Raw genomic sequence first — 72,089 nt, 5'->3', positions numbered from 1 at the left:
TTTTAAATCGCTCACATGGGTAGGGTTCGCGAATCTCCCTATGCGTTATCCAAGCGCATGTTACCCGTAATACCTTTTATTTACTTTCCTTGAAATTCGTTTACCTTTTTGGTAAACCCGGAACAAAATAGTAAAATGATTATGTTATTTGTTATTAATTCTACTTTGTTTAGCTTTTGATCGTATTCTTGCGTTTTATCTATTGATGCTCTTGCTTTTCCATTAACATTTGTCGGTGCTTTGAATATAATAGCCTGGGGATCTTTACTTTCGTTCTTCGTTACTTTACTTAATGCATTATAATCATTCATAAAACGTTGTATTTTTGTAGTCGAGTACTGCTTAGATAATGGTGACTCAAAAATAATAATCTCTTGATAAGAGTTAGTGATTATATAATTCCTTATACTTGGTATTTTGAGAAAGATTGGGAACTGTAAAATGCTTGAGGAGCACGAAGTTTGGATTTCGAAGAGAGCTTTAAACTTATTTTCTACCTTGTTAACGTGTTCATTGACAAGTCGTTTAGTCATGTTAAAATTATATATTGGTTCATGATCGGTGGTTTTCGCACAAAGAAGAAATATTGGAATGAATAAAAGGAGTTGTAAAAGTAGAGCTGTCATAGTGAGGCTTCTACTTTCCTTATACGGCTCAGAAAAACGGAATGAACGATTGATTGACATGTAATTGGGTGGAAAGTGGGGTAGCTGATCTGAAGTAATGTTCTTTAGAATTAGAGGATGAAGCTTTTTCACTGGTTCAGAAGTATACTCTAAATCTTTGAAGAGTCTCCATTTTGTAGGGAACACATTTGCATCTTTGAGGATTTTGATATCATGGTTATCATTAACTTTCAACTGAGTTGTGCCTTGGTTTTCTGAACTTGTACTTAAGTCTTTTAGAGAACTTAGATTCATTTGGCTAGAGATACCGCTCTCTCTATGTTCTTCTATAGTCGTACAATACTCTTCATCAGTTGATGGATTCAAAGTATCATTGTTAAAAGGTGTTTCAATAATTCCCTGCTGATCTTCGTTGCCATCATTATAATTACCGTTTTCTGATTGAATTTTAATCTCTAACTCAGTTCTGCTACTTAAGTCGTCGTTGCTTTCATTAAGGTAGTCTAATGCTTTTAACATTGGGAAAATATCAATATGTCCTTGATTTTTGTAACATAAATTTGGTATTTGAATCAGTGTTTGATCAACTAAAAGCTGCTGCTTTGATTTATCTTCTAAGATAATATTTTCCTCTAACTGATATGGGCCATCATTAATTTCTAAAGATAGCTTGTTTTCTTTAAAGTCTATAATCCCATTGTACTCTGTGAGGAAGTCTTTGCCAAGTATGACATCATAGTTGAGATTCTTAATGACATATGTTTTAAACTGGTATGTATGCTTCTCAATTTCGAACTCTAAGGTAAACATTCCCTTTATGGACAGTGTTTGACCGTTGGCAGAAGTAACTCGTGGTAAGTCACTTTTTTGTAGGGTTACATTGTTTCCAGCATTCTTAAGCATTTTGTATAGGTCATAACTTATAGCAGTGATAGCTGCTCCAGTGTCGATTAGTATTCTTGTCCAATGATTGCATACCTTTCCCCATATGTTAAGATTAGTTGTTTGAGGCACAGTTTTCTTTTTAGATATTTGGTCCGTATCTTGATCAAACACAGGTTCTTGACTTAAATCTACCAATCTAACTGGTATGATTGTCTCTTCTAGTATCTCTTTCTTTTGGTTGGAACTGACCAAATCGTTAGCTTCCTCGTTGTTTTCTGGAATAAACTGTTGATATGTAACGAAATCTTCTATCTCAGCTTTAGAGGTATCAACTGGTAATTCGGAGCAACAATTGGTAATGATTTCATCAGCGTCATTTTGGTCAACTCTTATAACATTTTCGATGTCTGGTGGATCGATAATCACACTTGATTCATCACGTACAATTTCTGGATCTTCGTATGTGTAATTTTTCATATTTTTGGCTTCATGATTTATTGCACTAAGATATTCCTTGTTGCTCATTTTTCCTTTCTTTTGTGAAAAAGACTTTTGTTCCATAATATGTTGTGACAAACATCGAACCTGATCTCGTAGATAGTTTACCTCCTGGGTGGTCTGTTCACTAGTTTCTCGTAGGTTCTCAACTCGTGTTGTAGACGCTTGTTCTCATCTTCATATGAAGGAGTGTAATCCAGCCTATAATATGACATATGATCTTGCTCTGGTGTATTATTGTAACAACCGGTGTTGGCTTCATATGGATATCTCTCATCAAAAGTTGGTATCTGATTGTTTGTATAAGGTATGTATCCATAATCATAACTGTCATCCCAAAGGTAATCTTCAACATCATCATATTCAAAGGTCATGTCGTCATCATGTTCGAAATCACTCTCCTGATGTTCAGCAATACTATCTACGCCTAGTGTTCGAATTGACATATCATTTCTTTGACTTTCATGGGTACCTGTTTGTGTATTTTGAACGTTATTCCACTTGTTATTTTGTGGTCTTGATTTGAAGTAATTATCTTTATAGGTTTGTTGTGGGTTGTTTGAGGTATTCGATCTCCAATTTTCACTATTCGAAACGGGTTGAATGTATTTATTGCCCATGTTTCTGCTCTGGTTATCAAAATTTCGTGGAGTCCAGTTTCTATTGTTTCTCCATTGCGGTTGTTGCGTAAAGTTTTTCCTGTACAGATACTGCGAGTTGTTACTTTGTGGAATCCTGGGATCTTGATATTCTTGTCTGCATTGTCTTGCCAAATGTCCCGTCTTATTGCATATAAAGCAGGTTGGTTGATTTACTGTAGTTGAGTTATAATCCTGATTTTGGCCAAAGTTACTATTCGTTTGTCTCTGTAGACGCATTTTTAGCTTTCTGTTCTCGTCTTTCAGCCTTGCAACTTCTCTGGTCGCATTTTCGGGGTTGGCTAAATTCGCAGGTGTGGCACTATACGCAGCCACAGGTGGTGTGTCGCTATCAGCAAAAGATACAGTGTTATGCTTAGTAGACTGGTTTTGTAATTTTGTCATGGTCTTTATTACGGTTTCGACTATGTGAGCGTCATCATCAATGTTTACTGAATTATTTACTCTAGCGATTCTGACTGCTTGTGTATATGTTTCCGGTTGGCTTAAAAGAAGTTTTCTCTTTAAACTAGAATTAACTCCTTGAATAAAAAGATCTCTTTTAGTTTCTTCCGAAACTTTTAACTCTTGTGACAGCTTCTCTAAATTCGCTATAAAATGTTCAAGCCCTTTTTCTCCTTCTTTTAGTCCATACAGTTGGGTTTTCTTAATCCAAACACGTTCTGGTGGTTCATACTCATTCTGAAAAGCTTGTTGTATTAATTGTAAATCTTGCCTTATTTTGTTTGGAAGGGATTCATAAAATATCGAAGCAGATTTATTTAAGCAAAGTGGAAAAGCGCAAAGTTGTTCATTATTGTCCCATTTGTTAAATGTGGCAGTTCTCTTAAATTGAAGAAAAAATTCTTTAACATCATCATCTGGTCCTCCGTTAAACTGTGGTAAACTAGCCTTATCGATTGTTGGTCTTAATGAGGTTGTAATCTTTTCTAACCAATTAAGAGTATTTCTCTCATCTTTTTGTCTAACCAAAGAAGCTTCGGCTTCTTGTTTTGCCGTGGAATTTAATAGTTTTCTGACAACCTTTTCTATCTTCTTTTCACTTATAATTTTATCAATATACTCATCTCGCCTATCATTTTCCTCGTGTCCTAGAGAGTCTCGATCAAAGTTATCTATTGGTAAAACTTCAATGTCGGGTGTGATACAGTTGGGTGCAGATGGTGTTTTTGAGTAAAATAGTGGTATAATGTTAGGGTTATTGTTGTTATGAGGTGAACCTGAATGACTTGCCATTTTTGATGTTAATAAAACTGTTTTTTAAATGTTTATTAAAAATGTTAATTCACTTTTACTTTTTCGAAAATGATTAATAATTAAAGTTCACTGATTTATGAAGAAATGAGTGAATAAAGTTGATCTCGGTGGGAATCTCCAGTGTGAGGGCGGCTGATTTTATTAATTAATTTTTTTATTTTATGTTAATTTATATTTGATGTGATGATAAAAAAATGTGACTGTGGCGATTGGTTCTATGTAAGTGTAATGGTAGCGCAAATGTAGAGAGTGATAGAACGTGAGGTAGGACTGTCAGTGTGTAACGCAGATGTGGTAAAAGCGCGATAGGAACATCAGACTTTTTAAATAAAAATTGTTTACTCAAATAAAGCAATAATAAAAAATATTATAATGATAATGTTGCCTTACTTAAAATGAAAGCAAAAGTAAAAATACTTACGACTGATATTTCTTCTTTTCTTACTTATTTTTCTTAATCAATATTCTCAATTATTTCTCAACAATATATATATTCTCTTAATATCAACTCATACAAATAACAATACATTAATACTTATAACAACGCAAATTGAAAACTACTCAAATACATTTCCTTACCAAATCCTTCTCATAAGTTCCTCTTTAAATTGTCCATAAATTCTTTTCATTAAATTCTCTTTAAAATTTTCAAAAATCCTTTTCTCATAAATCCTCTTTTAAAATCTCTTAAAACTCTTTTAAATCCTTTTCTCATAAATCCTCTTTTAAAATCTCTTAAAACTCTTTTAAATCCTTTTCTCATAAATCCTCTTTTAAAATCTCTTAAAACTCTTTTAAATCCTTTTCTCATAAATCCTCTTTTAAAATCTCTTAAAACTCTTTTTAAAACATTTCATCAAAATTTTCCCGAAAACATCTCTCCAAAGAGAGGGCTCCAAAAATCTCCCCAAATAAAAGTCTCTAAAAAAAATCTCAATAAAAATCTAAAAGATTTTCTCAACCGTTCCTTTTCTATCTGTCCGCAGGTGTTATTTTGAATTCTCGTCCAGACAATAGATTTCTTTTTTTTTTTTTTTTTTTTTTTTTTTTTTTTTTTCAAGTTCGTTCAGTACTTTAGTTTCAACTTCTGAGTCATGGTATTCTTTAAAACAAGTTTTACTAGTTTTCTTTTTGTTAGTCTTTATATCAGAGTGGCTACAGAACTTTCTAGAACTTTACTAATTAAAATCATATCATTGTGTTTCAAGTCGTGTTTGCGAAACAGTTTTAATCATTTATGGTGTGACTTATTCATTTTTCATGTTATTAGACATGTGTGTCCACCTGGTGTTTTTTTGGTTGACTCACTCTTTTCCTCGTTCGAATGTAGCGTGTTTGAGTCGGGTAAAACTTAAAGATAATGTTTACAATTTTCTTCATCTTCCCTCCTCACAATAGAAACATATCTCTATAAATATGATCTACATTCATTCTCATCCTGAGGAAACAAACAAATAAAGTTTGTATTTTCTCTTATCGTCTGTCTAGGAAGCAAAAAATTATTTTGCGCTAAATAGAAGCAATCTACATTAGAATGCCTTCCTCTTTATAATAATTTTTACACTTATTTTGCTTTGTAAGTTGTACATCATCAAATATTGTCAAATTATTCTTATTAGCACTGAGATCTTCAGGGTCTGGTACATCATCAGCTGTTTCAAAAAACTTACACTCCATATCTGTTTTGTCACTCCCATTTTTTTGAAATGTCTTCAATGATTAGTTCAGGGCTTGCATTTAATTTCTCTATTTCACCTTGAACAGTTTAAGAATAACCTCTTTTGGCAACTTTTTCTCGGACGGTTGCTTTAGTATTTTGTGCTCTGGTTGAAAAAGAAATTTTCCAAAAACTTGCAAGTTATTATAATCCAACCATCCAGGTCTTAATAACAGATTCAATAGCAAAGTTGTTTTTCCACAAAGAGGCTTTCCAACAATTATACCTCGTATACTTTTTGGTTATAACTTGCTATTATTCCTTTTATTCTTATTTAAATTCCATGGCAAATCTATGATGTTCATCTTTTTTTATGTTAAATAAATAAAATGTACTGCGTCAGATGTAGAAGAGAAACACAAAACTTACAAAATGCTATAAGCAAAAACAACAGAAATATGCTCAAAGGAACTTGCTCCGTTTGCGGAACAACAAAAAACAAATTTGTTTCATCAGCTTCGCGCGGATCTAAAAAAAGAGGTGGCTTGGTCAACTCCATTAACAAATTCTTAAACAAACTCAAACTCCCGTGGTCAAGGTTTCCTGGAGAAATGCACCTTCCTGGTATGAACTTTGCCGGTCCCGGAACAAATTTAGATGAAAGACTCACTTCCACTGATGCATATCAAGATTGTAGCAAACCTGTTGATAGAGTGGTTAATGCAGCCATCACGATCTCGCGTTCAAGTATTTTACAGATAGAAAAATGGGAAATGTCGTTGATCACATGATGATTGATGAAATGGACTCCATTCAAAACCCCACTCAGAAAGAAATAAACGAAAGAAAAATCATCAAACCCATTATCAACGCCAATGCAAAGTTTGTACTAGGTTCTTTGAACCCATATGAAATCGGTGTGAAAAAAAATACTCCAAGAAAAAAAATGACAAGAACCTGAAATGGACTGACGAACTTGCAAAAGAACTTCATAAACCAGTGATACATCATTTCAGAAGAAGAAAAGTGGTTGTAAATGATATCGATGAAATGTGAGCTGCTGATTAAGTCGGCATGCAATGTTTTTCAAAATTCAATAAAAGTATAAAATACTTACTCATGGTTATAGATGTATTTTCAAACTACGGATGGATTGCACTATTAAAAAGTAAAACTGCTATTGATGTAGCTAGTGCTTTAAGTAAAATATTTAAAGAAAGAAGGTGCCCTAAAATGTGGGTGGATAAAAGAAAAGAATTTTATAAAAAGCATGTAAAAGCGTCGGGCGTGCAGTAATACTCCACTGAAAACGAAGAAAAAAGTTGTGTAGTTGAACAATGGAATAGAACGATGAAAGAAAAAATGTATTTTTTGTAAGTACTTTTCTGCGAATAATACTAAAAAATATATTGACATTTTACAACTACAACAACACAAAACACACTTCCGTTAAAATGACTCCAGTTGAAGCTGGCGATAAAAAGAATAAAAACATGGTCTGGTTTAATCTGAACGGAAATGCACAATCTGAAAGACCTAAGCCCAAATTTTCTATGGGCGACAAAGTAAGAATCACTAAAAAGAAGTCCATTTTTAAAAAAAGAATACACAACAAGACGGACTGAGGAGGTTTTTAGTGTATCAAATATTCAGTACATAGATCCATCCACGTATAAAATAACTGACCATAATGGTGAAGAAATACAAGGCACTTTTTATGAACAGGAAATGCAAAAAACTAATCAAGAAATATTTAGAATTGAAAAAGTGATTCGTAAACAAAAGAACAAATCATTAGTCAAGTGGTATGGCTATCCAGACTCATTCAACTTATGGGTTGATAATAAAGAGTTGATCAATTTGCAAAAATAGTCGCACGCGTAAATCAGGTTCTTTGAACCCTATGAATTATGCGCATTGTGCTCATATATCATGCGCATAAGAAATAAATTGAAATGACTTAAGTAAATTCACGGCAAGAAAAAAATCTTTATGTTGCGATGGCATGAAACGGAAAAAAATTGAAATGGCGCGAAAAATTAAAATATAAAAATTTTTACTTTTTCATTACGTCACGATATCAAGAAAAAAAATTAATGCGACTTGATATATGGTGTGATGCTTTCATACACGGAATAAAAAATTCACTTAATGGTTGATGAGCCAGAATCAGCAATCCCTAGTAGTTAAAGCATATTCTACTTAAAAAATACAATGACAACAGAAATATTAAATGAACTGAATAAGCTTTATTTGATATTTTCTTTTTGTTTTCTGTTTATAATGAGTTTCTCAAAGCGCTTTGGAAATTTTTTGTGTTTATTGAGGTTGAACAGTATACTGAAACTACAACAATGCCTAGCAAGATAATTTTGATGATTTATGATAATTTAACTTATAAAGCTGGGATTATAAGTGCAACATAATTCATGTTGCTATCATTTTTTCTTTAGAAAAAAATATTGAAGAATTGATGCATTTTTATCGCACAACTTGGCCTAAGGCTTTAGTGCCTCCGAAGTTACACATGTTGGAAGATCACGCTATTCCATTTTTGAAAAAATGGGCGCTGGCTCAGGATTGTATGGCGAAAAAGGTGGAGAATCAATTTATCTTGAGCTCAACAATTTAAGGCGTATTTATTAATCTACCCCTTGTCTAACAAAGCGATTAAAAAGCATCCAAAAATTTTACCATCAGAAAACTTATCCTAAAAGTAGGTTGTTAATTCCAGAATCACGAAAAAGAAAGAGAAAAAACTAAAATTTTCATAGTTAAAAACACTTTTGGCAACAGCAAATACATTTCTTAATAACATATTTCCTTTTTTCTTTTATTTATCTCTACTAAAGGCAAATAAAATGTAGCTGTAATCGTCAATAAGTTAATGCAGAAAACCGCCTTTTTTGTTCATTAAAAAAATGGAATGCTAAGAACAGCCATAAGAAATATATAGAAGGTCTCCTAAAGCTTTTTCAACAAATATGGTTAGATTTCCACGATTAAAAATCTAGAATGTAGGGTCCAAAAAATGTAAACAAATCACGTGTAGTTAACCAGCCATCTTTCTCAACAAATGTTAGCGAACGTTTAGATGTTCCTTCTTTTGTTTTAAGTGTTTTAGTACACAGCCGGGTTATCGTTAAACTAATTTAAACTAAAACAGCAACAAAAAAAATTTATTTATATTGGAGAATGTGCAACTACTTGGTTTCCGGAGAAAAATTATTTTCGTTGCTAAGGGCCGTAACCATTTTGAAAGCGCTGATTTATTTCCGTAAAATTCGCGCATGCGTACAATAACATAGTGCTACCCAAGGAGGTTTAATACACAGGAGACGGTGTTGCGTTAAAAAAGTTAGTCGTTAAAAAAGTTAATAAATAGTTTTGCGCATGCGTAACGCTTGCGCAGTATGGTCAAAGAAGCGTTCGTTAGGGAATGAAATTAGACGTTAAAAAAGTTGCATTGTTTCATTAGGGTATGTAAAATAATAAAAATTAGTGTACACTTTATATTAAAAATGGCTGTCCATGTTTACTCAGTTGCTGAATTTATAAGCTTTACTACTGATATATGGACCAGTAGTTCAAATGAAAGCTTCATGAGCCTGACAGGTCATTGTTTAGACAATACATTTAATCAGAAAACTTGTACTTAGAATAGCTCTATTTCCTGAGAGGCATACAGCAGCAAATATTGCTGAGTTGATTGAAGATATTATCCTGTATTTAAAATATCACCTTCAAAAATTCATTTAATAGCTGGAGATACTGGTGCAAATACTGTTAAGGCTATTAAAGATAGCCCATATGATAGTACGCCTTGTTTTTACACACACTGTAACTAGTAATTAATGAGTGTAATTTTGAACAAACAGTTGTCAAGAATGTCATTGCAAACTGCTATTCAATTGTTGGGCATTTCAGCCATTCTTCCCAAGCCTGCCCTAAACTTAAAGCTCTTCAAGAAGCAAATAATGTTCCTAAGCACAAACTTATTCAAAATGTTCTAACAAGGTGGAATAGTACCTGTCATATGTTAGAACTAATTTATAAACAAAGGAAACCTCTAACCATGTATGCACTTGAAAATGGTAAGCTTCCTTTATTAAATGCAAAAAAATGGATGATTATTGGACAGTTTTGTGTTTTGCTAAAAGATTTCCACAAAACAAGAGTTCCCTTGAGTGAAAGAAATTCTATTGTCTCAAATATTATACCACAGATACAGTTTTTGAAACATTTCATTAATAAAGCTTTAATTGATGACAACTAATTCAATGGAGAATAAACAATATACTGATAACTATAACATCATCTTGTCAATATTTCTTGATCCCAGATTCAAATTTAAAATGTTCAAAAATGAAAACACCTTTTCAGCTGCTAAAACAAGTACTGAGAACATAACCATTCAACTTATTAAAACCCATGAAAATATAAAAAACATCAGTTACTGAAAATGATCCGTCTGCAGCTTGTGACATTGAAAATATTGACTCAGAATATGAAAATAATGGTACAGTACTAAATGAATAGAAAGATATAGTAGAAATGGGTTTTGACAATTGCTTCGAAGAACTTGTAGGATTTAATTCTAAATAAATCGGTCAACCACAAACTTTAATTTCAAATGAAACTTTATTAAACAAAATTCAACACTACTCAAATGAAGACTTTATTGACAAAGAAAGCAATCTTTTGTTGTGGTGGAAATCACAGAAAACCAAAATGCGACTATTAGCAAAGCTTTAAAGTATTTAAGCTGCCCATTGTCTTCTGTGGAGAGTGAAAGACTTTTTAGTATAGGTGGAAATGTATATACTGCAAAGAGATATAGCTTAACAGGAGCTCATGGTGAAATGTTAATATTTCTGAACTATAATATGAGAATTTAAAAATATTTGATTTTGTATATATTACTATAATTAGTATAGTATAATTCTTTTAGAAGTGAGTATCTATGTTCTATTTTTTCATGAAATATAATTTATTTAGGAGTTTAAAAGCTTTGATACTATGAGGAGGTCAAATGAAAAAAAAAATGTCATGAAAATTGTATAACTTTGTAGAATTAGAAAATTACAGGGAAAAAAAATTTGGAAAAAATAATTGAAACTCTCTTTGAGAGCTTTTGCTCAAAAATAAAAATAAAAAATGCCTCCCAATGCCTTAATCAAAATTTCAAAGCATATTCTGTTGTGGATTTGAGGGTTGCACAAATTAAAGAGTATCGTTAGCCAGGGTAACTTTGGTCAGTTTTGGGAGTTTTTCTTAAACATCTCTGAATCTTATTAATTTTTTACAGTTTTCTCTTGTGGTAATAACATAGGTCTTGGCTATAGGCCTCTATATTTATTTTTTTAATTTTTTTATTACAAATACTTATTTTTAAACGCCGAAAAGTGACCAATGTTACCCCAGGTTTTTATCATGTTTGATCAATAATACCCCTGCTATGGGGTAACATTGGTCACTTTTTGGAGTTTTAAAAAATCATCAGTCCTTAAACACTTAGAGAAACATGAAAAGAACATTTAAATGGACAAAATATTTTGCAACTAGCTCCCTGTTTTTGTGCAAAAGTCATTAAAAGTCATTTTCTAGTAGGTCATTATCGTCATCTGAGGATGATGACACTTGTTCAACTCTTGCCCTTTTCTTGTTATTCTTGGTATTACTGTTATTCTTGGTGTTATTGTTATTCTTTGATGTGGCAGGAGTTGTGTTATTCACCAGATCTTGCGGTGTTATCGCTTTGCCAGGTGTGATCTTTTTCCCTCTGGTGCGATTTGTTTTCCCATCCTGTCCACAATTTTTCACTAATAGACCTATATCTTCATTGAATACTTCCTTAACAGTACTACCGGTACCTCTTCCAATGTCTTTGTTAACCTGTGGCAAACGCTTCATGACCATTTCTTTATCGAAGGGAAATATTCCACATTTTTTGGTATTGATTCTTTGATGCGCGTTTCTATCTTTAGCGGACGGAAAACAGCAACGTCCAGCGGTTGAAGCAAATGGGAAGCGTATATTCCGAACTGTCGACTAGCCTTTCTCACGCTTATTCTCCCAGTTAAACATTCTTTTATAGCATTGGACAACGTTTCTTGACTGTATGAAGTTGCATACGCTCTTGAACCACGCTTTCGCTTATATTTCCTCGACATTTTCACCGGCTAAGAATTCAAATGGTTCAATAAATGTATCAGAAGTGTCAAAAAATGCCAAAATAAACTCAATGTAGTCTACGAAGTAACTGTGCTATATTCACAAAAACTGTTGATATACCAAAATTGTTGATATAATAGTCGATATATATTGTTGGTATCTCTAAGAAAATTAAAACATGTTATCTTTGTTAAGTTTTAGGAATTTAAAAAAAAATCAACAATTGACCCCGGTCAACAAAGTCACCCCGGCGACTAAAGTTACTCCGGTTGACGGTACCATTTTGAATACTTTTTTAACGGGCAAACTTTTTTAACGCCGTAAGGCGTTAAAAAAGTTTTAATGATTTTGCGCATGCGCAGATTTCACATTTAATAAACTTTTTTAAAAAAGTTTATTAAATGTGAAATTAAAGTCGTTAAATAACGACTAACTTTTTTAACGCAACAACGGCACGGTATATACGTTTATATAAAACGCGCTGAAGCCAGTTTTGAAAGTCAGCCGCCATCTTGGTTGACCCAAAACATTTTTATATTTTTTGCAGAATTATGGAGAAAACACAGATGAAACGAAATCAAAGCATTGTAACAAGTCAATAAATAATTCGCCAGTTATACTTTCGAGGTTATATTATGTTACAATGAATTATCTGGTTCAGCTTATTCCAAAATATATGGAATACTGAAACAGACATTGAGATAGTTGTATGTCAACACAAAATTAGCAATTAATTTTACACAGTATGAACATTTCTTGTGGAAATAAAAAAAAGCGTTTGTGAATTGATATACTGACTGCAAAATTGCATGGCACCTTATATTTGACAAGTATAATGAATCATTGCTGTTTTGTTCTACATTGATTCTGAACAACTTTTCACACAAAATGCAAATGTCATGATCATCTTTTGAGGGAAATATCAATAATGCACCTTTTGTTTTCAAGTTAATGCATATTGTTCTTGTTTGCTACTTGTATTTAGTGCTGAAATACATGTTTCACAGTGTAGCGAATTCCCCAGAATTTCCCCTAAATACAGCAAATCCTGCAATATAAGCCACAATACTTTGTGAACATGTAGACAAACAACTAGTATCAGGAACTAATAAATAATCATGATCAGTAACAGAGTTTTCTAGTAGTTCAATAATCCTATTTCTGGTAGTAGAGTTATTCAAAACACAAACAGAAGGAACATCAATGTTTTCAATGTTTTAGTATTTACTAGAACAGTACATAAAGATATTCAAGATATTTTTCGTGGAAGCTGTTTGCAATAGCAAACAGCTTCCACGAAAAATATCTTGAATATCATTATGTACTGTTCCAACAAACTGTTTTGCTGAAGGGTACTTGCAAACCAGGAAATAGTTTACAAATTTGAAATTTAATACAAACCAGGATAAAGCTTACAAATTTGAAATTGAACACAAAAAAAAATTTTGTGTTAAATTTCAAATTTTCTTTTGAATAACTTAGGGTAGTAAAAGACATGCATTTAAAAACACTGTCAATTCTGGAAGGGCGATTACAGAAAAATCACTTAATAGTTTTTTATTGAAATAAATATATTATATGTGAGTTTTTTTTTTTGCAATAAATATACTACATATGTTTTTTTATTTATAACTTTGTCATTATTTTAGATATCAGTAGTAAAATTTTCAGTAGTAAAAATTTCTCGTTTGTTTGATATCGTTATTGCTGTGTTTATAACCTCACCAATATCAAAATATGAATTTATAAACTTTCATTTTTATACTTTGCAGAAAACTTGGGAAAATTTTCTCTCTGTATCAACCATTTACATAACATTAAAATGTAATGCCACCAGTATAATCTCAAGATGGCATGTCAATTTAAATCTGTTTATCAATATTTATCATTTTATTATTTTTCAGTATAAATCATTAAAAGCTAAATAAAAAGTTATAACTTAATTATATATATATATATATATATATATATATATATATATATATATATATATATATATATATATATATATATATATATATACACATACACTTAAGTTATAGCTTATTATCTTATATACATGTAAATACATCTTGTTTCAACTCACAAACATATGGTTTTCTTTTCACAAGAATCTTTCGTGTATCTGAAATACGTTCTCTGTTGGTAGTATGTTTAAATACAGCTATCTGAATGTCTTTTTCAGTATTCCGAATGTTATTGAAATGAACTGAAGAAGACTATCAGTTAGCAAATAATTCTTTACATGATAGTATAAGTTACCAAGCATAAACTGACCAATTATTCAATCATTTGATTGCAATCATTGCAATATTTTGATTTGGTTTAACAAAGTTTTAAATAAAATTCTTAGTTCCGCGAAATTCTTTTGGGTTAACCAAGTTGGCGGCCAAATTTCAAAACTGGCTTCAAAAAAGTCACGTTATGCCGTCTCCTGTGTATTAAACCTCCTTGGTGCTACCAAACGACTGTGACAAATTTGCTGAAACGAAATATTTCTATCTCTAAATGAATTTACAAGTTTGATCACTGGTTAGGTTACAATAATTGCGTACACTTTTTAATCATAGGATAAATAAATGATTTATTATATTGTTATTTTATAAAATCTTGAAGCTTATCAACTATAGATATGAAAAGTTTACCAGAAAAAAAAACCAAAAAAAAAAAGGAAAGGGCGATCATTGAAAATGGAGAAAGGTAAAATCAAACAGTAGATCAATTAAAAATCAAAATTACTCTATCGATTCTTCTGGGGTTTTCTATTGTTTTTTTTTATAAAATCAGAAAATGATTTTGTTTCAATAAATTCAAGTTCAACGCTTCATTTAAAAAAAACAATAACTTTAAAAATAATTCACACAATATGACGTCCATTTTCAAATCGAACGTTTGCTCCATCTAAGTAAAAGCAGTTATTGATCACATTGATTGCTTCAACTTTGGTAACTCCGCTCCAATTATTTACATCACTTTTTATAGCATCAGGATAAAACTTATCTAGGTTTTGCATAACGCGATATGTGATATATTTCCAATACAAATAATGATCACTAGCCGTTCCATCAATTTCCCAGCTCGAATATCTCGGTCCAACTGATTTGTAATCTTTGTAACTAACGTATTCAAACTTCGTATCAACATTTTTGAATTGCACATCAGAAACGACAAGGTCATTACAAAAATCTATTACAAAGGCAGAATTAATTACTTTAATGTAATTACCCAAGCCTTGAGGCCGATGGCACCTACTCGAATGATCATTACTTTCTTCAGCATGTGTTTGATTGCAAGGTGCTCTGCAAAACGGACACATTGTTGTACATTGAAATAAATGGTTTTTAATATCATTCTTGAGTTGAGTTTTCAAAAGTAATTCTTCAGTAATTGAGAGTTTGAGTTCGTTGTTATCTGCAGACTTAATTAATGAAGCTAGTTTTTCAGCCAGCTCTTTTTCCTCCTCCATTCTTTTTTCCAAATTCGACTTTGAAATATTATCGAAATCTTCCTCTCCTATTCCTAATGTTTTTATTACCGAATATTCGCAAATATTTACTTTAAAAGTTTTGTAGCAATGTGGAACAAATTTATTCAGACATTCTGCTTTTATTTTTTCAATAATTGTTTTTAACTTTGTATTTAATTCTTTATTAATGTCTGCTTCTTTGTTATCATCAATTATTTGAGAAATTTTATCTTCAAAAGAGACGAATGGGTCGTTGAAATAAACTTTTAGGAAGGATATTTCTTCTTCGCTCATTTGGTTTTTTGAAATAACTTCTACTACATCACGAAGTACCAAACCATGCACATGGAGCTTTTGTGTAATCCTCTTCAAAACAAGTTCTTTCAACACGCCTCTAATTGAGACTAAAGCTTGTTTCTTTGCTGCTGTTAGAAGAAGAGATCTTATTTGCCGAGCAGCTATTGTTATATCTTTTTCCTTTCTTAATATTGATAAAAAGAGCTCTTTGATTGGTTCTCTCTCTCTTTTTATTTTTTCCAAAGGATCAACATGAACCAAGTAGCTTTCTTGAACTAGACTAAAGTTTTCAACAGCAATTTGTGCCGCGTAACAAGCAAATAACGCTATAAATGTGTTCGTCAAAACAAACTTTTCACTGCATTTAGTTTTCAAGTGTGTCTCAATCAAAATATCAACTGCTTTTTTCAAATACCGTTTGACAAACACAGTACAATCAAATTGCACGTAAGGTTGGAATTGCATTTGCTTGATGCCTCCTATATCTCTCAAGTAAAGCAAAGTATTTTGTATACGATGAATAGCTGATGAAATCATGTCCTCAACTTCGCGTATTAAAGTTCTTTCGTTGGATCTAATGAATGACACTAATTTATCATATACAACTTTAAAAAGAGATAAAAACGAAGGTTTCCACTGGAGATGCTCTGATAAATCAATCCATTCGATTTTGAACTTGTTTTCGAGACCATCGCCAAACATTTGAATGGTACTGTTAAACTTTGGCGATTGTCCATAACTACTGTAAAGTTCTTGCTTGATCACCTTCCTCACATCAGCGGGAATGAACTTTTTAACTTGCTGCTTTTTTATTTTGTCGATGACATCATTCCAAAACGTTTGAAACTCGCTTTCACATTCTTCCTTGTTGAACTCTACATTACTAACATCTTGGCCCCCTCTCTTCTTCAAAAGGTTTTGCGCCACGTCTCTTGTATATTTTTGCAAAAAAGCCTTGCTTTCTTTTAGTTCTTTTTCAAACTCTAAACTGTTTAGTTGATCATTCAAACATTTTTCAATGCATCCTTCGCAAGTTTGAACAATATTACAGAAAACTTGTTCCATTCTATTAATATAGCGCTGTTTCCACTTCAGAAAAAGGGCCTGATTTACTGTTTTTTTATCGATAAATTGTCCGAACGCTTCAGCTTGTGCATTGTTTATTTCAATAGATTTAGCATGGAAATCACTAATTTTTGTTGCTAAGTATTCTCGACTAGCGTTAGCTTCGAAGTTAGACTTAAAGAAGGCTTTAATTTCATTGTAGACAATTTCGAGATTTTCGTTTAAACTACATTCTATTTTCGATTTCCATATGCTAATTTCATTTTCAATTTCATATCTTACTTGAATCTCCGCATTGTTAATTAGACTTAAAACAAAGTTTTCTTCTAAGATTCCGTTCCACACCGTTTCTATTTTTTTAAAAAGTTCTTCAAAACTTAAACTTCCCGTTTTGTTAGAGAGCGTTTTATTTAAAATATGATCTCTTAGTTCTGAGCAAGCCTCGCTATAAGATTGATTTGGCGGTGCCATTGAGCCAGATCCTTCCAGGAGTTGTGGGAAATAAAAAATATCATTTTCAATTGAAATATCAACAATATCTTGAAAGTGTCGATATCTCTTCTGCATTATGCTAGCTTGTGCTACAACAACCTCATCCATAAGTTTCAAAAAGGTATTTCGACCAGATATGTTCTTTTCTTTTGCAGACGGATCACAGTTTTGATGAACGAACACAACATTCGGATGAAAGTCAACCATATTCATTCTCATAAGCGCGCATATGCTTACTTCTAAAAAGCTTTCTATATCGTTTGGCAACTCTCCGCGCACATTAACAATTGCAACATCTGATATCCCTAGAACAAACGTTGCTATTTCGTTATCGTGAGTGTTGTTATTTTTGTACTCAGGAGCGCCTAACCCTTCTGTGTCGACAACAAGGATTGCATCATTCTTGTAGTCATCCAAAGATACTGGAATTAATTGTAAATAAGCTCCTTTAGTGCAGCGCCCAGCACTTACAGGAAACTGAATTCCAAACATGGTGTTCAGTAAAGTTGACTTACCAGAGCTTTGAGTTCCGAGCACTGTTAATACAAAGATTCTTGGTTCATGCTTTAGGTCATAAAACTCTTTATAGGATTTTTTGAATACCTTAAATACTTCTTTAAGCCAAAATAATGGAACTGATAATCCGTCACCATCTAATAGTTCCAAAGCTATTCCATTTAAAAGCAAGGAAGCTGCTATTTCAGGAAGCATGTTCATGCACTTGCTTAGTTCTTTGTTTAAGTTATCATGGTTTCTATATATTGCTTCATATATCCCACCAATCTCACGAATAATAGTTTCAACTCCTATAGATATATCCAATAAAAAAATGCTAAGATTATCGCAGCGCATTTGCAGATCTTGTTGTTCTTTAGCAAATGATAATTCGTCGTTTACATTTTTGGTTTCTTTTTTCTTAAGTAAATTTAACTGCTTTGTGGCAATTGAATATTGATGACGAACATCAGAAAGATGCGTAAAAGACCAATCATCAATGTAATTTTTAACATCACTTAAAAATCTTATTCTCGTCTCTATGCAATTACTTTTATACATCTCACTCACGAATTTAGACATAAGACCAGGAAGACCATTTTGGATTATTTCGAACTGCTCTTTTCTAACAGCTGAGATTTCATCACGGTACTTGTATTTCTGGTCAAGATTCCGTGTTCTTGTTTCCTTTTTTTGTACTTCAGCGTATCGTTTTATTGTGGACTGTATTGGAAACAGTTTCTTTCTAATTTGTGCTCTTTCTTTTTCGTTTGACTTTTTCATGAGATCTAATTCTTTTAGAAAGGACTCACTGATATCTGTTGCTTTAGAGTTTTTAGAAATATATTCCTGGGCAGCATTGGAAAACCTTTCGTTTAGACTGAGCTTTTGTGAAGTTTTTTCTAGAGTTTCTTCTATTTCAACAGTCACCGTCTCTAAAAGTTTATGGTAGTTTTTATCAATTATCTTATACCTAACAATTGGACAGACTGTTTTAAACAGAGCACGGTTACTTTTAACATAACTAGCGGATTCTGTTGTCATTAAAATAACAAGTTTTTTCAAAGATGATTGGTTTTTATTTTCGGCTAAAGCATTTAGAAGATCTAAATGTTGCTCATCTTTGAACATATCTATACCACAAAGTACGAATAATGCATCCGAAGCTGAACCAAGTGATACTGCCAATCGAATGTGGTGAAGGGCATCTCCTCTTAAATTTAACAAAGAAAATGTTTCGGAGAATTCCTTTTTCTTGTGTGATAACTTTTGGTACCATATTCCTTCAATAGTACCCTCTGATGATTTTCTGTTGTTATTACTTGAAAGAGCGTTTCTTGTGAAAAATCCACAACTACCTAGTTTTGCATTGTTATTGAAACCTAATAAATCGTTGCAGAGTTTTGATTTGGACCAGCAACTAATCGCCTGTTGACCAATCCGCATCATCGAAATCACGCAAAGCGGAGATTTCGTAATATTTTCCTCAATTAACTTATCGTTTTCGCGCCTCGCCACGATTATACTTTTAAGAGACAAATTCATGTAAAGATCTTGAACAGATGTAAACAAGACGGGGACAGAGAGATGACAAAAGGCGAGTTTGTGGTAAAGCTTGCTTCTTAACGAGAAGTCGGCTTTAAGAATCACATCATGCAATATATCCATTGGATGATTAGCTGCGGTATGTATTCCCAGTTCGTCTTGCCATTGTAATGGTATATTAAAAGATTGATATTTCATCCTTGTAATATCCTGTAACAATCACATCGTTGCAATGCTTTTACTTTTTGCTGGAACTGATGAGTTTAATTCTAAAACTCTAGCATAACTTTTTATTGCCCAAAGTATATCATTATCAGTGATTACGTCATTCACGCGGTAGAAGTTTTTAACGTCGCCATCATCACACTGGCCATCGATATCTGGAAAGTCTTCATCCTAAAAAAAGTGGTGACTTAACAAACAACTTATCATTTAGTCTTATGCATGTGGATAATTTGCTTTTGATTTAGCATGCTACTTTTCTAATGTATTGACAAATTTATGTTAATGCATGCAAAAAAAATTTTATAACACAACTTTTACTATCAGAAAAACCCATTTCGCTAAATGTAAGTATATTTACCTGCACGCATTTAATAAATATTTTGCTAAAATAAGTATGACTGCATATCATATAGCTATCAATAAACATACTGTTTATTGATAACTGTATGATATGCAGTTATACTTATTTTCAGCTAATCAAATTTATCTTTATAGTTTTTAAGCGGCGCAATGGGATCGTCTGTTGTCTCAATTTGCATGTCTCAATTTGCATGACAAAAGTTAATGAAATGTATGCAATTTTTCAGGCCGTCTTGAGGAAGATGAAGTATCTTAAATGTAAAAACAAGTAGGCGTTTTGTATTGAAGAACATGCCATTTAACATTTGAGGAGAATCCCAGTTTCTCAAAAAGTACTTGCAACGGAACTTTTTTCATTTTGCATGAGACCGCAGAAACTTAGCATTAAGGATAATCATATAAACATGACAGTGGAGCTTACAGCCTACAGTTCTATATCTTACCCATTTTCACACAAAAAATGTCTTAGGCCCAACATGAAACTTTCTCTCTGGAGCTTCTTGCATATTCATTTCATACTCGAAGATGGGAGGAGGGGTAGGACAAAATGGAGAGTAATCAGAGTGCGTTTGTTAAAAAAGTTTAAAAAGGTATAAAGCCTTATTGGTCATTATACCTTCTTTAAAATTAATGAAAGAGTTTAATTAGTTTTCCACTCTTAAATAATAAGTTAATGAATTGACTAAGTTTTTCTTCTGCGCACTCAGAATACTGATATATTTTTGCAATCCAGTGTGTAATCGTATAAATGTTGTTTTTTTAATCGTTTGGTCTCATGAACATTAAATACAAACTTATTGTTTTATTACAAGCTGCACCCTAAGTTGGCTTTGTTTTCCCTTAAGGTTGCATTTTAATTATTTAACAAATAAAGAATACAGGGGAACACCCACAGTTACTCTATTTTTTTACTTTTGAGAAAAATGGAACTTTGTTTCTGAAGAGATGAGTAGCCTTTGATTTTAAACACTTTTAAGCACCTTGATATTGACTGATAACGATGATTTTTCTCTTGAGTATTGTCAGAAGTAATAGATATACTCCAGTGTACATTGAAAAGGATGCAAAGGCGTGGACCTGTAATTGTTGTCTCAAAACTGTCACAAAAAATAAGTTTATATACTAAAGAATTTGAGATTTTCGTTTTTATTGCAAACATGCATTTATTGAATTTAAAATGATAAAACGCATTAATGTTTAATAATTTATGATATTTTATTTTGATTTTATTTATATGTAATATTTTAATTTGGTAATATTTTTATTACCATTTTACGTAAGTTATTTTGTAAAAACTATATGCGAAACTGATTCCCATATTCAAACACAAATTATCCATATGTGCAAGTTTATGCATACAATATGACAATTTTCACTCACACTTGCCATGCCCTAATACATATTCCACTGTAGTGCTTTTTCGGTAATATGCTGCATTCTATGCCATTCAAATCTCATATATTAAACTTTACAGTTTTTACAACCAGAATTTTGAATACTTTAAAAGTACTCTCTAGCGCTAAAAGAATATTTTTGTAAAATAAATATATATATATATAATATATATATGATTAATGTTATACTACAAATGTTGCCAAAATAGAACTGGCTAAATGTCCCTTTCCAAATCGTTAGCACTGCCAAACATTTATTAGTATTTTATTACCGTATTTTTATATTTATATTTATTGAAAATATGTTTCCTATTTAAGACCAAATATTTAAGACAATAATTTAATCAAGGAGTTTTAAAAATGTACAATCCCAACTTTGGTTGTTTTTATGCTTTATACTAGTATTAAATATGAAGAAGCGTGAGTTGAGACTAAGAAGAGTTCAACTTGAAAAAATAAGTTTGTGAAAAAGCCAAAAAACATCCCCCTAAATTCCTGTTTGGTCTGTTATAATTTGAGTTGGTTGTCTCTTCACTTTGGAAAGAAATGTGAAACAAGACCAGTACAAAGAAGTTCAAGAAATCAATTGTTAGCTCAATTAGACAATTGGTTTCTTAATAATTAAGAAAAAATGTTCATTTAAGACAAAGCTCCATTTAGCTCCATTTAGCTCCATTTAAGACAAAGCTCCACATGGGAAGTTTAGCTAGCAAATTCGTATCTAATGATAAAATTTGATTAAAATCTTTTTAAAAGGAATTTATAAGAAATCAGCCCTTAGATCTTAGTATAGAACAAAATATTTGGTATTGCAACCAAAACCACAACATAAAAGTAATCTCTTTCAAACCGTTTATTAGTATGGCACGCAATTAAAATGTCATAAAAAGTAAAAGAATCTTTCGCAAATTACAATTATCCCTTCAGTTTTTCTTTCTTTCACAAGATTAATTTAAATATTTTTAAAAGAGAGTACATGAGAGCTGTAATTACTCTTAAGAACTTTCATTTCTTTTATTTAGAATAGAGATGAGTTCCATTTTCAGTCTATAATAAAAAGCAAACCAATTATTAGCTAGATAAACGCCAACACTAGCTTGCAGCCGGGTAAAAATTATTGTTAGTGCTCTTGTCGCTAAATTCAATTTTATAAAGTGATTAAAATTTAAAACATTTAACTATCTTCAAAAAATTAGAGGAGAGCATCGCCTTAATCATTAGAAGTATAAACCTTTAATTGCCTTAATCATAAAATGTTTAAGCCTAGGCAACATGTAAATGATTCTGACTTGGAAGCTTTGCTCAAAATTATTTTCAGCTAAAATTTGGTTAAAGACTTCTATAATCTCTAAAGCATTCTTATCTAAATCAGTCTAATCCGAAGATTTAAAAGTTTCAAAAATTTGCATGTAAAAGAGCATCAAACTATATTTTATTTTTTCCTATACAAACCCATTCAATAAAAATTTAAACACACCTCTTCGCTTTTTAAATGATAGTATTCCTCACTCCATATACTTTCACCAAATTTACAAACGGATTGAATTTGAAAGCAGTAGTTTCCTGGTTTGTCACAACATATCTTTGCCCTGTATAGAAGTTCGTCATTCTTACAATACATGAGAAGATTTTCTAACTCTATGAAACACGTTGTCCAATCATCATCCAGCTTATAACGGAGACAATATTTTGAGACTTCATATTTCAGTGCTTTCCACATTACCGTAACACTTTCGTTTTTGAGAGATACCTATAATGAAAAAAAGCTTTTTAACTTTATATTTGTAAATTGTGGGTCAGAAAAGAAACGATTTGATTTATCAAAAAAGGTAAACTAATTTGGCAAATGAATAATATTTTTAACGGGACTTTGGAGAGGAGGCTGAATCTTGAGAGTATTTGTTTTATTAGCTAATTATCTAATAATTATATATAAAAAAAAATTACAAAAATATTAACTTTTTATATAAATTTGTTGCATAACACAGGTCAACAGCATTTTTGGGGCCAAAGATATTTCAACAAATTTAGGGTAACTTTGGGGTGCTGATTCTGAATATGTCATCAGTTTTGCCAGATTGGCTCAAGCTTTTGAGATTTTTCGTGAAATGTGTAAAAAAAAGAGGTAATTTGCCACACGCGCATTAACTTTATTAATATTGTCATGAATACAATAAATTTAACAAAGTAAATGTTGATTTTAGTTTATTTTAACTAGTTTTAGAAAGTAATCTTCAAAAATGAACAAGACATGAAAGATAGGAGACATTTAATCGCTGGAAAAGCGCTTTTTATATGAGTTTCTTCTATGTGAGCTATTCGGGCAGTCACGCTGTAGATTCCAGCAGTAATCAGCCGTCATATGTCTGTCCCATCTGCCTTGGTACCTTTCCTCCATCACCATAATATCCTGATGAAATTTCTCCCCTTGTTCTTCGCTTAAATCTCCAAGGTTTTCTGGAAATCTGTCCAAGTGACTGTGAAGATAATGCAATTTAATGCTCATGTGTACACCCAGGTTTTTAAATCTCAATAGCATGTTTTGTACCAGTTCTTTATAATTGTCTGCCTATTTATTTCCCAAGAAGTTCTTCACTACCAAAACTACACCATGCAGCAGCTTCAATGTCATTCATTTCCTTAGGAAAATTTGAATCTTTAATAAGTTTCCGAATTTGAGGACCATCAAAGATTCCTGCCTTCAATTTTTCGCTACTAAGACCAGGGAAAGATCTGCAGATGTACATGAAGCAATTACCATCTTTTTCTAATGCCTTTACGAACTGCTTCATTAATCCTAGTATATGTGAAGTGGTGGTAGAATGATTTTTTCCCTGTCCACCAAAGGTTCGTCCACTATGTTTGATGCTCCTACTGTCAAGGTGTCCCTTGGAGGCCAATTCAGCTCTGCTATCCCACATGCAGATGAAGCAAGGATACTTTGCGTATCCACTTTGCTGTCCAAGTAAAAAGTTGACCATTTTTAAATCAACACATATCAGCCACGAATGTTCATGGTAGCACAGTTTCTCCAAGACCATTTTGACATTTTTGTATTGTTCTGCAAGTTTAGTTGAGTGAGCTACTGGAAGAGATGCACACTGATTGCCATTGTTCAACAAAACACATTTCAAACTCCTTTTAGAACTATCTATGAAAAGCCTCCAGTCTTCAGGACGATATACTTGTAAACCCATTTGCAGCATCAGGCCAGGAATATCCTTACAATATACAAGTAGGTCATCTTCACAGAAAAATTGAAGAAGTGCTTCTTCTCTGGTCCTGTAAGATGTAATTTTAGTTCCAGGCGTCAGACAATTTTTTTCACTTAGCCTTGAAGCTAAAAGTTCAGATGCACTTTTTGAGAGGTTGAGGTCTCTTATTAGATCGTTGAGCTTTCCTTGGGTAAATTGCGTAGGTGTTCTGAAACTTCCTTCATATTCTGGTTCACTTCCAGAACTAATGCTTAGCTCCATACCCTGCATTTCATCATCATCAGGTGGGGGAAGGTCAGGTAACATGGTAAACACAGGTACAGACACATCTTCACAATGAGGGACAGGCCTTCATGCAGATTCCATGTTAGGATACTCCCATTTTTGTTTCTTATGCTTATTGAATCCTTGCACTTGCACTGCACAGAAATAACAGTCATCATGATGATTTTTTTGCTCTCTTCACACCATTGGAACACCAAAATTGAAGCTTTTTCTTTGTCCTTTGCTCCATTTTCGTAATAATTCGATACATGCTTTGCACACTATGTGTGGTGCCCAAGACTTGTCTTGGTCCCCAAGCATAACCCCAAAAAAGGCCAAATACACTTTTTTTATGAAGTCTGTTACGTTTCTTCTATGTTTTTGCAGTGTATATTCACCACAAATGTAGCAGAATGCGTCTGGATCGTTAAGACAACTTCTTCTTGATGAGTTCATGCTTTTCACTGGAAAACAGACAACAACATAAAGTTAGTGCAAAAATCAAGCTATGAACAAACTTTTAGAACACTAATTAAAAAACTAAATTGAAAACTGCTCAGTTCAAGTACTAATCCCAAGAAATTAATGAGATGATGCGTCGCATTTACCAACAAGTGCTATAAATAAGATACCAAAAATAAAAAACTTGAGCCAATCTGGCAAAACTGATAGCATATTCATAATCAGCACCCCAAAAATACCCCAAATTCATTAAAATATTTTGGACACCAGTAAATTTTCTTTTTGTTGTTGACCTGTGTAATCAGTAAAATTAAACGTACTTAGATGAAAATTCATCGTAAACCTCAAACCTGGTAACTGTAAGAAACCTTTCTTATTTAGAATAAAATTATACAGATATTCTTTATTCACGAAGTACCAGAGGATGAGCGAAAGTTAAATTACCTTTAAGTATCTAAAGTTAATTAATGTTGGCATTTTATGAAAATTCTTTTACTTCAACAGTTAGATAAATATGAAATTAGATTTTAAAAAATCAGATTCACTTATAATAATAAAGACCATTTTCTTAAAACTTGAAATGAATTTATAAAATTTTGAGTTATGATTTTAAAGCGAAGAATAAAAGGAAAAAAACACAGTGTCGTAAAACGATTTTTGTTGGATTTGAACCTTATATGCCTTCAGAGCTAAATTCACAGAACGCTGATTTTTATAAAATAATTCAACAATTTTAAACGAATCCGAAGGACTCTAACCTCAGGCGCAAAAATCTTGCTTTTTATTTAAAGAATTTAGAATAAATGTGAAAAATTTTGCATCTAATTGGAAAACAATTTTACATCTACATTGGAAAGAAAATTCTTTTTTGAGTTGATACAATAATGTCAATATATTGTAGTATATCGATGAGCATTGAACATATTGACAACTCTGATTACTTTGAGCAAAATCTAAATGAGTTAGGTTAGGGCGGGGCTAATTGAGTATAAGGGCAAGTTGGGCAACTAAGATATTTCAAAAACTACGCAACAAATAACAAAACATCTAATGGATGAAAGATGAAAGGTATATATAATGGTAATAAAATACGCATGAAACGGTTGTTGGACTGTAGTCAAGTGAGATGCACTGGCACTTTTTCGATTTGGAACCAAAAAAATAAAAAAAATTTTTTTGCTATTTTTCTCTTATATTCTTAAAAAAACATTTATCTGGCATCACTTTAGTAATTATATTTTACCAATTTATTTGACTTTCGATTATGCTAAGCAATTTTTCCCTAAGTATTACAGCTATTTTTAAAGCCTAACTTTTGTGTCACCTAGTCTAGTCGGGGTAAGTTTAGCAGGTTTGAAAAAAATTAATAAAACAGCTTTATCGGATACGGAGAAAGAAATTTCGTTGGGTAAACATTTTAAGGTCCATAAACACTTTTAAATTAATCATTATTAAATACTTTTAACAATTTAAAATAAAATCCTAAGTAGGGATGGCACTTTTACTTATTTTGATGTAAAAAAAAAATTACTTTTTAAAAAAAATTACTTTACATAACTTAGATTAAATTATGAAATATATTTACATTTTAAAGTAATTCATTTTTTAAAAAATAACATTATATTACATATAAAATTACTTACATAAAGTTAATTTTTAAAATGCGTAACTTATTAAAAACTTATTAAAAATGCGTTATTTTTTTAATGCAAGTAAAAGTAGTTTACATAAAACAGTTATTTACTTTTTGTAAATTACTCTTAAAAGTAAGCCGTATGAATGTAATTTACTTTAAAAAGTAATTAAGATTTATACTTATACAAATAGTTTGTATCGAAATGTAATTTACTTTTTACATGTAAAAGTAAATTATTTTTGAAAGTGATCTTACGTAAATATAAGATTTTAAAAAAGTCATATTTACTTTAAAAAGTAAGAGAATACAGCTACGTAATATGAAATTACTTTTATGCGTAAAAGTAACAAAAATTAATATAGGCAACTTACACAAAAACTATTTGAAAAAAAACTAGTTACCATTACAAGTAAATGTAAATCTTTATCATTGAAATACTATACTTTACTTAGTAAGTAAGTAAACAGTAAGTTATTTTATTTACTTTTATCAAGTAACAAAGTCATTTTATGTTGTTTTAACATACTGATTGGTAAGAAAAACAGCGTATCAAGAAGAATTGCCTGCTTCTGGGTACTTCTGGGTTATAATGTTAGGAATTATTCTGCATGTATGCGGACCGTTTTTGTGGCGGGGTTTTGTAAATTGGGGGCAAGTTTAATAAACATGGTGGGTTGCTTCCTATCCATGCCAATCCTTGACTACGTCACTTTTCCGACGGAGCGCACTTTTTCGAAAACTTCCATTATATTGCGCTTTTTGATCAAACATTATTTTTTATGGTGATATAACGCATCAGCGTTAATAATCCCTTCCGGCGGCAAAGTAAGATTATGCCGAAACACGAACTCTTTTTAGAGGGGACTCTTTTTAGGAGGCGGACGGCAAAGAATTGCCGTCCGCCTCCCAAAATAATTTTGCGGGCAGAATGTTTTTGCCTCCTCCTACAGTAGCTTCCGCCTTCCAATTGGCGGCCGCTGCTGGAAACTTTTTTTGGAGGCTGGCACCAACCAAAAGGTGAAAACCACTGGCGGTTGCCGTCAGAAGTTATTTTGTATGCAAAAAGATGAAAAGGTTGCCTTCAGTGGTTTCCACTTCTTAACGCAAATTTTCGCTTCCTGTCGCCAGAAAAAATAGAAGAAAGTTCAACGTTTGTTATTACATAATTAAGCAATTTAAAGGTTAATTAGTGCAAAATACATTTTTTCAAAAAGTATATTTTTATGCGGAGTGAGAAAACCTCATAATGACAGTAAGCAATTCTGTCTCAAAAAATATATTCTATTTAGGAAATAAAATATTCCGTCTTTGTGAAAACTTTAGTTATTGAAAAAATTAAATTCAATTAAAGCCGTTAATCAACTCTAACGTCCCTAAACATATATCATAATTCGTTTGACGCATTATCAAATAAGTTTAGTGTGGGACATGGACCTTTCAAAAAGTTTTGCAAAAATTATAAATCAAGTATAAATTATTTGATTAAAAACGATTTCCGTCAGGGGCATCGGAGGCCGATAGACTTTCTAGTAAAGGTTTATGCACCCAAATAATTTTCATTTTGGTCATCGTGGTTGTTGTTATCTATCACAATGAATAGCAACAACCACTTTAACGCTATTAACAAGAACCACGCTGAATATTGATTCGAAATTTAGAAAATTATTGTAAAATGCAGACCAATTTAGTCTAACTGTATGAAAAGTATGAATCAAAAACAAAAAACTAGTCAGTGTTTTAAACCAAATTACAACTAAAATTTTGACACTTTTAAAGCAAATTAAAAACCAAATAAGATTTGATTGCTTTTGATTAAGAATATAATAAAATGTACAATTATATAAACTAAATCAATCGCTGAAGCAAGAAAAGGCAGCAATTAACCATATCGTTAAGTCCCATTTGAAACATATTTTATAAACCCGTAGTATTATGGCCACGGCCCTGTTTGCAAATGCTAAAATGTTTAGGAACTACATAAATAATATATTAAAAAAAAAAAAAAACAACTGATAGTTAAAACAAACGCTATAATGTGTTAAAGTAATCGCACAATTTTTTTGGTTTGTCAAATCCCCGAACCCCGCATTGGCATTTTTAAAAGACATATTTCATAATAAAATGTATAAAATTTCTTCCAGATCATCTTAATATCAAAATATAAAATACAAATTACATAAGTGAAATATGAAAATTATGAAAAACATAAAATACAAACTATATAAGCGAATTACTTCCATTCTGAGTTACATTAAGTATCAAATTTTAAAGTAAGTTTAATCATATCTTCTCTTTAAGGAGTATTGAGTAACGTAAGTTTCTTGAGCTCATGTTACATCTTTCTTTTCGATGAATAAAGTTAGCAACACTGAATGAGGATTCTGGCCCTACCGAACTAGCAGGCGAAGTACAAACCACTCTTGCTTTAGAGGCTAACATTGGAATATCTTTTTCATATTTGTACCAAAATTCATCAAATTTCCAATTTTTTTGCTTTAAAGCGTAATTGAAAAAAGACAACTCTTCTTTGATATTTCGTTTTGATTGTGTTTTTTCTATGCATAGATTGACACCGCACAATGTTGCAAGTTTAGCGAATCCATTTTTGTGGTTCACAGACTGTTCAGGTGAATCTTGAAGTTCGAATCGAACATCTGAATCTGTCTCTTTTAAAAATGAAAATGAGTAATAATATTTGTCAATATGAAAATCTTTTTACAAAAGTACTTTAAACAATTATTTACATAAGTTTAAATATATCTAAATTTAAAAACAAATAATATTTTATAACTAACCACTTCTCGGCTGATTTTGGTCATTTTGCAAACAAGTGTTTACAAACGTTGACCTTCGAGGATATTGTCGGAGCATTGTATTCGAAAATGTTTTCAACAGTTTACTTTCTGCTTCCTGATATTCTTTTTCTGTAAGACACTCGTTAGTTCTCGGATCAAAGAAACATGCCAGTAAAGTTTGTAACTTTTGTTTTGGAGATATCTTTTCAATAAAGTATACCTTCATAAACTTGAGAAGACTGCTTCGTAACATGTTTTCTTTCTCGACCAAAGAAGACGATTGCGATAGTAAACATTTAGCTGAAGATTCATTTTCAAGAAAGTTCATTAACGTATTTTGGACAAATTTGGCCGACGAAAGTGTTGGAAAATTTCTAGTAGAGAGAAGTTTAGTTGCTTCAAAGAATGGCGCAAGATTATAATGTAAAATTTCTAGGAACTTCCAATCTTCTGATAACAGATTTAGTTTCTTGAGTTTACTAACTTGTTTTTCTGTTAACCCATTGATAGTACCAGGATCTATAGTAATTTTATTATAAACATTTTTAGCTTTAATTATCTTACTAATCATTAAAAAAGTTGAGTTCCAACGTACATGAAAATCTGACGATAAGTTATTTATTTTTAGCCCCTCTTTCTTAACCTCATCAAAAACAAATGATTGCAATATTGAAGACCTTTTAACAAGAGCTAAAGTTTTTCTTAACCTAAATAAAATGATGGATGAAAAGTTAAATAACTGATTAACAGTTTCATCTGTAGATGCTTCTTCCTCCTCGGTACTTTTATCATCATCCGAGCTCACGTTTTCCGTTTCAAAAGTACACGCATTTTCTACTTGATTGTTTACATCGTACATTTCAAGCTGTTCGTCCGACGATATATTTTCATTAGACTCGATATCGCTTTCATTGTAGTTATTGTAATAAATAAGATCCTCTTCGATATCTGATGTTCCATCTAATAAGCTCTGTGATGGTTTGGCCCACAACTTTATTCCATGATTTAAAACGAGATTTAAGTTATGACAAACGCATGAAAGCCGTAAAGCTATAGATCCCATCGCCTTTTTAATGTCTTCAGCGTTGTCTGTTGTTATTGAAATAACTTTAGTATCAATTTCAAGTTTAGTAATTTCTTTTTGCACGAATGCTGTAAGTCTACTACTTAATTGTCTTCCGTAAAATCTACGAAAGCAAACTATATTTGATTTGTATTTAAATTTCTTTGTTAAATAATGCGCTGTTATGCAAAGCCAATAGGATCCAACCCTATTTTTCCACAAATCGGTTGCTAGAGCAATATGGGTAACTGACTTAAGTTTAGCTCTAAGATTGTTCTTGTATTGATAGTATTGCTTTCTCAATCGCTTTGCTATTGTCTTTCGATGGGGCGGTTTGTAAAGTGGGGCAAGAATGTTTAGAAGGCGTTGCATACCAGGTTTATTAAAATCGTTAAAAGGACGGCCATCTTGAATAATGCAGTTTATTACGGCTTCATCTATTTCATCTTTGTTCTGCATCCCAACTAATTTATCTTGAACGAGTAATTTTTTTTGAGAATCGTAAAGGTACTCAGATTTTTTATGAACATGGAAAATATGTTTTCGCAGATTTGGTTCAGGCCCACACACAAGGTTTCCATTCTCCGGGCACATCAAACAAACATACAGTGTCTCAAAAAATTATCCGACCAAACATTTTTTTAAATATTTTTCCTAAAAAAAGTGCTGTATTTTCATAAATTTAGACTTTTTTGGTAAACTCAAGATTAATGAAAATAAAAGAACATGTTTTTAAATAGATTTTATTTATTTTAATGTAAAATTTGAATCACAAGGTTTTCAGTCTTAAAATAAAGGAACTTAGGTCGTTTTTTTATTGTCAAAAAAATATTCGACCAAACACATTATTTGTTTCATAACAAATTATTATATAACAAAACAATTATTTTAATACTTTGTTGAGCCTCCCTATGCTTGGATTACAGCTTCTAGAGGTCTAGGCATTGATTCAACTAAAGATTTTGTTTCTTCTGGTTGAATCTTTTCGCAGGCTTCTTCAATTGCCACTTTGAGGTTATCTTTTTTGGAAAATGACCGATCTCCAATTTTTCGGTCTAAAATTTCCCACAAATGTTCGATGGGATTAAGGTCCGGTGATTGTGCGGGCATTCCAAGACCTCAACATTATTTTCAGCAAACCACTCCTTGGTTTTAGTGGCACTATGCTTGGGATCGTTATCTTGCTGAAATGTAAAATCAGATCCTAGCCGAAGTTTTCGAGCAAATGACTTCAAATTTTGCTTTAATATGTTTCTGTATTGCACCTGATCCATTGTAGTATCTATAAATTGGAGTTTTCCGACACCCTTCCAAGCCATTTAACCCCATACCATCACGTTACCGCCGCCATACTTGACAGTTCCTCTCACGCAGCTTAATTTGTAGGCTTCTCCGGCTTTTCTCCAAACTTTTTGGGCTCCATCAGATGACTTTAAGTTGAATTTCGATTCGTCTCTTCACAGGATCTTTTTCCAGAAACTTAACGGCATGTTTTTGAACTTCTTAGCAAACTCCAATCTTCTTTTCATGTGTTTCTTACTCAAATATGGTTTATTACACACAAGTCGTCCTTGAAATCAGGGATTTCAAAAAGTCTCGGATACGATTTCTGATTGTCTGATGAGATAATTTTATTCCATAATTCTCTTCAGCTTGCTCAGCCAGTTTTCGAACAGAAATGAAGCAATTTTTCTTGACTTGTATAATTAAGTTTCTATCAAAACTCTTAGAAGTCTTTTTTTTGCGACCCTGCCCTTCTTTTGTGGCTGTTGTTCCGATCAAATTATACTTCTTCCTTATGTTGGATACTGTATTATGAGGAATTCCAGTCTCTTGCTGCACCTGACGATAGGTTTTACCTTGATTGACTAGATCAACAGCTAAATTTCTCTGAGAAACAGTCCAGTGACGTTTACCTCCCACCATTTTACTTAAAAAAACATGAAACCTTTTTTTTATACATAATTTTTTTTTTTACTACAAAAAAAAACAGTTTTTTGTTATGCAATTTCATTAATTGTATAAAAATTTGCTAAAATATTTCACCAAATTTCACATAAAATTAATTAAACTTACCTAAATATCGCTTGGTCGGATAATTTTTTTACAAGCCTATTCAATACTAAGTTTCTCTTAGGACAAATAATAAACCAACTGAAGCATGAATCAAAAAATATGAACGCTAAATAACATACTATTCCCATTAGAATTAAAATGACAGACAAAGTAAGTATCGCTATTCATTGTTTTTAGTATAATTTAGAGCGTAAACATTTTTTTTTGGGAAAAACTTGTTTGGTCGGATAATTTTTTGAGACACTGTACTTATTTGTGTTGGCAACAAATGAAAATAGGGTCTTAATAGGCAATGCTTTTATTTTACGGACTGATTTTATAACTTGATCATCGTCGGTATCAGAGTTCGAACCTACAGCACAAGCAATAGTTTATAAAAATATATTTCAAGTATCAACGCAAATTAAAGACTGATACAAATACATGACTGTACAGCAAGTAATTATTCTGGGTCATTTAATTTCTTTGACCTTTCTGTTTTCATTCACAAGTTCATCTTAATATTTAAATAAAATTTACAAACATACCTGAATATGTAATATTGTCACCAGATAGACGTCTTGCTACAACAGTTGGCGTGTTTGTTTCAGATAAAGACAAACATTTCTGGCGATGTATGTTGATAAAGTTTTGCGTTCCAAATAAAGGTCTTTTAGATAATTTTCTTTTTTTTTCTTTTTTTCCACTCATTGTTGTCGAAAAAATTAAACAAAAATAATATGGTGCTTGCCTTGTTCACGAGAAGTCTCAGATTCATATCGTAAATAAATACCCTGATAGTAATTTAATTTAATTAGTTTCCTCAATCATTTTTATGTCTTTGAAGTCCCATACAGAATAGTTGGATTTATGGAACATAAGGTAATTAAACGATCGAAAACGAGTTTGTAACATAGTTAAAGAAAAAGTAGAACATGTGAAAAAATTTTGATATTTGAAGTTCGCCTAAGGAATGATTTGAGAATAGTAACTTAAATCAGTTATGTTAAGTAATTTCAATTAAAATTGCTATAACTGTCGTAATTAAAAATTGATTTACCCACAAACGATTACAATTAGGAAAACGTCATGATCACACTGAATTAAGAACAAGTTATCTAAACTTAAAAAAATCTCCTCACAAAAGTTTCGTCTCATTTTGGTAGTGGTTTGAACAGAAATTTTGGCCGAAACCGAATAAGTAAAAAGTTGTCAAAGCAGATGTTTTTCGCTCACTAAATTGGTTGTCAAAAAATTATTTTTTTCTACGCGCCAACAAAACATGATATATACATACATATGTATATATATATATATATATATACCTTTACATAAAAAGTCTTCAACTTTATAATCGTAATTCCGTTACGGAAAGAGCACGAACGTTCAACGGCGTTACAGATTTAACAATTTCAATATCTTTTTACCTGTAAATATGATAAAAATGTTGAAGCGGTTTTTAATGACGATATTTGAGGGATATTTTTGGAAAACTATCCGGTATAAATGAACAAGAAAATTTGTAAAAGGAGATTTTTTGGAGAGAGAACTATTATAATTTTGTCGATATGATAATAGTTATCTCTCCAAAAAATTTATTTATAAGGCGAGAAAGCTAAAATGCTGGCCAGTTTTAATGGCCTTATTATAATCTGTTTTTATATGCCCTTACTATATTTAGTGTCCCTCCTTAATTTTTAAATAATAAAATCATTTATACATAAAACCTTAAAAAAAACTACTTATAAATTTACCTTTCAAAGAATCTCTTCTTCCTAAACGGGTGTCTCCCAGGGTAAATGCGTTTTCTCCTTACTACTATGTTTAGGCTATTTCTAAATTGGTTTAACCCAGCGGGCACAAGCACGTTCATTGTACGTACAATGTACGTCCAATACTTGTCCGTCCGTCTTTGTACTGAAAATAAACCTTAACAAGAGATTTTTTTTTTTTTTACCAAAATAGCAACTATACTATATATATTTATATAAGTTTAGCCGTACACATGATAAATTTTGTAATTATCGTCTACTGTAATCATGGTTTAAGAACCATTTTCCTTTCATTTTTATTTGAGTAGTGTGGCGTACAATCAGGGTTCAGTAATTTATAAATTTTAAAAATGGCATCGTGTGTGAAAAAATGGAAAGGTATTAATAAAAAAGTAAACACTCTTTTAGATTTATCAAGTGATGACGAAACAACTGTAAAAGAAAATGCTGATGTTGATTTTTCATTAAGTCCAATAAATTCCATAAATAGTGACGACGAATCGTCGAATAATGTAACAGACGATATTTTTTTATCTGACGATTACTTAACTGATGAATATTATCCGAACACCAGTAGTGAATCTGAAGGTGAAATTACAGACCTTTACTGTAGTGATGATTATTCTGATGATGATTATTCTGATGTGGGCGAAATCTCACTATTATATAAAAAGTTGGCTCAATGTGCGACAAGAAATCGTTGGACTCGGTCATCCGTAAATGAACTTTTATCTATCCTTCGTGAAAATGATTCTTCTCTTCCTAAAGATGCACGAACTCTCTTGAAAACACCGAGAAAAATACCAAAAGAGCAAAAATGTGGTGGTGATTATGCATATTATGGATTATGTAATGGAATTAAAAGTGTCCTCAATGATAAAAATTGTGTTAGTAATGTTATAAAATTATCAATAAATATAGACGGAATCCCACTTTTTAAATCATCAAGTAGGCAGATGTGGCCGATACTTGCATGTTTTGATAACTCTGACATATTTATCATTGCTATTTTTTGTGGTGATCATAAACCGAACAATATTAATGATTACTTGTTAGATTTTGTCAGTGAATGGAATCAGTTAAGACAGAATGGCATTGTGTTTAATGGGCACCACCTAAGTGTAGAAATTAAATCTTTCATTTGTGATGCACCATCTAGGGCCTTTTTAAAATGCATAGTTCATCATGGAGGTTATAATTCATGTGAAAGGTGTATCATTCATGGAACGCATGAAGGACGAGTTGTTTTTAATGAAGAAGAAGACTTTCAATTACGAGAAAAAAATACTTTTGAACAGTTTGGCTATTGTGGTAATCATCAGCAAGATAGGTCTCCTTTAATTGGAATTGGAATTGATTGCATTAATTCTTTTGCACTAGACTACATGCATCTTGTGTGTTTAGGTGTAATGCGTCGCATGTTGAATTACCTGAAAAAAGGACCATGTGCAAAAATATCTGCTGCTCAAATTTCAGAGGTATCTCAAGTACTAATTTCTTTTAGTGGATGTATGCCAAGTGAGTTTGCTAGACAACCTCGAAGTTTAAAAGAATTAGATAGATGGAAAGCAACAGAGTTCAGACAATTTTTATTATATACTGGCCCAATTGCATTAAGAGGTGTTGTCTCAAAGGAGTTATATGAACATTTTTTAACCCTAAGTATTGCTATGAACATATTGTTACAAGATGATGACGATAAGCGTGTTACATATTTAGATTATGCGTGTGATTTGCTAAAGTATTTTGTGTATCAAGTCAAGTATATATATGGCAACACATTTACAGTTTATAATGTCCATAATCTTTTGCACTTAGTTGATGATTGTCGTAATGATTTTTGTTCTCTAAACAGAATATCATGTTTTCCTTTTGAAAATTTTCTTCAAAAAATTAAAAAGAGCATACGTAATTCTTCCAATCCAGTCGCTCAAGTATCAAAACGGCAATCTGAGTATAAACATTTTTTTGGAGGGTTACCCACAAAAACTTTAGAGACTAAAATCTCAGCTAACAGAAAAGATAGGTGTTTTTTGCTACGTAACTCTTCTATTGCATTTGTAAAGGTTAAGAATAGTGATGGTACATTTCAGTGTAATGTTCTCAGCACTAAATATTTAGACAATGTTTTTGACACTCCAGCTCCATCAATGCAATTTAGTATATCATTATTTCGAACTATAAATTTTAATAAAGTTGTCCAGAGAACACTAAGTGTTGCTGATTTTCAAAGAAAGTGTGTTTGTTTAGAAGAAAAAAGAGGCTTATCAATATTTCCATTACTACATTATGATGAGAAATTGAAACCATGACTTGTTTTTGATATAATCATTTAATTTTGTTTTTCTTTTTATTCAAAATTCTTCTTTTTGAAAATTAAGGTTTGTTAACTTTTATAATAAACAGTTAGCAGTAGGTTTAATATATTTTTTATATGTTCAGTTTTTATTACTTAAAAATTACAAAGTATTGTTTTAGAAAAAAGTTGTAAATCATTGAAACTTAAAGTAATGCCAATTCAATATATATATATATATATATATATATATATATATATATATATATATATATATATATATATATATATATATATATATATATATATATATATATATATATATATAGTAGAGACTTCTTTAAATCAAAGAAGTTAATTGTTTAAGTTTTACTTATCTTTTTTTTTTTTGTCAAAAAATTGTCGAAATGGAAATAAGTTTTTTTTTACCAACTGAATATAAAAAGTACTCAAAAATGTATTCAGCAAGTTTACACAAAGCAGACGATTTTTTTTTTTTTTCTAGATAATTAAAATGATTTTTTTTATTTTTTGCTCAATTAGATAAGCACTTTTTATAACCCATATGGGATCAAAGATGTTATATATAAATACACACAGACAAAACCGCTATTATTACTAATTGCTGTTGTTAACTGCCACAGTTTAAACTACAGCAGTTAATATCATATAGTTATACTATAGTTATTATTATAGTAAGTACTATATTTAAATATTATAAATATTATTATAATAAGTACTATATTTAAATATTATAAGTATTATTATAGTAAGTACTAATTTAAATATTATAAATATTATTATAGTAAGTACTATATTTAAATATTATATATACTTTATTTTACTTATAGTAAATACAATAGTTTTTATTATAGTACAGTTAAAATGTCGTGGTGCCGAGCAGTTTGGCTAGAGGGATCAGTAGAAGAAGAGCTGACAATCCCTTCAGTGTGGATTGAAGGATCCGTAAATGAAAAGCAGTTTGTGAGGTGGCCTAATGGTATAAATGTTTTAAAAGCTTGTAAGCAACAGGCAATACCACAGAATGATTGGTTTTGCTTTCCCCTTCTTAAGTAGAAGTGTCGTCATAGTAAGTATTGCAAAACTTTTTCACTAACTCGCTATTAGCAGTTAATTATTCCAAATCCAGTTTAGACTAAAGAACTGTTCATACAAGTCTCAAGTTTCTACTTTTTTTCAATCTTTACTTACTGTTACATATTCATTTAAAATTATATATGTTTAGATGATAAAGCAGTGTGTGAAGGGTTTGATTTTACCAGTGAGGAATCTGAAGCTTCTAACAAGATTGAATTTGGTCAATTGACCCATGAAAATAAAAAAGGAACTAAAAATCAAAAGATACATAAAATACGTATGTTTTGTTTGTTTGTTTTATTCTATTGGTATATGATTTACTATTCTTGAGATATGTTTTGTATTGAGATATGTTTTAAATATTTATTGTATGATAACTTATAACTTATAATACACTTTTAAGTTTAAACTGCCATTTATTTCAATTAACTGCAGTACTTTTATAAATAAGTTTGATAAAGTCACATCTTTAAAACAGGTTATATATATATATATATACTGAACATAACTTTTATTTAGCTGTATGTCCTGAAAAGCCCATGTTTGTCAGAGCTAGGTCGCGATCTCCTTACAGTGTTTCTTCTTTACAAAATCCTTCAGTAGGATCTCTTGCTATTCCAGAGCTTGAGTCATGTTTTAAACAGCCAATTTCAAAATTATATGGTTCAAAATCTTCAACACAGTCACAGTCAATAATACCTACTTCTTCTAAAAGTTGTTTTACCTTTTTGTCACCTGCTCTAAAATCAACCTGCCAATCCCAATTATCATCTTCAGTAAAATCTAAAATCCCAGTAAGACAGTTGTCCCAACAAACATCTTCAGATTTAGTAAACCAGTCATCAAGCCAAGCCAGCCAAACCAGCCAAGTTATGATGCCACCAGTAAATGCAGCTCAAAATACTAAAACTTCAATGTCTAGATTTCCTCTTCCTGAAGCCAGTAAAATTATTTATTTTTAATATTTTTATTACACAAGTTACTCTTTCACTTTTTCTACCATTAAGTTGTATTGTATTTAGTTTTACTATGAAGATTTATATTAAGAGAAATTAAAAATTTTTGGTGTATTATTTGCCTATTTACCCCAATATTTATCTTAATTATCTATCAATATTAGGTATGTTTTGTAAAAAATTTAAATTTATAAAATAATAATCGAAAATTTTAGAATTCCAATACAAAGTACTTCATTTACTCACACAAATACTTGAAGAGCAATGCAAGATTGGAACACATTATGAACCTGAACATTCTTTATACCATGTGCAGCAGTTTGATAATTTGGAGGAGTTTGAGCAGTTTGATGAAGAACTTTCTGATGTAGCAAAATGTCAACTTTTAGTAAGTAAATGTATTAATGTATTTTTTAATAATAAATATATTAATACCTTTTTTATCATTAATGGTTTACTCAGCAAGTTTTTTATCACAGTCACAACCTTGTATTTACTAATAAAAATATACTTTCGAGAGGTGTAAAAACCACAAACTTCCACTCCACTTCTTAAAGCTACTTCAGGAAGCTTTATGAATAGCGAGGAATCCTGAAACTTCAAGTGGAAGATAAAGTGACATAAGTGTTTTTTATAAATTTACATATATATATATATATATATATATATATATATATATATATATATATATATATATATATATATATATATATAATTTCACCTCCCCAAGACAGAGGGGGTTCTACCGTCGGAGGAGGTTTACACACACACACACTATAAAATCATTGATTTTAGAAAAGACGGTTAACAATGGTTGGCGGCAAGTCGTGCCATGCAAATGTCAAAGCAATACTTTTAAAGTAAGTTTGTCAAAATAAAAACTTTATTATCCATAGACAATATGCTGCTATTTACATTTTCTCTGCAAGTTTATAAAAGTACTTAGTAATTATCCTATAGTATTAAAAATGTGAAAACAATTTTTTATACAGAAAACGATTTTTTATACATATTTTAGACTCATGACTAACAAGTTGATGGCAAGTTATAACATGGAGGGTAAAAACAAAAAAGCCTTTAAGAAAACAAACGTAATCAGAGTGATTGTGGGTATATTATTTTCTGTTAAAAGATATTTTTAAAAGATTTTTTTACGTTTTTATTTTAAAAAAGTGTTTAATTTTCTGCAAAATTATATTGCACGACTTGAATTAAGTAAAATATATTTAACACAGACGGTTTCTAGTGAATCAAGGAAATCAGATATCAATCTTATATATAGAATATTAAAACTATTAGCCAAGTTATTTTGTTCTTGCTTTCAAAAAAAGTATATAGTTTATAGCTGATAAATTTTTGTGTCATTGTAGATAGTATGCCGAAGTATACACTAAATGAGGTGCACCAGGCGATTGGTAATGTGTTGAAGCGTGCACCAGATAGAAAAGATGGCGGTGGACGTGGCTGTAAAGCAGAAGATCAAGATTTATTTTAATAATAAATCTCAATTACTCTTAATGAGTTGCTTTCGTTTTTAGTTTTATTGATGTTTTAGACTAAATGATGTCGATGATGATGTTTTGAAGTGGAAAGTTTCGTAATTGTCACCTAGAACAATACTGAATTTTCAAAATTGATTTAAAAATTTACGCATACCTGACTATTTATATGGCATTTTAAGTCGAATTGACTCGAAATTAACTTTTTTAAGTTTAATTTGTAATAGCAATTTAAGTCTAATTTGAAAAATTCTCGACTATAATTTGAGCGTGCAGAGTACGTCTGAATTTGAATTTGAATGTACAGTGTACGTTCTAATTTGGACGTACATTGTACATTCAAATTTGTACGTCATTCAGTATTTCCAATCTGAACCAAAATTGAACTGAAATTGTACGTTCCGTCCGGACGTCTTTTGTACGTGCAATGAACGTACCCGTGCCCGCTGGGAAGAAAGAAACCCGAGAACCCCACCCAAATATCTCCCCGACACAAAATTCCCCTGGAAAAAATCCCCCCTCTCCCAAAAATAAAAGTAAAAGAAAAAAAAAAAATCAAACTTTTGTTTAAATTAAAAGATTGCCTCCCCCAACTCCTAAGCGTCAGGTGTTCTGTGTACTATTTCGTGCACGTTCTCCCTAACAATCAGTCGATGTATATGTACACTCCGCTGCACAAATTCCAAAAAAGTTTGTTGATAAAACAAAAATAAAAAAGCAACAAATAAATTTAAAAATTTACACATTAAAAGCGGTATCAGGAAAAAAGCTGATACAAAGATAAAATGACAGTAAAGCGTATCTAAGTATATAAAAAAAAACTATTTAAGCATTTTTCCTGGGAGGCATTTTTTAGGAGAATATTTTTCTTGATACCTTTTTTTAACCAGGGTCTAACAATGGTTTCAAAGCAAATGCGAAATTGTTCCGGCGCTAGGAATGGTTTTAATTGCCAATATAATCATGGATCGGAGTCGGTTATTGATATTTTAAAGGTGCACAGGGAAAAAAAAGTCTAAATCCGTTCAGACCAGTTGTTGCCCCAAATTAAATTAACTATGCTTTACTGCAAGTTTTGTTTCACTGCATTTTACTCTCTCATACAATATCCTTTCAGAGAAAATGTTGACCAAAAATAAATTTACTTACTTTTTAAGTATAGATTACTTTTAATTGTAACTAAAAGTTATTTAAAATGTAAACTTAAGTAATCAAAAGTAATTTTATGTAATTTACTTTTAATAGCCATTTCATTTTAGTTATAAAATAACACATGTCTACTTAGGAAAACTAATTATATAAGTAAATTTTATTTACTTTTGATTGCATGTAACTTTTTTATAATGTATTTTAAAATGCTTTTTTTTTTTACAATTACTGTAATATAATTTTTTTAAAAATAAATTCTTTTTAAATGTAAAAGTGAGTTACATTTCGAGGTAAAATTATATTATGTAATGCAGTTTTAAAAAAGTAATTAACTTTTAAATGTAAAATTAAATTACTTTTCCATGTAACTCAATTTTAAATGTAAATGTAAATTACTTTTTTATATAATCTACTTACATATAACTTACATTTGAAAGTAAATTCACCTTTCTTTACAAAATAAAAATTGTTTTAGAAAAGTAAATTACTTTTAAAAGTAAATTTAAGTTTTTTTTGAACGCTTACAATTATATACGCAATTTACTTTTTCATAAAGGCTTACTTACTCGAGTAAGTAAAAAAAAAGTAAGTAAAAGTGCCATCCCTAATCCTAAGTCCTTTTTTTAAAAAATAATTAAATGTGATTTAAAACTGTTAAATTTTTTCTTCTTTTAAAAATATTTTTACTTAAATATTACTTATTCAATAAAATATATAAGTTAAAAGTTCAGAAATAAAGATTTTCACATACTAACTTTATTTTTAACTTACCCCACACAGCTGCTCAACACACCCCACTGGTTGAGCAGCTTGGTAAACTTTAGGGAATGTTTTCTCAAACAAATCAATTTTTAACAGAAAAAATTATTTTTCTAATAGTGAAAAAATTATGTAAATGCGACGCACCGATCAAGAGATCTATTAGATTTAATAAAGATTGCTCAACTAGCCCCGCCCTACCCTACCACAAAAATGTGCGCGTCATTAAATGATCAATATATTAACTATGCCGAGATAACTTGAATGAAATCATTACTTTTATCATGAAGACCCTTAGTCTGATCCATAAAAGAAGTTATGTTTATAATAAAATGAATTCTATAATTTTTATCCAACAGGTATTGGTAGTGAGATGTTCGCCAAAGCGGATATGATTATACTAAATATTTTAGGACTCTACTTAATATTCAAAGATCATCAACTTCCTGACAAAATACCTGTCTTTTGATCTAAAACTGACCCCAGAACTTAAGTATGTCATCAAGGACAAACTTAAGTATGTCATCAGAACTTAAGTCAAACATATTATTACAAAATGCCATATTATTACAAAACTTTGTCATTAAGTATGTCATCATGTCTTAAGTATGTCATCAAGGCCTGAAACTCCAACTGCCAAATCATTTTGATTGTGACTAATACGAAAACAGTTGAAGGGCTTAGTGCAAAAAGTACTTAAGTCACAAAGTAAATGTTTTGAGAAAATCTACTTTGATCAGCCATTTTAAATCCTTGTTTTGAAGTGTTATATCTTTGATCAAACTAAATTTTCTCAAAACATTAATTTTGTGACTTGAGTACTTTTTGCACTAAGCCCTTCAGTTTCTTTAAGTTGTTTATTGTAAAAAAAAAATAAAGGAAAATATAAAATTGAATTTAGATTATGACTGGCCTCGTTTTAATTTACAAGATTGCTTTTTCTAAATTTTCTTTGTCCGATTTTTTACCAAGAAAATGTTTTCCTTTTATTGAAAACAAACGTTAAATGATTTATTTGCTGATCTGCGTTCAATTGCATTTGAGATGATGCCAGCGGTTTTGATTTTCTTCGATTAAAATAAGTCTAATTGTTAATTAAGTTAACAAGTTGATTAAGATTTATTTAGTAATTTTATTGATGACTTAAACAAAAATAATATATGTGCACTTTTAATTCTTGCATTAACTTTGGCAAGTTGTATTTTAAACACAAAAATATAAAGAGCTCTATTGAAGATATACAGATGCGCTACTAAAGTATTACAGCGTAATCATGAGTGATGGCATGAATTTGTACTGCAATTTTTTTACTGTAATTACAGTCATTTCCATAATATTTTGCAGTAAAAAAAGAGTCATAGTAGCAAGATTTTTTTTTTCACGTACTTATCGCCATTTTACCGTAAATTATGGCTGTAATTTAGTGTAATTGTCAGTGGTGGAATGATTCCCTGGAAAAAAAAATCTGCCTTTTTGGCTATCTTGAGTTCAAAGGTTCTGCTGATCAATACCTTTTGGGAAAGAAATATAAATAAATTTCCTATCATAAGAAATGTATTCAGAATGTGAAATAATTTTCACATTCTGAATACATTTCTTATGATAGGAAATTTATTTATAATCCCAAACAAAATATATAATATTAAAAATGTTAACGTTTCTTAAATAGCTTCTAATTCCGCGTTATTTAGATGCCATACATATCCATACAAAATTTAACTCGAAAGTTAAACGCTTCTAATAATCATACCCTGAATTTCGTACTAATAACTTTAAATTTATCAGGTTTTATTAATAATTGTAAAAAATGCTGTTGGTTGATAAATTTAGTATAATCATGTTTCTCGGTATGATAAATATAAAACTTTTTTAAAAAATTAAAATTTTCGTCATTCCTAATTCTTTTTTAAATACCGATATAATCTGCGGAGCATCTAACTTAACGGCTTCTTCAGTTACATCAAGAAGCTTTTGTGGGGAATCTTCCAAAGAATCTGGAGCGCCAACTTCTTCAGTTTCTAAAAAGATGTAAAAAATCAATACTATTGTTTTATTATTGCAGACGATCAGTTTACCATACTATTTTCCGTGGTTTTAAATAAAATCTCAGGTAACTTAAAGAAGATAAGATAACTTAAAAAATCTCAGGTAACTTAAAAAAAGTTAAGGCTATTGCATGCTTTATTGTATATTGCCTCGCTAGTTTTGTCTCTTTTTTAATGGAGAACATTCTTTTTAATGGGTCAATTCTAAAAACTATAGCTTGAAAAAATACTGATGTAAACTCATGAAACTCTTTACACATATTTTAGATATGTGATTAAAGGTAATCGCATTTGGATTCTAACATTGAGTGCATCAGTAGTTATCATTTTAAAAACTACTTAACATAATTTTTCAGGACTCAAAATTTCATAAAAAAAAAAAAAAGGAGCAAAACATTTGCATTTTGAAACATGACTCCATTGAAAATACTAAAATTATGGTTTCATGAAAGTTTGAATTGATTTGCATCACTGCTTCATATGAAAACATGTTTTAAATGATACTGTTTCTCAAAAGTCAAATGCAATAAAAAAAAACTCACAAAAAGATTGAACTATTAAAAAAAAAAAATCATAAAGTTTGAAAAACTGATAAAAACTAACATAATAATTAGAACATGGTTTCAGTTCAACTTTCATATCATTAAACTTTATTATTCGGTGGTCCAACTTCTATCGTCAGACTTTTGCAGTTGTTGAAGACAAAGTCGTGAATTTTCTTATGTAATATATATCGCAGTGAATCAATTTGAGATGTGTGAATGCCCAATTTGTATTCCTAAACTTTTTAAAACATTTATATTCCTCCTACTCGGAAAGTTTTAGAACAGGTACGAATCTTTTAAATGTGCGACAACGAAGTAGCTCGAAGTAAAATAAAGTTTCGAAGGAAAACAAATTCCTATTCTTTTGTTAGAATAAGATCTGAAAAAAGTTTTGTATAAAAATTATGAAGTTGAATCCATAATTCCAATTCATAAATTTCTGAAATGTTAAGTGAAATAATTGAAAGTTCACTTGAAAAAGTTGAAATCATCAACAATAAAATGCACCAGAAAAACCAAATCTTTGAACAATAAAAACAGCCAGTTTAAGTAAAATGTACTCAATTTATTTAAACTGGCTATTGTTGTTGTTTTAGGGTTCAGTTTTTCTGATGTGATTGTGCTTTGGTAATGCATTTTTGGTACTTTTTCTTAACGATTAAAGCCTTAATTGTCTTTTTTTTTCTAATAACAGGGGAGTACCCGAGATTTTTAGCAAAAAAAAAATTTTTCCAATCAGTCAGACTTTTTTAATTTGAACTTGAAAAAGTGATAAAGTAAAACAACAATGAAAACATGTTTGAGTTAATGACTCGCCAATAAGCAACGTAAAACATCTATAAGAACAAGTAATAGTTGTTACTTGCAGAGCAAAGTAACAGCTATTAATTCTTCTTATAGATGCTTTACGGTGCTAAGGTGGTTGTTACGGAACATCTTTTTAAAAAGCTCAGTTATTCGAAAATCAAAAAATTTTTGGGAAACAACTTGTCATAGAATTGTTTTATAACAAATTGTCTATCAAATGAGATAAATTTCAACAACTTGCTTTTTTGATTTATTTACTATTAAAGTGTTCCTCAGCTGTAAAAATAATGACTTTCTTCTTAAAACACTCTTCCGAAGCTTTTGAAGTTCCTGTTGGAAAACGCCACCCAGTTGATGCTACTTGGTTTCAAATTTTGCGGTCGGCCGATATTACACACTTGTTTTAAATATTCATTTGAGTGAAACTATGAGATTTCCAACAGACAGGACTCCATTATTATGCAGATTTGGAAAGAAATTGGGTAATGGGTGACAACTGAAAAACTAGACTGGATTTAAAGACACAAAAGAGTTCAAGGAAGTAGAGAAAAAGCTAAAAAAATGACCAAGACGAACATTAAAAGCCTCAAACTTGCTTACTCACTCATGTTTGACCGTAAAGACAGAGTTTCTCAACGACAGGCAGCTAAAAAATTCAACTTTACTCAGCAACACATTAGTAAAATATTTAAAAAAAAAGACAAAAATTGAACCAAGAAAAAAAATCACAGTTCCAAAATGTTCGGACCAGCAAAAAGCAGTTGCTAGAATTTATTGCAATTAATTGTGTTAGGAATTCAAAGATCGGAAACCTATCATTAATGATGAGTTTATTTCACATTATATCACTCCAGTATCATTGGAAATGATATATTTTATACTAACATTGTAAAATTTCCTCCAACTACAGTTAAAACCAAACAGAAAAAAAAATTAATTCTGTTGATTTCTTTTTCTGAAAATGGTATTTCTCAGCCCTATTTTGTGCCTAGTGTACTGGCTGTAAATCAAAAAATCAACTTAAACAAATGCATTTAGAAGAGACTTATTCCATTCATCAATAAATATCATTCAGATGGTGCATATGTATTCTGGCCCGATTTAGCATCATCTCACTATGCAAAAACAGTTATCATGTACCTAAACAAGAAAAAAGTGCATTTTGTAGAGAGAGAGGATAATCCTGCAAACTTGCCAAAATGTCGTTTTTCATTTGTCATCCGTTACTAAAAATCATCATGTCATTTTCTTAACACATGAAACCCCAGTTTTTTAATATACCAATAAAACCTCAAGTGGATCAATTGATCAAACTTAAAAGTTGCAACTTAAAAATGTGTTTTTAGCGTAATCATTTTTCAGTAAATGTCATATATCAAAATGTGTCATATCAATTTTTTCAGCATCAACATTTTGGCTTCGGCAAAATATCAATGTTGTGTTTGGATTAATTGATCCACTTAGGAGTTTCTAGAATCAAACTAAACTGGTAAGCTATGAGGAGTATTGACTGAGCAATGTTCTGAATTTGTTCATTACAACATTTTTAAATCCAGAGCCCAGATTGAATCATGGAGAGTGTCTGTGAAAAGCGCTAATAGAATATTCAAACAAAATCAAGATGAAATTAATTCAAATAAATCAATAAAAAAATAAGCTTGAATCATTCGCTTATGTTTTTTCTAGATTATATTCGAGTTTTATAATGTTATGCCTTGTACATTACATTTTGTGTATTACGTTATATAAATAACAATGCATACATTTTTATTTTAAAAGAATCTTTAAGTCATATTAAGTCCCATGAAAATCCCCTCCCCCTTCCCCCTCCCCTCCCCCACCCCTCCCCCACTCCCCTTCATTTTATGCGCTCTACTATACATGTTAATATTTTCTGAACACCAAAACACCAACACCAATTTTTATAGTAATCAACATTTCAACCTAAAGCACTGCATTTGACAAGTGATGTGTTTTAGAGAAGAACTGAATCTGTTAATGACACAGCAAAGCAAGGATATGGCAATACAAATAATGGTAATACTTCAAGAAGAGCTTTTGATAATGATAAGATCTTCTAAAATATTATTAGGGAAGAAAAGGAAGATATCATTCGACTTAGAACAATGCTTGAAGAAATTGGCTGCTAATGTGGCTCCATTGAGTCAGGACCGACCAGTTGGAGTGATAATAAAATATATTTAAGGCTTCTTTTTTCACAAGGCTTAACAAATGCAAAAACAACTTATTTCAAAATAATGACATTTTACTGGAACTAGTGTCTATTGAAAATCCTCATGAAATTAAGCTTATGGTCTTTGAGTAAATTGAGATTAAATCTGATAATTTGGTTGGTCATCAAATTTAAAAAGAAGTAGCGTGAGTCATGTAGCGACAAAATATTCAAACCAAGTTAGAAATGCAATCAGCAAAACTTTTAAAAAAGTTTTAGTTTTTAACAGACTATATCTAGAGTTCCAGGCCTTTAACAGTACAAAACCTAACTTTTCAGTGGAGCCACTTCAACTTGTATTGTTCCGGCCTAATTAGAAATATATCCAGCTACTTATGCTGTTGACCACACTACAAAAAAAATTTGTTGAATGTTTAAAATAGATTTGTATTGTTAGCTCTAGTAGAAAGATGGTAGTTCATACTACTAAAATCAACTTAAACTAAAAGCTTTTGAGATTTGTAATGTTAAGGCCTGGAACTCTAGATACAAAATATTTAATTATCGCTAAATTTAACTGGAGTGCCATGCGGTACCAAAGTTTTCCTTTAGCATGACGGTTTAGAATGTTATATAACCTCTTTTCTTCTTTGCTTAATGCTCTTTTCTTTAAAACTAAATAAAATCTTTCATTTCATCACAATCAAAATACTTTGAAAATTGTAACTGCTTACCTGCCATCGTTTTACCTACAGCTACTTTAAAAATATTATTTCACGCTTCCATAGATAACGTATGCTGTTTTGTAAGTTATCCAATTCCAAAGATAGCCACTCCTTTTAAAGGCAGCGCAGTTTTTTAGCTGGAATTCTATTGTTTTTAAAAATGTAGATTGTTGCGTTCCTAGAAAAAAACCAGAAAAATGACGTAGTTAAACAGATTTTATTCAGCAAAATAAAACTAAGCAAACTGTAAACAAAGCCTGTGTAAATTGATTTTTTTTTATATTAATAAATGCAGAATATTTATTGAAGTTTATTGCGTACCGCATAATCTATATGTTTAAATATTTCAAGACCATTTTGCAGGCCTCAACAAAACAATCGGGTAAACATATTACTGTTGTTCCAAGAATTTCAGAATAATGAATACTTTTTTCTTAAATTTGCGCACCCCTATATCCACCCCTTTTCTAATTTGTCTTATCTACCCTTCCTTCCAAAAACGCGACAATAGTTGACTACCGCTCTTATTAGTTCGGACACTTAAATTTAAAAAATTCTAACATAATTTAATTGGATTTTGTTAGATAACTAAACGTTTGTTGCATTTAGTATTATGCATTTTTGATAATATAAAGCTATATATATAAATATGTAGTTGATAAAATAAAGATAATACGAATATATATGTTAAATATTACATCAATACATTTGTTATATATAAAATAATCATTATTATGCGTTTATAATACTACAAAGGGAAAGTGATTTTAACCAACAAATAACGTCAAAGTGAATTGCCAGTCTTTAACTAGTTAAGCCTCTGTTATTTGAAAACTTCTTTTGCACTAAAGACAGCGTTTATGCCATTTTGGTTTTTCTTAAATTTCCTTGTAATATAAATTAAAGTACTTTTTACGAAAAATTTTTAAAAAAGGTAAAAAAATCAGCCTGTAAGAAAAAAGATCAGCCTGTAAGAAAAAAATCAACCTGTAAGAAAAAATGGAATTAGAATTTATTTACGGTAACGACTCAATAACTAGAAACACTTTAAAACTTATACAAAAACTTTAAAATAATAAATTGGTTTTTCCCCATGCGTCAGATCAAATAATGCAAATAAAGTTTAACGAGGTGCAGAAGATTTAAGATGAACGCGTCAGGATAGGAAAATAGGATACTCTGAATAAACTTTATGGTGTTATAAAGGTTAATGGCTGATAGTTATCCACTGAAGACGAAGAGTTTTACTTTTTTAAAAAAAGCGGAAAGCAAATGCAAAGTGGGATGTTAAATGGGTTATGTTGAAAAAGAGAAAACTATTTACTTTTCAAAAGGACGAAAACTACTTCCTTAATCGGCTTCAGCATCAGCATCAACATCAGTATCTTAGGATATTGCACCTAGTTGAAGTGATACTGAGTTCGAAGACAGCGAAAAAGATGAAGAGGTAATCGTCAACTAACCAGAAAACAAATTAGGAGTAACGTTAAAACTTACTTGGTGACATCCAAATGAGTACCAACCAAAATGTCGTATAAAGTATGCAGTTTGTTTTAACAATTATAAAAGTGTTAATTTATAAATAAATATTCAAAGAGACTGTTAAATTGAACGAAGAAGTTATTGAAATGTAACGGAGGGAACAATGGTTTCTATAGTTGGATGGTATCCGCAGTGAGGAAAATGAATATTATGTAGTAGCCCGCACTGCGTTTGAAAGAGCTGTATTTATTGTTGCAGGAATCAACAAAGTTTTTAATAAATGCAACTTGAATTGTGATGAACGCTCTCAGAGACTACTATTACCAAGCCATAATTTTTCAGATGTCTGTATCACATTCTAGAAAGAACGACACTCAGGTAATGGACAAAGTTAACTTGGTGGTTTACTAGGCAACATCGGTATCCTGACTTTTAGATGAGAGCTTCAAAAAAAAATCCCAAATTAATTTTTCCAAGGTCTCGATTAAAATTCCCGAAGGAAAAACCCGAAAAAGTTTCTTAAAAAGTTGACGCCCCAGTGAGCACGCCACGAAATGTAAACGTTTTATTCACGTGTTTTACTCGTGTTTTTGAATAAAATACGTGAATAAAACGTTTATATTTCGCGGCGTGCTCACTGGGGCCGGGTTTCCCATTTATCGCTAAAAACACCTAAGAAACGAGATCTCGTAAAACTATCTTAACACTATTTTTCTGAATGTTTTTACAAACGGGAAAGTTGTTTCAGAGTTGAAGAAGTAGAAACAACTTTTCACCTTAGATGACTTTCTATGGATTTTTAAGAGTTTTATTTTTAGAATAGATTGACTTTTTTAAAAATTAGCCAAAAAAGCCAAAAAGTCGTTTTTTGAAAACAAAAACAAGCTTTATTGAAGCTTCTTTTTTCAAAAAGCTAAACTTTTTTAAAGGCCTTTTCTTTTGAAAAAAGTGTTTTCATATGTTTGCTTTGCAAAAAGTTCAAGTGTTATCTTTTGTTTGTTTTGTCATGGAGTGAAATACAAGAGCCTTAGTTTGTTTGCCGCTATTTTTAGTTGTTTAGTAGGATTGAATACAAATTTGTAGTTTGTACATATGTATACTAGGGTGGTGCTCTTTATGAAAAATAAAAAATTTTTTAGTTCAATTGTTTTTAAAAACATAGATTGCTGCTTACCTAGAAAATAATCAGAAAAATGGCCCAGTAAAATAAATAGCTTTCAATTCATTATGTAAAACTAAACAAGTTAATGCGGAATATTTATTGAAGTTGAATGCGTATCGCATAACCTTAACAAAACAAAACAAAACAATTCAGAAAATATATGACCGTTGTTGCAAGAACCTCGACATGTTGAATGTTTTCTTCATAGATATGCGCACTGCTTTATCCCATTACTTTTCCCCTTTGTCTCATCCCCCTCCCCTTCCTTCCAAAAACGCCCCACTCTTAGACAACGGCTCATATTAATTCGGGTACTTAAATAAATCTATAAAATACTAACAGACTCAAATTAGTTCAAATTAAAATTAAACAATAGAACTTAGCGTTTGTTGTATTACTGTTATGTATTTAAAATAATGTAAAAATTAATAATATAAAAGCACTAATAATGAGTAAAATAATTCTAACCAAAACACAACGTCAAAGATAATTGCCAGACTTTTGCTATTAAACCCCTAATAATTAGTGAAAACCTCCTTTGCACGAATGACAGCGGTTATACCATTTTGACTATTTTCAAATAAGTTTTTTCATGTATTGTGAAAGGATAAGCTTTTACAAAAAATTTTGAGAAAGATTTGAATTCCTCTTTATTTTAAAAAAGGATCAGTGTGCGAGAAAAAAGCTAACTAATCATTGGTACCAGCACTCTCTAAAATTAAAAATTTACGAGGTGCCGAAGATTGAAGATGAATGTGCAAGGAGCGGAAAATATGATGCTCTGAATCTACTTTTTGATGTTATAGAAGCTAATGGCTAATGGTTATCCACTAAATACAAAAAGCTTTACTATTTAAAAGTGGATTGAAAAGGAGACAATAAATAGACTATTACTAAGCCACAATTCTATTAAAAACATTGTTAAGCAAATGGGGAAAAAGTTTAAAATTTTAGTTTCTTAATTTTTTTTTTTTAACTATTTACATTTATTGAAGTGTTCAATTAATTGGGGTGGGAGGAGTAATCGATTTTTTTCGATTACTACCCAAACCAAAAACAATTTTAATCGATTTTTTAAAATTTTTTAAAAGAAAACCTTTTGATAAAGTACTATTCGAAAACAACATCGCCAAAAATAGGTATAATTCTTGAAAACTATGAATCTCTTTAAGTCGCTTTTGACTTTCTAGAAAGCTTGGTATAATATACGTATAATACTATACACAGCATATAATAATATACAGTAATGGAATACGCCTTTTATAATATAAGCGGTATTCATTATATAACATATTAATATATTACATATTACAAACGTAATAAGGAATAATATAATAATTACATAGACCTTAATACTATAATTACATTGAGTATGGTACTATAATTACACAGAGATTATTATTACGCTTGTATACGCGATATTTACCATATTATAATAATTCATAAAACTTTATCATTAATTTTTAAATTAAAAGTATTTTATTATTTTAGTCAATATGTTAAATAACATAAATTCTAAAAATTTCTTTTATTATGATAAACAACATTATTTTTTATTAAAGGGTTGAATGAAAATTTACCGGAAGCAAAATATTGCACAAATAAACAACAAAGTTCTATTGTAAAACTACCGTTAGCCGAACATGAAATTTTAATGTTGGTCGAAGTTCTATTGTAAAACTACCGTTAGCCGAACATGAAATTTTAATGTTGGTCGAAGTTCTATTGTAAAACTACCGTTAGCCGAACATGAAATTTTAATGTTGGTCGAAGTTTCCTCGAGCAATCCTTCTAATGAAATTTTTTTACTTAAATGTGCTTAATTTTTGTATAATCATTCGTTGTTTTTTTTTTAAATTTTCATACAAAATTTTAAATTGAAATACTTTTTTAAAGCTCTTTCCAATGATATATATAACAATCAAATATATAAATAGTTTAAAATTTTTACGCACACACCTACACGACAGCATTTATTTATCTACAACATCGACATAGGTCATGATAATGACAAATTCGAAGTAGTGGAAGTCTTAACTGACCGAGATCGAAGTTTAATCATTTATGACAACTTAAGCAAGTTATTTTGTTATAATTAATCGTCTTTTCTTGAACACTAAGGAATTTCACCAGATTTAATGTTTATTAAAATAAAAAAAAAACAGTTGTTTTTTAAACAATTGAGAGAGTAAATACCAATATGTTAAGAAACACAGAACTTTAACCTTAAAAGCCACATATTTACCTTAAATCAGAAAAATATCGTTAATGTCATTAATCGAACAAAACTCTATTTTTATATTGTAAATTGTGATGTCAAGTGCTTTCAAAGAATTATCACATTATCGTTTTAAAGATACCTGCGCCACTTTTGGTCAAAATGCAGTGTTGTCATTGCTTGGATTGTCCGAAACAGTCCGTAATGCAATTCTTAAAATGAAAGTAACGGATGATGTGAGGTGAGGTAGTGTTAAAAGTTTTTTGTTGATTTCAATCTTTTTTGTGTTTATAAGAATATTTCAAAACGCAGATTATTGAAAATAGTAATTTATAGTATAAACTATTGATTTAAGTATGATAAGAATGTACAAAAATAACATCAAAGCAAATAGATCAAATAATGGTATATGATAGAATTTTACAAAATTTGCATAGTAAAACACATGAAAAGGAATTTAAAGAGTTTAAAAGCGATATTAGCGAGCAAGAGTAAAATAAAAATTTATATGCACCAATATATTTAACTTGTATAGATGTTTATGTTTACAAGTAAAAAGTTAAGAGTAAAGTTCACTTAAGGCTGAGATGATCGCTATAGTGAACTTCATGTTTTAAAGATTTTTAAAATATTCTAAGTTACAAGCTTAGTATAGTTAATAATAATGAATTTACTTTAAATTATTATTATGTTTTAACTTTTTTTAATCAAGCTTTTTGTTGCTGTTGGTACAAATTTAGATTGCTTTATACAATATTGTAATAGACTGGTTAATAGTTAAAGTTACATGATAATCCATGCAAAAACTGTAGTTTCCCACATTAAAATCTACAGTAGATCATAAGCATAGGCAAAGTACTGAGTTTGCATCCAAATGCCTCAGTTAATTGCTGCTAAGCATGAGCCTATATTTTGAATGCTTCTTTTTCTCGATTAAAATTAAACTCTAAATAAAGTTTTTTAGTTGATAGCAAAGTCAGTAATGCTTTTATGCTTCATTGTGCACCTATGTTTTTACTCATAAACACTGAAATTCTTAAAATGCTATAACTTTGCCGTAACTGCAGATTTGTGGTTTATGTAATATATACTCAAACTAAATCTGTGATAGTGATAAGATTAATAGTAGTAATAATAACAATAATAATGATAATAATAGTAATAATAATGATAATAATAATAATAATAATAATAATAATAATAATAATAATAATAATAATAATAATAATAATAATAATAATAATAATAATAATAATAATAACAATAATAAAAATAATGATAATAAATAATAATAAATAATAATAGTAGTAATAATAATGATAGTAATGGCAATAACTATAATAGTAATTATGGTGATAATAATAGCATAATGTTAATAATAGTAAGAATAGCGGACTTATTATGTAAATTAATTGTTACTTATTTCATATAAGTTTAACAACTTTTTTCCAAATTGTTTTAGTGAATTCAGCATTTCGAAGCCAAAGTTTACCATCATACGTGAGATTTATGATAAGGATTGTAATACATCAGATTTTCTAGAAGAGCAGTTGGAGAAAGCACTTGAGTCAAAAATCCAGCATATTATTATTGAGCCTGTATCTATTGGTGATGAAACATCTAAATGGATTCAAGTTGGGAATTTTCTCCACAAATCGTCTGTTTTAACTGGGATCGGGTTTCTTATTACTCCGTTTGTAGCTTCTGTTAGATTTCAACCTTACATTTTTATTCCACTATCAAGTGTTAATCTCCTTTGCACAACATTGTATGATCTTAGTTGGCAGTTTGACCCATGCTGTAAATACCAGATTGAATTAAATCCAAGAAAAATCCAACAGTTACAGTCACAAACTCTTTCATCCACCACACCAGTGATATTGGTGTATAGGGATGACAAATATAGGAAAAGACTACACAATTTTTTTTCGTGTTGCATCATAGCAACAATTAGCTGGAAGTTGTACAGAATGTTAAAAAATTAGTTAATGCTGTATGTTTAGAGTTGTTTTTTAAAATTAAACACTGTGTGATCAGTTTAAAAATAGTTCAACTTAATTGGTTTTCTCTTCAAGAACTCATGATTTTATCATTCATTACTGCAAAACTAAAGCTTCCATATTTTCCTTCACTTTTAAACAACACTTTTACACTCATAACTTCTTATATGTCAAATTTCAAGTTTAGAAAAGTTCTGTTGGCAAATAAAAAAGCCAGCAAATCAATTTCATACTAATGATCCATAACACAAAACAGAGATAAACAGGGTTTATGAGCAATTAAATGCTACATTAATTATTTGTAACATAAACCTGAGTGAGTCAAGTTCTATTTCACTAATTTCAACATCCAAACATATCTGAATTATGAATCAAAGTTCAGAACTGCGAAAAAATATATCAGTATTTTGATGGAACATTAAGTCATTATTACTTTTTTACAGTAGAGAAAATGTTTTTTTCCGTGGTTTTTTTGTATAAGCACATTTTCAAATTTAACTGGCATCACTTCATTGAACTTTTTTTTTTCTTTCCACAATGGTTACGTTTTTAATTTCATAAGAAATTTAATTGATCTTTCGGTCTTACAATTTGTGATAAGTATCTAAGTATCAAAGTTTGGTGAAAGGTTTGTGAAAGGTTGAAAAAGAAAGCAAGGTTGGTGAAAGGTTTGTAAAGGGTTGAAAAAGAAAGGTTGGTGAAAGTTGTGTCAAAAAATACTTTTTCTTGTGGTTTCGGTGTGTCGAAAAATACTTCTTTTTGGTTTTGAACTTCTGATAAGAGATTTTCTGAAAATGTTTTTATATCTATTCACTTTAGCGTGGCAAAACAGGTTTGTTTGATTTCAATAAAGGTTTTCCACAATTTTTTTTTAAGGGAAGTTAAATATCGAATCGGATGAGCCAAAAAAGTCAAAAAGGGCATCTAAAAGGCACTAAAAGTCCGACCTACAATTTTACTATAAAAATAAAGTGTTTTCTAAACTTATATTTATTAAATGCAAAATTGTTTTTATATTGTTTGGCATTAAGTAAATTTTTTGTGACATATTATTTGCTAATCAAATATAAGATAGTGAATACTTGCTGAAAAGTGATTGTGGATGGGAAAAATATGGGGCTGGCGTAACACATAACCTTCTTGTTCTTTGTCTCTATGACCCTGACTCTGCAAAGTTAATTTTGTTTTAATGTAACTTATCTTTTACTAATCTTACAATTCAAAGTCAAAACCAAATTTTTAATATTCTTTTAACCAAACTAAATTTCTATGGTTTAAATAAAAGTTAATTTTATATATTAATCTGATAAATAAAAGATCATCTAATGTGAACTGTCTAGTTAATGATTTTAAATGAAATTCTGATCACGTTAGGAATCAAACCCACAATCTTCCGATTCGAAGTCGGACTTCTCATCCATTAGGCCATGCAGCCATTATAATCTGTTAAAAAAAGTATAGTTTTAGTTAACTAATTTTTGAATTTAACTTTTAAAATTGTACTGTAAAATTGTAAAATATTCTTTAAGTTGCGGTTACATAGAGTCGGTGTTTGACCATTTTTGTCTTCCTAACCATTAAAGAAAAGTCTTTTTTTGGGCCCTCTAAAAAAAGGCTAGAGGCCATTATAAACATAATGAGACTGGGCGATCAGGTATACTAAAATGGGAAAACCGGCTTTTACCAAAATTTTTTATGATTTTCTATCAATAGCAAAAACTATAACTGAGAGAAATCCATAACTGCAAATCTCAAGCATTTTAGTTTCTGAGTTACTGGATGTCCAAGCTGAAAATGGACAGAATAAGTGCGGTTTTACCGAAAAAGTTCGTTTTTTACCAATATCACTAAAACAACCCTAGTGTCATCATTTATCATTAAACAGGTAAAGCCAAAAGCTTACCAAAAAAAAAATATCAAAAAAAATTGTACTGTGATACAAGAAAAAATTTAAAAAATTAAATAAATCCCAACTTTCTAAACGAGACCTTTTCCCGCATTTCTCCAGGCTAAGTATTAAGTCTGGATCAAATTAAGAATGTATAATAGCAAAGCAACAAAAGAAAATCCTACGCCAATTCGCACCAGCTGGAAATAAAACGATTTGAAAAATTTCTTTCCTTCTTCTTTAATATTTATTTACTTTCTGAACGATTTTCTATTTACAATTAAAATGATTAATTGTATTTTGTAAGTTTTATTGCTATTTGCTTACCTATTACATGTTAGTGCTAATGATTTTTCTAGGTTAATTTTGCTACCGGCAACTTCGTTTTTTGTTATCTGTACTAGAATTAGAACGACGGTGCGACGTTCTTTTTGAAAAGTTGGTCTTGAAATCTTTAAAAAATATTCACCAACAACATTCATTCTGATCTTATCAACCACAAGAAAAAAACGCGAAAAAGTTGTGAAAATATTTTATCCATCTAAATATGGGAAAATCACTCGAAGTAAATTGGGTGTTTTAGTTAGAATTTTGACAACCTGGGACCTAGAATAACTGCAATTCCGAAGAAATCTTTTTTTACTTTTTAACACCAGTATTTTCAAAACTTTGCAAGATTGATTAATTTAAGAGAAAAATTTTTAACTTTTGCAGTTATATTAGAAATTATATAGTTTTATTATCAAAAAAATCTGCGTGATTAAATTATTTTGGTGCCCTGGGATAAGTGCAAGAAAAAATTATGGTTAGGGTTCTACTCTGGCTGTCTACGTAAGAAACCTACATTAAAAAGTTTTAATAACGCAATGAAAATTAGTTCTATTAAAAGGAAGTTAAGCAAACTGGATCACGAGTAAAATAAAAATGGTAAAAATAAATAAAAATGGTAAAAGAAAACTAGATCACAATTTCCAAACAAGTTTCAAAATTTGTCAAACTTACAAAACGACTAAAAAATTTGCTGATAGAGATGGTTGGTTCAGTTATTTGGTTTTCAAGGATTAGTTATACCGAGCTCTGTGATAATTCGGCCAGCAATATTTAAAATATTAAATTGCCTGGATTTTTATTTTTAAAGACTGACTTTTCCCTGGTGGCAAAATTTGTGGCTTGAAGACGTTGGTGGATTAAACATTTCTGAAACAGCCGACTTCTGTAATTTCTGATCTTGTATGTGATGATCTTGTATAGCATCATTGCATAGAAGTTTAAGTTCATCTTCAGCGATTTATCATCACGCTTCTCTACTTGTGCATCGACATAAGTTGTAAATGTTAGAAAAATAATTTGTTAATTTTGATTGTCTGATTGACGGAGACTCACGATACTCACTGTTGAATTGTTTTCAAATATAATTTATGAGGACCTTCAAAAAAATAATCCACAGCAAATTTACTATTCGAGATTCTTGTTTGCAAAATTTTCAACAATTAATTGATTTATTTTAAAAAATTTCTACTTCTTGCATGTATACCGAAAAGGATTTCGTTATCAAAAAAATCGTGAATTTTGTTTAGGGCCTATCATTCTGGGGGAGAGGTTTTTTTATATCGCGACTCTGTTGTTCCCTTACGCTAGTAAATGTTTGAGATTTTTTTCGTAAGCATGATGTTATTGTTATGTTATTAGGTTTGATTCATTGTTCAAATTAATTTTTACTTACGTTGTTAACTTTTTATATGCATTTTGCGTTTATGTTTTCGGAAAATAAGGTCAACTTTTTTTCCAGTTGGCTTTCAATTTGTTTTATAAGTTCATTTAATTGACTTCATAAGCGTTTTCGCTTGTTTAATAAAAGTAGAGTGGCCATTAAAAATCGATTGCAGGTAAAAAAAGCAGTTAACTACCCCCTCCATCGTTCAATTTAAGTCATTTATTAATACTATTTTAAATAGGCATTAGGGACTCCTTCTAAGAGATAACCAAAGGTATTTTTTCATGTTCAGTACAGAAAGTTAAAAGTGTGTAATATCTCTATGCTATAAATCAAAGTGTATTTATTGGAAGCTGTAAACCAAAGTAGATTCTGCTCTTTTTAGCATAACCAAACTTTTATTTGTTAAAAGAATTTCTGAAACTCTTCACACATTGTCAAATTTCTACCATCGACTTATTTATTAGTTTAAGTTTTAAAAAAAAACACATCTTCCATATTTTGAATGCAAGCTCCAGAAAAAAGACTCAAGAGTAAATAACAGGTTAATGATTTCCTTTAAGTTCTTGTGTTTAGGTGCTAAGAATCACACTGATTTGCAAACTCAATCTAAAGTTTAGAAAATTCAGGTTCATTTTTCCCAAAAGCTGAAATTTTAAATTCAGAATTTTTGTTTTTTCTAAAGCTGTATTTGTAAAGCTATATCTTTTTTTTTTTTTTTTTTCACAGTAACCAAAGTTGCGGTTTTGGACATTTTCAAAGATGTCCCTTGTGGTTAGAAATTTCACAACCATTTTCACATTCCTGTTTTTTTATTGCTAGATTTTCTGATCATATGTTTTTTGGGGTGCATTTACCCTTAAGTTTTCTAAGTCATTTACATCCAGCTAACACTTAAATACACGTCTCTACCCAACGTCGTGCTAGAAATGTTTGTTAATATCAAATTAGTATAAGCAATTATTTTCCGAAAACATAAACAATTTTATCAGGATTAACTTTTTATTGTAGGGGAAGATTAGATAAAAGGGAATAGTGCATAAGATTATACTCTTTTAAATTAAATTAGTTTTGTTAAATTTAATTTAATAATTAATAACTTGAGCGCTTTATTAATCAGAATTTCTTTCAAACCACGTGTTAATTGAACATTTTCTTATGCTGGAAACTATTTTTGCAGGATAATGTTCATAATAATCGATTAACGATCAGTTTGTTTATCATCGTACTTCTAGTAGTTTCCTAAGATGAAAAAATAATTAATTTGGTCAACTTCGAAGAGTTAAATTTAAGAAGGTTCAAGATTGATCCGTCATCTGCTATGTTATCAATTAAAAGTCTACAAAAAGTTGTTGCTGAGAATGTCTAAAAGTAATAATTTAAAGAGAGTAATAATTTGAAACCATGTTGCTTAGAATGTTTAAAAGTAATAATTTAATTCCTAACATTGATTGAGACCTTCTTAAAAGTTTATATCCAAACAGATACAAAAAATATTCTCTAAAATTTTCAGTAAATTATTTGTAATTTGCTGTTAATTGGATGGAGATTTTTTTTCCAGAGCCTGGTTTTAGAAGTTAAACACGTTAGGTAGGTTCAAATAGCATTCGATCCGTCTAATGCAAACTTCCACTAATTGGAATAAAAGATTACGAACAGTCCTCTAAGCACTACTGTGCAGTCGGGCTTGTAGTTATAGTTCCATTAAATGGACAAATTTTGGTTCATAGATACTAAAGAAATACACGACGCATTGCAGCAACTATATTAACATTCTGCGTAACAGTGATCTACCCACTCTATTAAAATAAATATCTGCACAAAAATTTAAAAAATTGAATCGTGAATGGAAAAATAAAAAAACACAAAAAAAAAAAAATTACAATTAAAATTGATAACAATAAAATAATCAAATTTACAATTAAAAACAATTTCTGAAGTTTATAAAACAACAAAATCGTCAAGATCTACCAAACTATTAAAACAAACTATAAAAGACAAAATTTAAAAATTAAAAACTGAGCACATACAAAATATCCACATAACAAAAAGGGGACTAAAAATAATTTTACAGCATTTTCACCATTATAGAAATGCATGTCATTACCACACACAAAAAAAGGCACACAAAAATTCACGGACGAGCGTAAAGAACGTGACACAAAAAAAGGATGTTGTGGACCTCATTTCACTTCGAGGTTAAAAGGGTATCAGAGCGAGGAGGGAATGAAAATCAGCAACAGATGCTAAAAACCTAATCAAAATCATGTGCTATAAGTTGAAAGTGAGTAAAATTTAAGCATGCATTTCAGAGTCCGTAACAAGGGATGGCAAGTTAGGAACTTTAGCTAAAACCTCATTGAACCAATCTTTAATGTTGTTATTTTTCTCGTAGTTAACAATAAAAGGATTTCGCTAAAAATTAAGAACAAAAAAAATATATATCATTTGCTTTGTTTTTATTTTTCAGTTACAAAAAAAAAAAAAAAAAATACGAAAATCTTACCAGTAAATCTTTATACTTTGGGCGCAGTTTGAAGTCTTTGGCCATGCTAAAAAAAGATTAAATTTTTATTCAATAAAATTACAAAAAAACCATAAAGACACACGACATTTAAACACAAAGATAAGTGAAATTTTATGTAAATATTAAGATGATCTAAAATTTTTTGGTCAAAATTACCAGCTGTTGATACAATCGAGACAGTTTTTCGAAAAAGTCTGATGCTCTGAACTTGTCAACTTTGGAGGATCACCATCAATAACTTGTGATAACTGATCAAAGATTGTTGTCCATTTTGGATAAGGAAACTTCCCTATTGCAATTTCAATCTAAACATGAATTTAAAAAATTATTTCGATTACTCATTAAATCGACAAAAAAACTTTTTAAATAATTCTAATTGGTAGAAATTGTTTTAAAAAACATTTTTTCAACTTTTTATCAAAATTTTGAAAAGTAGTTTAACTGAAGAAGTAAAATTATAGAATAAAATTTTCTTTATTTTCTAGATTTAATTTCTTTTCTTAAAATTCAATAGGAGAAAATCCAAATATTACAAATACCATGAAACTTAAGTTCTCTAAAAAAACATATATACATACTGCTACAAAAAATTAGATGATACGTTGTGTGACAAACATATTTCTAACTGTGTTCAAAATAATAGTAGTTTAAAAGCATTCAGAAGTAAAGTGTATTATCTTGCTTATGCAAAAAAAAAAAAAAAAGCATTATGATTCTTGATATTTTAAGATAAATTGATGAAGCCTTAAACGAAAAATAATTAAATAATACAAATTTAGTCAAACATTTTTGTCTTTTTGATGTTACATTGATGTAACAAGAAGGCAAAACGTCTGATGCAACAACAAGAATTTTTTGTCTTCTAAATGTAACATTCTCAAATTCATAAAAACTGATTGCACAAAATCATCGTTGATGATGGTGATGATAATAAAGATGATGATGATGATGATGATAATGATGATGATGATGTCATTAAACCCTTATTACAGATTAGACTTATACAAAGGAAATTGCAAAATGCATCCAAAAACAGTAAAAGGACATCTTACTATGCAATACTTTCAGATGATATATACTTTTAAAAGATAACTTTTAGACAAAAATAATCATTACTCAAAATGTACACTCAACTTCAGATTAGAGCACTTTACTATCCCATAACCAAGCCAATTTTACAGACACCAACAATTCAGTTTTTTTGGTAAGTTTTTTTTTTAAAAAAAAAACTGGTTTTTCACGCCTGCACGGAGAGCCTCAAAACATAACAGTCATGCTCAAAAAATAAAACCAATTGGGTTTGGTAGCCCATACATACAGCACACACTGTTTTTCTACACTCTTCGTGAGATTTGGCACTATAGGGCATTTTGAAAGAGTCTAAGTAAAGTTAAAACTACAAAAAAAACTTGTTTGTGTTTTCATTTGATAAAGCACTTGTTTTATTGTCAGCAACTAATAAAAAAATTTATGTTTTTGCAGCTTTCTTATTTCACTATTAAATGACATAAATATGTAACACTGTAACATTAAGTACTAAGCAATAAAATGTACCTAGCTATTCAAAAGATATGGGCCTAAAAAAACGTTTAAAACACTTGACTTTTAAAAGAAAGCGAATTAGCAGGTAAAGATACCCCTAGGGTTATGCAATTTATAATGGATTAGCAATAAAAGCAATCTTGTTTCATTTTGTTTATTTTATATAGTTATTTTTTATCAAATTTTATTTTTTCTAGTGATTATCTATCAAATTTTATAGTTATTTATAAATAAGTATCATCTTTTCTTCCTTATGCTTCCTTTTCTTCCTTTAGGAGCCAATGACATGAGAAAATTCAAAGTCTTTTTTTTTTTCCTTGGATGTAGGCAGATGATTTCAATTTTTTTTATTTTTTGAAACATGGATATATGGGCTTCCAAATGCAACTTGTTTTATTTTTTGAGTATGACTTTTATGTTTTGAGGCTCTCTGGACAGGTGTGTTTTTTAATATAGGTTCATAGGTTTTCTATAGGAAGCAAGTCAAAGTACAAACTATAAAACAAACATTTTCTGAGTATTATCATGACTTTTTGTAAAACCAGTGTTAATTATTTCATTATATTTTTATTACTCATATATGCTGTAAAACGGCAAAGTAGTTTTATAATATATACAAGTAATAATACTATTAATAATAGTCATAAAACTACAAAGAGAGTAAAAAAGTGAATTATTTAATGTTCAACATGTCATGCCTTGCAAATGAAAGCCAAACTTTCTTGTTAAAGAAAGTTTTTGCTGTGCTTTCACTACAATACCTGCCTCATCCCATAAATGGTTAAAATATATTTACAAAAAGCTATAGTAATAAATATTATTTAAGATTCAAAAGGGTTATATTATACTAAAACTAATTGCATATAAAACTTTGGTGCAACTGGTTATACTAAAGTTTTATAAACAAACTCTGGTATAAGCAGACAGCTAAATACTTTCATAAATCCTCTTTTATAAAATAACTTTAGAATCAAGTATATTTAAAAAACCAGGTATAATATTTATTATTGATTTCTCCCTTGTTGAAAGCCACAACTGTCATTCAGGCAAACTATATGATTAAGTCTTTTTGATGTATTTGCTAAGTTAGTTGCACTTCTAATGTAGTTATATACAATGTATACATTATATATGCATATTACACAAGGTAATTGAATGTGAAAATGATGCAAGATTATCATATATGTAAAAGTATATTATATATATATATAAATATTATTAAATATTGAAGTAATTTAAAACTATTACATATGTGATTCAAAGTAATATACTGACATTTAACATTCATTTTTGAAAATTATGAGCTGCAAAGCAAACTTTTGGCACAATAAACATTTTAAAAAGCGATAGTATTTAACAGAACATAACTCACCAATGACATCCCTAGAGACCAAACATCTGAGCGAACATCATATCCACTTCTTGCTTGTGATGGGTCAATTCTTTCAGGCTATAAAATTATATAAGATTTAAGCATTATATATTACTATATTATGTATAAACTTATTTTATATGTATATATTAAACATTGTTAAAAAAACTCAACTCTTTTAAGAGAAACTGAAATGGTGAAAAGGAGAAATTATTTACAGTTAAAATATATTTAAAAAGAGGCAAATAGAAATAAACAGACAAAATACTTGCCGCCATATATGGCTGACATCCAGCATCTCTTGTTCTTGCAATTGAATCAACCAATTGGCCACTTATACCAAAGTCACAAAGCTTAATTTGACCTTCTTTGTCAACCAAAATGTTTGAGGGTTTCACATCTAAAATAAAAACTTTTTTTTTTAATATATATATTCTTACACTGTTAATTTAATATCATAATTTAAAAAGAATACCGTGTAGTACACAAAACCAAAAAATTATTAACTTGTTTAAAAATTATTTCTGTGATGCTATAGTTTCTAAAGAATATGTATATGCAAAAATACCTCTATATAAATGTAAAATTACCTCTATGTATGATCTCTAAATGTGTTTTTAAGTAATCTAATGCTTTTATTACCTAAAAATTATAATTTCTTGTTAAAGTATGATTATATAACTCCAGGGCATCCCAAAAGTCAAAATCTGATTTGTTTTGCTTATAACTTTTAAGTAAATCACCTTTTTTAAATGGATAATTATACTTCACTACAGTGTGCTGCAATAGTGTTGATGCATGCACAAAAGAACAGTTCAATTATTTCAATACAACATGAATTTCAACAACAAATTTTGAGACAAAATGCTCATTTACCACCAACAATTTTGAAATTGGTGGCTCATTTAAAGAAGCAGGGACAGCATACAATAACTTAAGAACAGGAAGACCATGGGCATAGTGTTCATTAGGAAATGTAGAGTGACCAAGAAGATAAAAAGAGAGCAACAGTTACGGTGACCAAGAACATCTAATAAAAAGAGAGTAGCAGTTAGGGTTTTCAAGATCATCTCCAAATCTTAGAGTTTTATTTCTATACAGCTAACTCAAGAAATGATCTTTAATGACAATCAACACCATCTGGAATACTCCCAAGCAGTACTAATTCTGTAAAATGTATTCTAGATTTTGTTTCAGAACTGGTAATATCAGGCAAAACTCATTTTAAGCTGAATGGAACAGTAAAAAAGGTAGGTTCTAGGAAATTTCAAAGTTAATCAAACTTACCACGGGCTTTTAACACCATGTAAGGTCACTGTATGGTGCAGTATAATAACCTAGTTCCTTGTTGGACATATTTTTTATGAAAATGACAAAATATTGTAGCCAACAGCACAAGTTACAGACAAATGATTGAACAAATTTTTGTGCCCAAAATAAAAAATTAGGAGTGCAGAATATATGGTTTCAACAGGGCAGTGCCATGACTCATACTGCTAGAGAAACAATCAATAGATTGCAACAGATTTTTCCTGACCACATCAACTGTTTTACCAAATGATTTTATCTGGCCTGCTTGGTCACCAGATTTATGTCCTCTGCATTTTTTATTGTGGGACTATCTGAAGTCAAAAAGTATGTACAAACAAGTCAGCAACTTTAGATCAGTTCAAACAAAACATCAGAGGCAAAATTACAAACATATCATAGGATTTGCTGCATTCTGTTATGTTGCCATTGTGTTATGTTGTTATGTTGATGTTTTGATATGTTGTTAAGGAGAATGCAAAAAAAGAAACAAAATTTGTCAGTGCTTTTTTTATTAGCCCATTTTATTAGACATCATTTTCAAAACTTAATTAAAAAAAAAAAAAACACAAGAACTACATTTTCATTATATTACCAAATCAAATAAAAAGTTATACACAAAACAAAGCAGATAGTGATTTTAACAACACCCTATATAATAAATAAATAATTTATATGCAGTTTTGTACCATAGATAAATATCTTAATTTTCTCCAACTTACACAATATCCTATTTTCCCGATGATTTCTTCAGGAATTTTCTGCTTTAATACTTTATGAACTGCTTTGTATGTTTTCTCTACAGATGTTGTCATCAACTCCATACAAATCCAACAGTCTCCCTAAAAGCAATAACTTATTTAAATGAATAATTATACAACCATTTTAAATAATAGCGTACAGGATTTGGAAGATTGAGAACCAGAGATCTTTTATAGAGGGCTGGAATTCAGGAGCTTCAAATTTTAAGCTTTGAGGCTTAAAAAAGTTTCAGTCTTCTAAATATATTGATATATCAAACTGCTAAACATATATATATCAATAAAAAATAAATATAAATATAAATAAATATATGTAAATATGCATAAATATAAATACGCATGTATGTATTTGATAACTTTTTAAGTCTCTTCATTCTTATTTACTTCATTTCTTTCATTCTTTCTTTAAAAAATTGCTACCACACTTACAGTGTTATAACTATTACAAAACTTACCTCAATAAATATTGCACCATAAAACTGGACAATGTATATACAATCAGTTGTATTCATGATAACTTCAAGCTCTTTCAACAAGTGTTTCTGCTCATCTTTATCAATTGTTGCACGAATCCTCTGGGAAAAATCAAAATTTCAATGCTAAAATTGTAAACTAGATAAAAAATCTTAAGATAGACTATTGCTCATCAGTGATGCATCATTTCAATTATTACTTCACATATTTTAATAAAGTAGGAAATTTGATAAACAGACAAAAGCATTTTAAAATATTAAACTTTTGTTTTAAATTTTAACAATTGAATTTTTCATGAAAAATAAACAATTACATGGTGAAAAAGAATAAAAGTTATTCTAAAGTCAAACAAAAGTTTTTAACTTTTAAAAACTTAAGCAACATTAAAATAATTCAAGCTGTTTTCTTTTAAAACTTTATTTATTTCATTTCCGATACTTTTTCCAAAATGGTAGAAATGTAATTTCTTTTTACATTAACTATGGAAAAAAATGGTTAATAAATTATGGTTAAAAAAGAAGCAGTGATTTAAATAAAATTCTTTTAATTAATTTAATTCTTTTAAAATTAGTAATTACAGTTTTTTACTACATCCTGTGGTATTCAGCATGTCTTTCCTTATGTTCTAAATAAACATACAGGGTGGGGCAGTAAAAGTTAAATTTTTGAAATTACATTTTGGAGTGTATATAATAATTTTTTTTTTCTTTTTCAGAGTTCAAGATTGATAAATTAGTTTTAAAAGTAGTTTTAATGACAGGATTAACCATGTCCAGTCTAAAAGACAGCAAGCAACAGCAGGCTTGCTTCTTGTAAATTTAGACAATTGCAGAGACTGTTGGGTTGTTAAGGAGCACCATCTAGAATATTATAGATCAAATTTATTTGGAGAAGGCTTCAAAAGAATGTTAGGAAATGAAGGCATGAATAAAAAACAAGATTTTATATTTCTAAAGGCTCTAAAAATCAAAATATTGAAAGATCCTACAGAATCCATAAATAAACAGAGGCTTAAAAAACAGACAATAACAAGTGCTGCTCATACTGATTTACAGCTTAGCTAATTTGCAAAGACCTCAAAATGTCTTGACTGAAGGTACAAAAGAACCAAAAAATCTTAATTACCTTAAGTTGTATGGACGAATCTTAAAAATATTTTATGAAGAAAAAGTTTACTGATGATGTGGTATTAACCCGTCACAATCATCAGTAAATTGCTAAGTCTATTGACTTTTTTAAAAAAGTTTAAAAAGTTTAAACTTCTGATGTGAAAAAGATGTCTCACCAGTTTTTTTAAACCTGCTAAAAAAAAAAGTGGGAGGCAAAGTTTAATATTAGTTTCTATGATACAAAGGTACAAAGGCCATAGCTAAAGGTAAATTTAATGGGAATCATCTTTGTACCCAGGATAGGACTCTGCCTCATACAGCAAAAAAAAAAGTGTAGAAATTTTGTAAAGACAACTTTTGGCTAAAACTTTAGGCTAAAATTTTTGGCTAAAATATTTGGCCAACCACCTTGACATTTTCTGGCTCTGACTTGAACCCCCTGGGCTATTTTATTAGGGGCATATTGGAGCACTCGAGCAACAGAACCATCCACATCTCAAAAAAGTATTTAGATTAAAGTGGGACAAAATAGAGACTATTTTAAACAGCTGCAATGCCTTTAAACACCATATGCAGGCTATAATAGACAACAAAAACAGCCATATTGAATAAAATGTTTCTTAATTACCCTAAAACATTTGTTAAAGTTGTATTGTTATATAAAAAAAAAACAACTATTAAGTATACTGTTTTTAATTTTCTAAGTTTTATTGTCCCACTTTGTAAATTAACATCTCGTTGATATATGTTAATTTATCTTAATAGTTCTTCAATCAGGTTTACAAACTTAATAAAATTTAAAAAAAAAAAAACAATTTTCAAGAAATTTTTAAAGAAATATTTAAGTTAAAAAAATAAAAAATTTTTTTTTTTTAATTTTGAGTTTATTAAAAGAATAATTTATTAATATTAAAAAATAACAACAAGAAGATATAGCTAGAAAAACTAAGATTAAATAGGCCTAAAAGATTAAATAAGATTAAAACCTTCACAGCCATTTCAGTTTTACTTTCTCTGTGTCTCATCTTGTTAACAGTGCCAAAGTTACCACGACCAATTTCACCAAGATCAATTAGATCTGCAGCAGAATACTTATATACCTAAAACAAGCTCAATACTCAATAAAACCACAACTCATAGTTAATTTGAATAAATATTACATACTTGAAAAATTATTACATACTTGAATAATTATCACATATCTGAGTAATTATAACATTTCTTGTTTATTATCTGAATGATAGTATTGTTAAAAAAGCAAAACCACATAATAATATCACCTCATCTTTTATAGTGAGAGTTCCAGAAGAACCTTGTAAAAGATGGACTCTAAAAAAATAATAAAATTTAGTATTTGTTTACTTTTTTTGCCAAGCCTGCACAATTTCTGTTACGTTGTATTTGAATATTATTTTTAGGAAGTTTGATTTTATATTTATTTATTTGTTTTTGCAAATTCTTTTATAAATATTTTCCAAGTTGTGCACATGTAACTAAAAAATTAACTACTAAACTTTGATAGGTACATAGTGTTGAAAGTATGTCTCTGAATAATTTAAAGGCCAAAAGTTAAGGAGAAGGTAATGAAGCTTAAAACTATAATGTTATTACAGTAACCCTAAAGAAAAAAAATTGGGAGGGGAGGAGGATGTCTTCCTGAGCTTCTGCTTTCAGGATTACTCAAGATATTAAATTTTTTACAATGATACTTTATTGTAATTAATGATTTGTAATAAATTTACAAATGATTTTAAACTTTACCCCCTCCCCCTCCTTCCCCCCCCCCCTATATCCCCATTTTAAACGCCTGATTAAATAAGATTGAGCACAGAGTTTCTTCTTTTCATTTTTCAGTTTTGACTTAAAATTTATATCATTAGTACTCACCTTGTATATTTGCAGTTAATTTAGGTGAGAAGTTTTTGTTTTTTTCTAGTTTAAACAATAATTGAAAATCTTTTTAATAGTTTATTTTAATAAAGAGTGTTTTCAATGTTACAACATGAATGGTGTTTCTCATTTAACTCCAATTACAAACTGTTTTTAGAAAAAATCGAAAGAATTTTAAATGTCTGACAAACTATATTTATGCTGCATATCAAATCCAATGAGGTAAAAAAAAAAATATTTTAAATACTCTGAGGATCATAGACACCTTGTTTTGAAACTATGGTGTCAAATTCCTATAATTGAGGAAGCATTAAAACTAAAACAAAAATTGAGAAAAAAAGAGCAAATTAAGATTCTTACGCATTATGTGAACAATGCTGGTGCTGAAGTGGCACAGCAGGTAACTTTGGTTTACTCTGCGTAAAATTTAAACACATTGAACTGCGATCTAGCCTCAGATCATTAAGAGACAATCCCAAGCGACCAACAGAGCCTAAAAACATCATAATCTGTGATTCATTAAAATTTTAATTAGAAAAAAATGGTTGTTTATAACTTAATTATCTTTTTCATCTCAAGTACTTTAAAGTTTTATTTATTGAATACTTTAGAAATTTAATATATATATATATATATATATATATATATATATATATATATATATATATATATATATATATATATATATATATATATATATATATATATATATATATATATACACTCACCACATATAAACAAAAAATGCTTACCTGAGGACATGCTTCAAATCTGTAACAGCTTTTCTTTAAGCTTTAATTTATATTTCATTACCAACTTTTGTACATTCAAATTATAACTAAACCCACTAAAATACATAATATAACATATATATAATATTTTGCTAAAAGTAGATTCCACCCAAAATAAAAGGATATAAAACACCAGCCTTATAAACATATATAAACTTCTAGCTACATTTCATACAACAGTTATATAAAACATCGTCACACATGTCTTTTAAGTTGAATTATCAAAAATAAAAGTTATTTTCTTCGTAATGAGGAAATGTTTAGTTTGCTATAAATAATAGAAACAACAGCATTTCATATTTCACCTGCGGAGTAATGGGAATACCCTCGAATATCTATAAATATCTTATACGACTATTGCATAAAATATTAAATTATATGAAAGAAAAGTTATACAAAGTATCGATAGTCTTTTTAAACAACTTTTGATTAAAACGTTAACTTTTATCCAAAAGTTTAAAAATAAAACCGCTAACTTTGCTAAAAAAATTCCGTACATTTATACACGTGATAACGATTTGTTAGGAATTCCTTTGAATAGTGGCATCACTGAGAATTTGATTTAGCGAATGAACAATTCAAGTTTTATCCTGCGGCTATGCCCCCACTTTATAATTGTGTTTTTAGAATGCTATAAGCAATCAAAAAGTTTTAAGTCAATAATACTTTGAAAAATTTGTTATTTTTTAAAAATCAATTTTTCCTCTCAAAATAAAAAAAAAGAAAAGAAAATGTGGATGTGGTAGGGAAGTTTATTTACCGATGGTGTTCTTTAGAAAACATGAATCGCAATTGCAAAACTTTTGACCTGCTGGAGAGAGACAAATTCACAAGTGTTTTATTGATTAATGAAGCATTACGAAGGAGCTCATATTCTAATTGCATCACTTTAAAATCCACTAAATAAAACAAATGCTTTGATGATCTGTGATGACGTAGCGGTGGCGATGCGCGGTTATAGGAGGATATCGATTAAACCAGGAGTTTTGATGGAAACTTTAAGATTACCAATAACTTTGTATGAAATTTTTTCACTTTTTAATATACGCGTATTTATTGGCTTACACAACAAAATGTTACGTTTTTTTTAAAAAAAAGGGACCAAATTGGTACCATAGGTTTGGTACAGACCCCCAAAACTTCCAATCGTTAAAGGTGGAGCATCTGTAATCAAAGAGTTCATTAATTTTTTTTTTTTTTCAAACGGATTTTTTTTTTTAAAAAAAGAAAAAATTTCAATTTACCTCGTTGTAAACTTCTTACAAAAAATTTTCCACTTTTAAATGGCAGGAAGTGTAACGATAACACATGTCAATCTCCTAAGTGCTTCCTACCACCATGCGATGACACTCGTCAATCTTCTAAGTACTTCCTAATTCAATAATAAGTTAATATGTTATGGTTTTTTATCTGTAGGAACATACTGCTGCAATCAGTGTATA

The 72,089-nt window shown here is 30.0% G+C and overlaps 5 protein-coding genes and 1 pseudogene across 6 annotated transcripts; 3 read left to right on the top strand and 3 right to left on the bottom strand.

The window, feature by feature from the left end:
• Positions 1–13,915: 13,915 nt before the first annotated feature.
• LOC149878738 (interferon-induced very large GTPase 1-like) lies at positions 13,916–19,314 on the bottom strand. Its single transcript, XM_090071311.1, has one exon. It carries the CDS (start codon positions 19,312–19,314, stop codon positions 14,614–14,616), a length of 4,701 nt encoding a protein of 1,566 aa, XP_089927437.1. The 3' UTR covers positions 13,916–14,613.
• Positions 19,315–19,335: 21 nt separating this feature from the next.
• Positions 19,336–48,583, bottom strand: LOC149878737 (uncharacterized). Its single transcript, XM_090071315.1, has 4 exons — positions 48,419–48,583; positions 44,029–44,132; positions 22,573–22,845; positions 19,336–19,512 (listed from the first exon to the last, which is right to left on the bottom strand). The coding sequence occupies exons 1-4, from the start codon at positions 48,423–48,425 to the stop codon at positions 19,336–19,338; spliced, it is 561 nt and encodes a 186-aa protein (XP_089927441.1). The 5' UTR covers positions 48,426–48,583.
• On the top strand, positions 34,533–36,777 carry LOC145186439 (uncharacterized). Its single transcript, XM_090071312.1, has one exon. It carries the CDS (start codon positions 34,708–34,710, stop codon positions 36,667–36,669), a length of 1,962 nt encoding a protein of 653 aa, XP_089927438.1. The 5' UTR covers positions 34,533–34,707; the 3' UTR covers positions 36,670–36,777.
• LOC145200782 (uncharacterized) lies at positions 37,106–40,686 on the top strand (annotated as a pseudogene). Its single transcript, XR_016446808.1, has 7 exons — positions 37,106–37,743; positions 37,900–38,028; positions 38,271–38,693; positions 38,923–39,095; positions 39,503–39,567; positions 39,726–39,817; positions 40,078–40,686. The product of XR_016446808.1 is annotated as an uncharacterized LOC145200782 (transcript).
• Positions 48,584–53,352: 4,769 nt separating the features above from the next.
• On the top strand, positions 53,353–55,324 carry LOC149878736 (transmembrane protein 11, mitochondrial-like). The gene is made up of 2 exons (XM_090071061.1): positions 53,353–53,512; positions 54,734–55,324. Exons 1-2 carry the CDS (start codon positions 53,367–53,369, stop codon positions 55,254–55,256), a joined length of 669 nt encoding a protein of 222 aa, XP_089927187.1. The 5' UTR covers positions 53,353–53,366; the 3' UTR covers positions 55,257–55,324.
• Positions 55,325–60,626: 5,302 nt separating this feature from the next.
• On the bottom strand, positions 60,627–71,093 carry LOC149878735 (dual specificity mitogen-activated protein kinase kinase 4-like). The gene is made up of 12 exons (XM_090071314.1): positions 70,609–71,093; positions 70,217–70,349; positions 69,247–69,295; positions 68,953–69,066; positions 66,839–66,958; positions 66,345–66,464; positions 64,905–64,956; positions 64,587–64,714; positions 64,315–64,392; positions 61,557–61,705; positions 61,380–61,425; positions 60,627–61,288 (listed from the first exon to the last, which is right to left on the bottom strand). The coding sequence occupies exons 1-12, from the start codon at positions 70,616–70,618 to the stop codon at positions 61,169–61,171; spliced, it is 1,119 nt and encodes a 372-aa protein (XP_089927440.1). The 5' UTR covers positions 70,619–71,093; the 3' UTR covers positions 60,627–61,168.
• Between the last annotated feature and the right edge of the window lie 996 nt (positions 71,094–72,089).

This window comes from Hydra viridissima, unplaced genomic scaffold (genome assembly GCF_058129835.1).
Source record: "Hydra viridissima isolate aposymbiotic clone 2 unplaced genomic scaffold, HvirCarnegie_v1 scaffold_14, whole genome shotgun sequence".
Lineage (NCBI taxonomy): Eukaryota > Metazoa > Cnidaria > Hydrozoa > Anthoathecata > Hydridae > Hydra > Hydra viridissima.
Note: the sequence above shows the minus strand (reverse complement) of the source record. Positions and strands in the feature narration are given on the sequence as shown.

Excerpts from the sequence above, each read along its gene's own strand:
- LOC149878738 (XM_090071311.1), bottom strand. The coding sequence starts at position 19,314 with ATGAAATATCAATCTTTTAATATACCATTACAATGGCAAGACGAACTG.
- LOC149878735 (XM_090071314.1), bottom strand. Across the intron at positions 69,296-70,216 it reads CAGCATTGTTCACATAATGC|AGTCCATCTTTTACAAGGTT; the intron begins GTAAGAATCTTA and ends TTATTTTTTTAG. Across the intron at positions 64,715-64,904 it reads TTTAGAGATCATACATAGAG|ATGTGAAACCCTCAAACATT; the intron begins GTAATTTTACAT and ends TTTTTATTTTAG.
- LOC149878737 (XM_090071315.1), bottom strand. Across the intron at positions 22,846-44,028 it reads ATGCTCCGCAGATTATATCG|GTATCTCTCAAAAACGAAAG; the intron begins GTATTTAAAAAA and ends TTTTCATTATAG. Across the intron at positions 19,513-22,572 it reads ATCATTTAAAAAGCGAAGAG|GATGAAGACTTTCCAGATAT; the intron begins GTGTGTTTAAAT and ends CACTTTTTTTAG.
- LOC149878736 (XM_090071061.1), top strand. The coding sequence starts at position 53,367 with ATGTCAAGTGCTTTCAAAGAATTATCACATTATCGTTTTAAAGATACC. Across the intron at positions 53,513-54,733 it reads AAAGTAACGGATGATGTGAG|TGAATTCAGCATTTCGAAGC; the intron begins GTGAGGTAGTGT and ends AAATTGTTTTAG.
- LOC145186439 (XM_090071312.1), top strand. The coding sequence starts at position 34,708 with ATGGCATCGTGTGTGAAAAAATGGAAAGGTATTAATAAAAAAGTAAAC.